Here is a 72,089-nt window from a genome sequence, read left to right as displayed (position 1 = left end):
AATGGTGATACGTTACTGTTGACAATAGAAGTATCAGTGGCTAAATGATCCGTTATTGTGTTAAGCTTAAAATTGCCGTCACAAAAGGTGTAAGAAACCCCCACAGAACTAGCAAAATATAACGATGACAAGGCTAAGATTTTCAATGTTTTTGTATTCAGCAAAAGCAAAGGCAGGATACAAAAGATTCACAAGATAGGTTTCATATACAATACAATTTAGTAATGGGCCACAAATATAATGTCAACTCACCGTGGTCTTGATGTGAGAGTGAGAAACAGTTATTCAGCGGTTATGAAGATCAAGCGTTGACGGAGATGCTTGCAGATATGTACTCCAGTAAAAAGTGTGTATTTCGTGTCAATAACACAGCAACCAGCCTTTATATCAGTCATTGATTCAAGAACTTTCGAGCAATTACGATCATCACCACTAAAGTAGAATTCTCACGGTTAGCCTCGTGTTTACCTATTTCAAAGGGAGGTTAGTCTAGAAAACTACCTTCAAGGTAAATACTACTACCACGGAACATTTATGATAGGAATGTGACCCATAATAACTATTACTTAAAACACGAAATGTTGTGACCCAATAATAATTATTACTTAATCAGTAATACAGTTTACAGAAAATACACCCCCGTAAAAATTGTAAACACAAGGGTAATCAGTAGCTAAATGATCCCTTCTAGAGGACAGGAGGGTCATCATTAGCAAAATGATCCCTTAACCTGGATAATAGTGTCATCAGTAGCTAACAGTTTCGTTGTATTTGCTAATGACGTTTGAAAGTTTATGGACATGATATGAACAAAATAAACCAAAACAAGGTTTCCACTCTGATAGCAGGGTTCATTAGTCATTCAATCACGACTAAAACCACAGTGCATGTGCGTTATACATCACCTTCCAGACTGTAGGTCAGACTATCGTTGGCGTCCCTGTCCGTGGCAGTGAACACCCCTCCAATGATGAAGCCCACCGGAAGTTCCTCCGGTATATGGACGCCTTCCCCCAGGACGACTTCCGGAATCTCGTCATTTACATCCTCGATCAGTAAAGTCAAGGTCAAGTTGACGTCCAGTTCTACTGCCCTGAAAGAGACAAAACAAATACTCTACTACTATTTTGACAAAGATTAATGTAGATCTGCCAATATAACGGGCAAGATAAATATACAGGGGTAAAGGTTCAGTACCACTTAGGTGTCAGTACCAATCTACTGGGGTTATTTAGTGACTGTTGCTGACTGGTGGAATTCTGTTGGGGCCATGTAGTGATTGTGATAGTGAACATCCGTTTACAATGGCTGGCCATGTTGTCTGGCTTCAATTGTTTATTGCCGTTTAATGTCTTCCCTTTTCAACCCCTTTCAGTGCTACAGAACACATGACGACAAAGACCGGGAAGCCATACTAGTCAACCGCAACCTTCACCACCAAAGAATCAAATTCACCATGAGAACAGAAAATAACCACCAGTTACCCTTCCTCGATATACAAATAGACAACAGTGAAGACAACATTCACATTCACGTCGCTGTCTACAACAAACCTAACAAACCGTAGCAGTACATTCATTACCCACCATCCTTAGCTATCCTAGCTGCCATTGCTACCTTGCCAGTCACAGCAATTTGGACAGCCTCAGCAAAGAAATCCATCACCTCAAGTACGCCTTTATCACCCTCAAGATAAAACCTGAAAATCACTGAAAACACTTGCTATCTAGCTTGCTCCAAAGCCCATACCAGGCCAAACAGGCATCCTCGTCAGCACACCAAGGTCTTACCAGTCAGCGAATCGGCAATATAGGTCTCCACTGCAGCCAAAATAGACGTTACTTTTACCAGCTACAACACTACAAATATGTCACTGACCAATGCTAAAGCGTTAAAGCCGATCCATCCCCAACCCCAGGAGATGTACTCTTTCAGAACACCACACACACATTCCCAACAACCATACTTCTGCTACAAACCAACATTCTCCATACCAACACTGGAAGGGGAAAATTCAAGAAAGGATCGAAGGCATTCCATCGAATCTGCCCTCAAGTTTGGGATCCATTATACTATAATCATTGGCTTCGTCTTAAATTGTTATACCCTTATCTCATTACCTTCTTTTATTGTTATCTTACTAAATAATTCACTCATATCTAAAAATTATATTGTTAGTTTTGTACATTAACATCCCCACACATCCACGCCTACCTCTTGTTGGTATTGACATTATATTGTTATCTATGTATATTTCCCACTTTGCCTTATCGTAAAAATTGTCTGTGTATATATATACCAGGTAAAATAAGGTGATCACATGAAAGGGCAAAGTGTTTCCATGGTTTTGCTCACAAGTTTTGTATCACTTTTTCCTCGTTATATATTCACTCTGTGCACCGACTAAGCATTTAGATAAAAAAGAAGCAAGGATTAGCAAGGAAACGCAAAGAGCATGACAAAAAGATGTTACCATGAAACGCGTCATGTATGCCCTTTCTGCCTTATTTGATTGATACCTTTGCTCGATATGCCGCTCTTTCATTTGCCGAGTGACCTTTATTTGACATTACACGTTCAAAGTCACATGAACAATCAGATTTACCAAGCGATTCTCCAACTTACGTAAATCTTGTCGGATAAATTGCACATATTCTCCCTACAATCTATTCAAGAGGCAAAAACATATTGACAAATGCAAGTCCAACTTTCTAAACAGTGCACGCAATTCTATGAAAACAGGTATGTAGCTTTTACTTACAACAGACACGCCTTTGTTGTTAGACTTATGCTTAGTCCCTGAATATATATAATTTTCATAGTAACAAATTAGCCAATACATATTGGAAATGAGCATTAACAGGAAAGTTAATTGATGTGAGGGTCCAAATGTCCTGACATCGCTATTTCGAAACACTGAACACTTGACATGACTTTGTGTTTTGGGCAGGGTAGACAGAACCTTTCGCAAACTGAAAAGACCATGAGGGTTTGACGCGGTCACAGATATGATCAAAAAGCCATTTGTCAAATTATGAAAAGTCTTTTTATTTATTTGCACGATACTCAACAGCATTCAACTCGCGGCCAAATGCTAACATTTTATGCCATCATAAATTTTGAATACCTGAAAAGTAGAAAGAAAATCCTTTCCGTTTCAAAGTCCAACTGAGAGGATGTAACCAGTTCATTTCCTTTCAGCTTGAAGTTAGATGTTTTTGTTGCCATGATAATGTCAGCCATAGGTGTGATTACAATTGTATATACAACCGTCCCGATGCTGACATTTTCTTTGACGCTCACCCTAGATGATCCGTCACGGCGTGGGGCTGAGAAGACCGTCTCATCCGCTGGTGAAAGAAACCATCCATTACTAATCACTTTCCAAATCAAGATAACAGTTGTGGAAGGATGCATTATTGAAATACAATGCTTTGGCATTTACTGTAAATGACGATCGATAATTGTAAAGTGATACAGTGATACTACTAGGCTTCGTGTTGTTGTTTCACTAACCCTCAAACCCTAAACTTCCCTCCTGACATCATTCCTCTTTGATAGTGATTGATAAAACGGTGTCTTCCCGTTTCGTGGACCCTCTAAAATCTTTTGATCTGGGTTGTTGTTTTAGTCTTGTTGTTTTAACGGATTAACGCCTGGGTGTCACTCAAATTTGGATTCAGGTGCGAAATGTGGTCACCAATTAATTGGTGAGAGGTGTTCACCTACTCACTGTCACCATATACAAAATTGAGTGCACTCAATAATACATGTTATTGACAAGCCTAAACCGCACATTAAAGATGATTATGAAACGTTGCCGTTTTTACCATTTAAAATATCTTCGAGAAGAAGATGAAATTGTAAAAGAAGGAAGAGAATAATTGCACACTATACCAATAACTGCAAATTATACCAATATTTGTACACTGTACCAATAATTGCCACACTATAGTAATAATTGCAACACTCTACCAATAATTACAACACTATACCAATAATTGCCAAACTATACCAATAATTGCAACACTGTACCAATAATTGCCACACTACAACACCAATTGCCACACTACACCATCAATTTCATACTATAGCAATAATTGCAACACTGGACCAATAATTGCCATACTATGCCAATAATTGTCACACTACACCACTAATTGCCACACTACACCAACAATTTCATACTATAGCAATAATTGCTAAACTATACCACTAATTGTCACACTACACCACTAATTGCCACACTATACCAATAATTGCCAAACTATACCAATAATTGCCACACTATGCCAATAATTGCCACACTACAACACTAATTGCCACACTACACCATCAATTTCATACTATAGCAATAATTGCAACACTGGACCAATAATTGCCATACTGTGCCAATAATTGCCACACTACACCAACAATTGCACACTATAGTAATAATTGCAACACTCTACCAATAATTGCCACACTATACCAATAATTGCCAAACTATACCAATAATTGCCACACTGTACCAATAATTGCCACACTATGCCAATAATTGCCACACTACAACACTAATTGCCACACTACACCATCAATAGTTGCAACACTACACCAACAATTTCATACTATAGCAATAATTGCTAAACTATACCACTAATTGTCACACTACACCACTAATTGCCACACTATACCAATAATTGCCATACTATACCAATAATTGCATACTATAGCAATAAATGCCACACTATACCAATAATTGCACATTATACCAATAATTGCACACTGTGCCAATGTGTAATTCTCAATGAATAAATACAGTGTATTTAATTTATGTCCCAGCATAAAGTAAAGCAGTTTAGGGAATTCCGACTAAATCTTGAGAATGTGTTTATTAAGTTATATCACATCGTGATGATTACAGGTGTCCGAGAAAAGGACCTCTCAGGTTTTGTATGTTCTATGTAGGAAGCATTCCATCTAGAATTTAAACATTGGCTACGCATAGAAACGACTTTCAGAAAGAGATCATGTGTAACTTGTTATTTTGACAGATTACTCTTTCTTATTATAGTATCAATTGCATATCGTTTCGGGGATTCGAACTCCAGATCCAAAAGCGTTATGCCTTATTACCAGCGCACAGTATCATTGAGTGATCTAACCTACTTGGCCATTAGGGTTTCAAACGCAAAATAGATATAGCTCCTTCCATGACGTCAAGTATATCTCAAGAGAAATACAGCACTGATTTACAACCGCTAGCACTGCTATATGACAAATGACACAGAATTTGCGAATTCCTCCATCCGACCGGCTTCCTCTCGGTGCGAGATATCCTTTCAATATGGAAAGCATGACTTTGTAGCTTATTTACGTACCACATGTGCATGACAGATTTGGTAAAATTGTTGATGCCATGCATCATATTTCAAACACGCCATGGAGCTGATGTCACAATTTCCATATACAGTAAAGTAACATTTCTACTGTCTGAATGAAAACAAAGCTGCAACTTCAGGAGATCCACTAAACAGTGTCTCCTAGCCATTCGTTCTGTTATTACTACTGGATTGATCTCCACATCACACCGATAGTATTACCACCGTGACTAGACACTGGCAAAGGAGATTAAGCCAGTCGTGTAAATTATCGGGGCCAGAACAACGAGAGTCAGATAAGGAAAGGTCTTCTCTCACGACTAATTGCCAAGGAGGAGAAGATATGGAATCGTTTGTGGAGTGATGATAGCTAACCGATTTCTTCAGTTTCAAAACGAGATGCTTTAAACCCCAATGCTGGGCCTGTTTTAATAATTTATTAAGATAAACGACGAAAGACGCAAATAAAACAGACACTGGAATGTTTGAATACGGCTTCGTAAGTGAAACTGCATCAGTCTCTACACACATAGTCTGCTACAGACATTTTTAAACGCTCAAAAAACCCGAAATCCTTGATATCCGATGCTAAAAGTACTTTTACCACCCCCACCACATACAAATGAGGGGGAGTCTGAACGGTAACATTCAGATTTACAAATATGTAAAGATTCCACAAACATAATTGCTACTGACCTTATTCTCAGAGAATATACAACCACTCTCAAGAGAACACTTTGATGTTTATAGAGTTACAGTAGCTACTGTTGGTCACGGCATGCTGGGGCTACCCATACAATGTGACTCACCACCTGCGTCAGTTAATATCTTGTATTGAAACAACATAACTATCGTGAGCCTAATGTATAGTGTAGAACATCTATGAACAACTCTAGGTATTTCCCTGAATCAGATAGCCAGGCAAATACTTTGGAATATTCTGAACAACTTACAACGTGATCTTGGTAAATCGTCAGGATTAAAGTTTTGGAGGGGTGAAGATGAAGGAAAATGCCTTACGTATAGCATAAAATTGAGATTAATATCTCGTCCGTCATATTGTACTTAGAAGACAAGTGGCCGAAAAATGATATTTCTCGAGCGAGAGCGAGCTAAATTCGTTATAATCCTCCACTCTTCAAAGGATTTAATTACAAATAATAGTGTTTTAACGGCAGATCCAATGTTGAATGCGATCTGAATATGACCTGTATAAATAAGGCAAGGTCAAGGTCTCTGCGCGTGGACAGGAACTGTTGCAGAACTAAAAATCTTCACCAACAGTCAGCTTCTGACATATGCTTGTAAACCTTGACAACCTAAAAAGGTGATGTAAAATCTAGTGTTTATTAATGTTGATAAATGTGTCAGGTCAAGGAAAGGAGGGTAACTGTAGTTGTAGTCCAAAGTTGTAAATGAAAAATAGTCCCGCTTTCAGATGTGACGTGATTGCTTCAACCTGCAAGGGGGATGGCCTCTGGGGATTTGTAAACGTGTACTACCTATCGAAAATATGTCATCACTTATTATATATGGATAACCAAACGAAAGCTGGACAGCGAGATCCAGGTACGTAGAACTAAGGGTAACCCTCTGTTTCAAGCATGAAATGCCTCCAGACAACAGCTGAACGGAAGTGAGAAAAATTGTACCGATTTATGTACATATCGGTTTGAGATATGTTCCCTGTAAACCGGTGCAACAGAGGGAGGGTCTAGTTTTCTGATGACCGCTGCTGAGAATGTCGCGGCAGTACGAGAATGTATGTTCACGAACAAACTTTGGTGACTGTCAGGGCAGTGAAGCGTAGTATATGACGGAACCTTTAGATGTGTCCCGACCTTAGATGTGGGAAACATCGAGGAAACCTTGACATATACACATTTAGGCACAGCACATAATTTGTTGTAAGAAAATTGGTCCATACAGACAAAGCTCACACCGACGTAACTCTAAAACTTTTTAAAATGCCATTGTGATTATTCTAATTATACATTTACTAATGACAAATATACTATCCCACTTATAATGCTAAATGAGCCTTCGCAGTAACTCAAGGTCAATAGTACAATATCCAAGGGTTTGGATTACTAGTATGATTTCAGTCTTAACTGAAACAAAATCATTGGACATCACTCCATGGAGACGTCAGCGGTACTGTACTTGCATTCAGAGCAAAAAGTTAACTAAACTCTGGGACAACACAAAAAACATAATTTACAACATATAATTCAACATAAAAAGTGGCGGTTATACTCACGCTGAATGAACCTCCATGTGGTCGGAATGGACAGAGTGGTGACCAGTAAAAACATGACAGGGAATGGACGGTCAGTTGTGTATTCCACCAGCACATTGTCTCCAACTGTGGCACCTTCGCCGAGTCGCACTGACTTGTTGTCTTCCCAGCTGATCCAGAAAGGGTTGAAGATGCTGCAGTTTAATACCGGCTTTTCCTTATGTGCTTTGGGTGTGCATGAGAAGCAGGAATCCAGTAGGTCAGTTTGTGTGTTGTGTTTCCGGCCAATGTATACCATGAAATACCTTCCTTTCATGTTAGATATACCAACTATATTGGACAAAGCGATGATTGCACTATTGCAAGCTTTCACCTTGAACAGATAAGATTTCTTGCCTAGTGGCGACACGCCAACTTCGGAAGTTAAACGAAACTTGCCTTTCGTGGTACTGACAATCTCCCGTTCCAAAACTGAAATGGAACAAATACAAACCGTGCGAAAACTGCAATGAAATACTGCACATATTACAAACTAGTTGAATCAGTTAACTATGGTTATCTGTACAGAATCCGTGGTGAAACATGTATGAAACAGTTTTGGGTTTTACGTCGCATGGGCAGCTTACTGGACATATGCGAGTGGCGGTCTACTGTAGCAGCCCACGGAGATACCAGGGTACGGTGTAATATGTATACTCAGTCACTATATACTCAATCCGGGACGACGGAGTCCTTCTTATCCCCTCCCAGTGATAGTTTCAGCCAGGGTAACATCAAGTACCCACTTTCAACGTCTTATGAGTGACGTCACTGGACATAGCAGCACCGACAACCCGGTCAACCTCGGTGTCGCCCATAGTGTCACAAAATGCAATAATGAAAGACTTTCTGTTGACGAGGTTGGCTGTAGTTTCCCATGCAGCAATGACATATATTACATTTGGGATTACACTTTCATATTAAAGTACAAATTCTTGTACTTGACATTTGATCACATTCTAAATGGAATTGTGTAATGATAGCAATGACACAATACTCATGCCATTTCCATTTGTATCTTGGCCGACATTTCATATGGAGACAAGACTTTTGTTACATCTATGTTCAACATCGGGACCTATTTCTAATTATAACTCTGTGCCTAATAACATGACTTAGTACATATGACAGCATGAAAGTGCCATGATTAATAGGTACATGCTCGTGGTAATGTGCGGCTGATATTCAATGAGAGATTTAATGTCTTTGTCAGTTCCAGTTACACTATCAGAGGAGTAAATTATGATAAGGGTTTGTGCAATTGTGTTTGGAAAATTAGGCGGATTAAGAAAAGAACAGCTATCCACGATTAACGGTTTTACTTTCAACAAATTATTGAAGTGTTACAACGTTATCTGACCCATGCCCTGTTGACCGTCATATAGCTGTAATATTGCTGAACCCGACTTTACCCAACCAACAAACCAGTCATAAGCTGGTAGCGTGTTTTGTCTCCACGTCTTGGCGCTAGTACTGCTATGACGCGTCACACAACAGGCAGAGGCTGACTTAATGCAAACGGTTACTACCAGTAATGATGTTAAATGGCTTGTTGGTATTATGTTCATTTATCTTTAAGCCAAATGGATATCTTTCGGCGGATAACTGAGCGTTAAATATTTAAACATATTGTTTTCCAATCAAGAGCAAACGCATGCGAGATGAATAGTCTCTGAGAAAAGGCCTTACATTAATAAGTACATTTAGGGTATTATTTCACCTAGACGGGACCTGGCTGCGACCCGTGACCATTGGACACGTGCCGATCACCCCTTGGCGTTTATACCGAACAGGGTGTGTGATTTGATAGCGATTCTAGTGAAAGACCCACCTTTAGCTAGTGTTATACTGCTCACACACGCCAGTGCCACGAGATGTACAGTCTTCATCACTCTTCTTGCTTCCATGGCACTCTGAAGATGATGTACAGAACCAACTCATTAAGAATGAATTGAAATGAATGACAACCGCGACAGCTTATTCCCCACGCAGCTATTTTAATTTGTCAAGCTATGAGCTTATTGATTCGTTGAATAACTTATGTGCGTTCCCACACAATGTAACCTATGCAGAGGAACTGATCATGGTGGTTATGGCGCAACTAATACTGTTGCCCCACCTTTTTCATGACTGTCCCACCGTCTTTATCACTGTGCCACTTTCCTTATCACTGTATCACCTTCCTCATCACTGCCCCGTCTTCGTTATGACTGACCAACCATCTTCACCACTTTCCCAGCTTCCTCGTGACTGTCCCACTTTCTCATGACTGCCCCACCTTCTCATGACTGTCCCACGTTCTTCATCACTGTCCAACCGTCCTCATCACCGTCCCACCTTCTTCATTACTGTCTCATTTTCTTCATGACTATCACGCCTTCTACATGACTGTCCCACCTTCCTCACCACTGTCCCATCTTCTCCATGACTGTCCCACCTTCTTCATGACTGTCCCACCTTCTTCATGACTGTCCCGCCTTCTTCATGACTGCCCCACCTTCCTCATCACTGTCCCATCTTTCTGGTCACTGTCCCACGTTCTTCATCACTGTCCCACCTTCTTCACCACTTCCCTATCACTGTCCGACCTTCGGATAACGGCAAACTTTATGGGTAAGCAATTTCGTTATTCAGGTGAAGCGATGTTTCCATACAGCTTCTTGTTTCAAGCATACTTGAATTGGCGGTGTAGTAATTATGAAAATGATACTCTTAAAGGACAAATACACATTTATTTTTTGATATTCATTTTACCATTACATATGAAAGACTTGGGGCTAGTGTTAAGAGGAACACCAAATTCGTCAATGCCGAGCGATTAAAAGTTGCCCAAAAGTCTTCTGCTTCACTATCGCCCGCCAACGAAGCCACAGACAGTCTATGTAACTCTGTCGCCAGAGCCCTGTACCGAACCACAGTGACGTCATGTGAGGAAGGAGTTTAGGTAGTTCCATAGAAAATGTGCCAGAAGCTCATTTTTGCTCATTTTTCAACGTCAACAAACATGGCGACTCGTAGCGTTGCCGCCAGCTACTCCCAAGGGTCGGATGTTGGCGTCAACATGCACAGACAGTAGATTGTGAAAACGTAAAGCTTTCATGTTTCACAAGAGCTGTTATGATTGCAGGTTATGATTGCTTCTAAACAAGACAATGTACCCGCTGAAATGTACAGGAATTCTACAGTGCCTCTCATAGGCATACTTCACTTTACGTCACGGAGGCACGCGCCTCTGATTGGTTGAAATTTCGTTTCCGGGAGAGAATTATGCACTGCTGCCAAAAAGGTCGTTTCAAGGTAATTAAATGTCGAAATGAGTAGTTTTAATGCCGATGCCAGTAAATGATTTAAGTGTTTGTACTCCCTGGAGAATATGTGGCCTTATTGTGACAATATTTCCATACAGTATAGCACGTAAATTAATGATTTACCATTGGTTGTCATGGAGACATTGTTTACATGAATCTGTGTTTGAGTAAAATTCAAACACACCCAAGACGTAATATCATTGTGTTACTATAAGGAAGTGCAATGTGGCCGTGGGAGTGCTGTGAAGAATTCATGACAGGGAAATACGAATAACACAATAACAAATATTTCGAGAGAGCATATGTGACATGGGTATACACAGTGTGCTATATACTTACCTAACTCTGTTGCGTTCACAAACAGTTTTTCTGAATGTGAAACTCTTTTTTAACTTACAAAAGCGTCCCTCGTTATTTTGCTGTTACAGCGTGCCATATCCTTGCGTCTTTGAGGAAAAATATCTATTTCTCACACTCGGTCACCTTGATCATCATTCTCTATATCCGGAGACCCTGCAAGGAAACCACCCCTATCCTGGGTGTTAACTCAGATTACCTGCCCTTGACTTACTGTGAAGGCCAAGGTCATTGGTAATGGCCCGAAGACACCTTTCGTTAATGCCCGGTCCTTGATTATGGAAAAGGTATGTTGCTTCACACGTCGCGCGGCATTGAATCGGGTGGGTATAGTACTTTCTGATATCAACTCAATAGTTCATTATCGCAGACATGTTTCTGACGTGAACTCGGTAGCGCTGTGTCCGTGTCAAACGATTTTACCAACATAAATACCCAATCTTCAAAAGTATAGCTGTCTATATGTGTGACACATACCCTTCCTTGAACGCCATTCTCTGACAGACTACACCGATCTTGTCTACTCAAGACTGGTGCAGATCAGGTGTAAGTGTAGATAGTAGAAATGAAAACGAAACAATAACAGGAACAACAGCTAAGAATAAATAGAGACAACACGATTTTTCAGATTTCTGAACATTATTGAAACATGTAGTGAGCGAGTCAGTTAAAGTCACATCGGCAATTTTGCAGCCATATTGTGACGAGGATTTGAATAAGTAAAGTCGTAATAAATAAAGTCAAATTATAAAACCCACAGACATAGATATAAGACGAGTGTGAAAAACTAAAACCACTATAGAAGACAGAAGATAATACAATATAAAAAAGGCAACAGATTGTCAACAAATGAAAGTAGATCGCCATACCAGGGACCACGGAGACATACATATGATTCCTGCATGGACCCTATATGGATTTACACCTTCCCTTCAGCCGTTAGCAATTCAGTCAAATCTAGCCCCACAATGAAATGACACACTACGACTACAAAGGTGGTAAAAATAAAGTCACCTTAAATGTTTTTGGACTTACGTACCATCTCAGGAGGACTATCAGTGAAGTAAGTACATCTTAAAATTAAAAAAAAATAAATACGACAACCCCATTGTATGATAACAATGCCACAATCTTGCCAGAAGGAACGAGTTCAGGGCGAGTTGACGCAAGTGACCTGGGCGCATCTCCACATAAGACGATATTTGTACTGGATGGTTGTAAGACATCATGTTCAAAACCAAATTCACATTCTGCATTCACGTTGTGAAAATGTAATGTAAAGTGAGATATGTTCATAAACAATGGGCCGCTGGTTGTCTTTTGATACTGCGCTGTGGTAAAGTATAACATAATTTGGTTTGCCTTAATCTGGATCAAGTGGCTACGTTGCTGGCGACTAATTATGTACAGTCTGGTGATAGGTTGTAACTGTAAAATGCACGAGGAAAGAGCAAAATGCGTTCTGTCATTTGAACCTTATGGTCTTGTGCCAACAATTGGAACACACTTTGGCTAATCTTATCTATCAACATTATGTATTCAGCCCTTTTAATCAGAGGCTGAGAGGTCTGAACTTTCTTTCAAATCATTCTTTTACGTGCAGCATTTCAAATTGTAACAACAGGAAGTTTTTAACTTCATTAATAACCTAACACTGTATGGTAGGATATTATATGTTGAAAATATTGTGTTCAATTACAGTAAATATTTATTATCTGAAAACATTATTATGTTCCTCGTATTCTAATGCAAAACATATATTAATGATAATATTTTTAATTACACGTGATATGCAGGCGCTAACTTTGTGGAACCAGCAGGGTGACTCAAAAAGTGGCTCACCATGGCTTCAGTGTGACGTCCACAACAGCCTGTCCCACGGGGACGTGTCTAAATATGTGTACACTTCAGGAACAATATGGACCAAAATGCACTTTGGTATCGGATCGAAAAGACTCTATGACATGTGGCAAGAACCGATCGAGGAAATCAGTCGAAGAAAAAAAAGCACCAGAAGTACTGGTCATTGAACAGTTACCGCCGCAAAAGGTGACGACAGATACATCAAAAGTGGCAATACCCAGAAGCACTTTGCCAGCCGTCCAACACTTCTACAACCACATGGGGAAGATCGAGACGCAAGCAAACCGCGAATATGTTGGTAGACGTAATGTCTAGACTGGACGACGATGAAGAGGAGCAGCAGAAGGAGGAAGAAGAGAGCCATTTCGATATCCAGAGAGTGGGACGAATGGTGGAAGCGGTACAAGGATGGGTCTACATTTCGGTGGTCGCTGTGCTTCAGTAGAACGTCATCCAGTGGAAGCACCGGAGCACACCGGCACACGTACCAGTCGTACGAAAGGTAGGCGCAAACATGCGGCGAAACCCCAAGTACATGAATTAGGGGAACTGCAGCTCCACTTCTCGATCGTCTTTCCTGTTCGATATGGGCGAGTTGTAGATTTTGCCAAGTATGCTCACGAATGGTCCACACATCAGTCGGAGACATTCTATTCTACCAGCGGCTCGCTTCGTTTCTCCACCCATCTGCGAATTGAGTAGCAGCAACAGCTTGTTCTTAACTTCGTATTCGGCTAAGGGAAATCTTTTGTTCGTGTAGATTCTGTTCCGGGATATCTTAAGCTTTTATTGTTCATTGCACAGACGGGCTGCCGCTTCCATGTCCTAGGGCCCGCCATGGTTGGGCAACGGCAACTTTGTGTGCCGAATACTGTTCAGATATCACTGTGGTGGTTCTGCTTTCCCAGCTAGCTGCTAGAGGGTACAAGAATTTTTCTTCTCGTATGGACATTTGTTCACCAGTCTGTCGAGGAAGAGTTTGTATCAAATGCACCAGGAAGTGCAGGTATTGTCAAACAGGTTCTCTATGTTCTGGATGCAGATTTGGATCTCGATTTCTTTCTGGAACCTCCAGCGGCAGGCATTCCTGGGGTGTGCAGTCCATCGGGGAGCTCCGATATGGCGGCGAGGGAGTCCGTGCATTAGTGGTGACTGTCCTTGGGTTCCGGACAGCACTCGTTGGCGAGAATGATGAAGAGTTTGTCTACACAGTACCAGAAACTGGCGAGGGGTCTGCTGGCGATCATAGACGGTGTGGCCCGATTGCTCGAGTATTTGTTTCTTTTGGCTGGAGAACAAGACACGGGAAAACTTCTCAAGCATGATCTCCAGCACGATCTCCAGCATGATCTCGAAGACTTTGGTTGTGGCAGAACTTGTCTTTTTTAGTGGCTCTGGGTCTGTACTACCTCTGATTCTCGCAATTCTTGCGATATGTGGTATTTCCTCCATGCTTCCCGAAGGGACAAACGAACCGATCGAATCTCGGCCTAGTCTTCGAGCAGCATGCAGCGGCCTAGGTAGACTAGACAGTCTAGGGTGAACTGAACATTTATTTCCCAAGGATTCTTGACATTTTTTTAATTACCAGCGCATTCGCAAAATATTTTGGTGGTTAGGCACATGAGATAGTGGTGGAGGGATGCGTTTTCACAAGAACCGCCATGCATGTCATGTTTATGATATTCGCCCACGTTAAGTTCCTTATTGATTACAATACATCATTTCTCCAAGTGTTAAGCTTAACTTCTTTTTTCTTGCAGCATATTCAGATCAAAAGAGAAATAGCACGCAGAAAATTTGTGTGTGATGTCAGCAATGGGACAAACTCATCTGTCAGCTTTGGGGGTAGATACTATTGCGGACCATGCGATTCAGATCGCGTCTAGGCTTGAAACATCACATTGACTATGAAACTGAGACGTCAGCCTACTGTTACAAACTCAAATATATTTGACAATATGTTGCGTGCTGACACAATAAATCACCAGATATGCGTAGAAGCTTACGATTTCACATCACCGGGCCCTTACTGAAGCAACAAGCAAAGTGTCATGATGAAATTCTGATAAGATTTCGAAGTTACCACTATCTATTCAATCGGGAGAGGGCTTTTCTAAGTTGGATAACTTGTGCCCAATCCTTTCTTAATGAATAAGATATGTTTAAATCAAATCTATTCAATGCTAAAATGTCCCAAAATGCATACAGTTTACTCAGACAGTATAAACAGAATCAGTGACAGGAGGTCAAAGTAACCCCAGCCCATGACATCATGGCGATTTTGAAGTTGTAGAATATTTATTAAATCAACACTCATCAGATTTCCAGGTGATAAACAGAAGGAAATGACAGGATCAATAAAAGGATCTGTTTTCAAAGTGGCAAAACGAGACCTTCATTAAACATACAATATGTTCCTAAACCATTGGCGTTAACAGTACATATTTTTACACCCGCTTCCTCCACCCCCCTGCGGCTTCCTCCACCCCCTGAAGCTTGCTCCATCCCTGAAGCTTCCTCCACCTCCTGAAGCTTCCTCCACCCCTGCAGCTTTCTGCACCTCCTGAAGCTTCCTCCACCCCTGAAGCTTCCTCCACCTCCTGAAGCTTCCTCCACCTCCTGAAGCTTCCTCCACCTCCTGAAGCTTTCTGCACCTCCTGAAGCTTCCTCCACCCCCTGCAGCTTCCTCCACCCCTTGAAGCTTCCTCCGCCCCTTGACGCTTCCTCCGCCCCTTGACGCTTCCTCCACCTCCTTGCAGCTTCCTCCACCCCCTGAAGCTTCCTCCACCACCCTGCAGCTTCCACCACCTCTGCAACGCCTGATCCGTGAAGGTCCCGGGGTAGAATAGGTCTTCAGCAACCCATGCTTGCCATAGAAGGCGACTCAGCTTGTCGTAAGAGGCGACTAACGGGATCGGGTGGTCAGGCTTGCTGACTTGGTTAACACATGTCATCGGTTCCCAATTGCGTAGATCGATGCTCATGTTGTTGATCACTGGATTGTCTGGTCCAGACTCGATTATTTACAGACCGCCGCCATATAGCTGGAATATTGCTGAGTGCGGCGTAAAACTAAACTCACTCACTCACACTCACTCTGCAACGTCTTCCACCCCGTGAAGCTTTCTCCACCTCCTGAGGCTTCCTCCACCCTCTGAAGCTTCCTCCACCACCCTGCAGCTTCCTCCACCTCTGCAACTTCCTCCACCCCTGCAGCTTCTTCCGCCCCCTTGCAGCTTCCCCCTTGAACAATGTGTAACAGAGATAAAGGATGAATTTGTAATACTCCTTACGGAACTATGAAAAGTATATTGCTACTCGAACGAGGGACCTGACCCCATTAAATATATCTGCTCTCAAACGACATCAAATGGCGACACATTGTAAATGCCAAAGGACACCATGCCAAATTACCAAATTGTCATTTCGAATTATGCCATAGAATTATAAAGACTGAATGTGAAATACTGAAACCTGAGACAATGATACCTGAGCATTCTGCAAGAATCTAGATACAAGTCTAGAAACCGCTGTGTGTTGGGCAAAGAAGTCCCCAGTTCTGACCATCCTGTGATCACATGAATTTTGGAGGGGTTAAGATCTGGTAATCTAAAAGTCCGTGCTAATTTCTAACCATGGATACCTAGCCATGGATGGCAGGGTGTCTTTCCTGCACATTTAATCATGGCTTACAGAAAGTCTTAGCTATACATGTAAAGATGGATTACAGAATGTCGCTCCTGTAACCTAACCATGGGTTACAGAAAGCCTTTCCTGTACAGCTAACCATCTGTTACAAAAAGTCTTCCCTGTACATCTAATCATGGATTGCAGAAAGTCTTCAATGTACAATATCTAACCATAGGTTGCAAAATATGTTCCTTGTTATCTAACTATAGTATAAAGAATGTCTTCTATGTTCATTTAACAATAGGTTACAGAAAGTCTTCCCTGTACATCTAACCGTGGGTTACAGAAAGTCTGACCGAAAATCTTCCCTGTACATCTAGCCATGTTACAGAAAGTCTTCCATGTACATCTAACCATGGGTTACAGAAAAGCGCCCTTGTACATATTAAAAATACATCATCAACCTCAAGTACAGCATTTCTGAGATTATGTTGCATGGTATTGTGCCCAGGGCATGTAATTAGATATTGTTCAATATTTGCAGGCGTCTCCAAATTGCAATGGCCACATTTAGAAGAGACCGTCTTGACTATAACACTCTGTAAGCATTCACTCCACAGTGTCCAATTCTAAGTCGTGAAAGAACAACCTCATCACGCCTGTTACAACAACGAATTTTATGACCAGCTTTCAAGGAAGGTCTAAGTTTGTACATATGACGGCCGGTATTCCCTGTATCCCACATCTGTTGCCAACCCATTGTAACAGATTTTGATAAAATATTTTAATACTGCAGCTGTTTGGGGACTGGTTGAAATTCAGACAAATCATCTTTAGGGAACTGTAATCCGGATTTGGCTAAATTATCTGCTATCCCATTCCCCATGTATTCCAACATGTGCTGGGACCCACACAATGCCGCATGCTATGTACTTCACGTTTAAAGACGTATCTAACTTAAAATCTCATGAACAATGTCATCTCTAGATCCATTTGCACCAGCATTTGCACTATAGCTTTGATTGCTGCCATGGAATTTGTAAAGATAATTGCTTCATGATCAGGTTCATCTACCCACCTCAATGCATGCAAAATGGCCCAAAGTTCAGCTGAAAAAGCAGAAGGATAATCCGGGAATCTGAATCTATGTATTGGGAATCCAAAAAGCCACCATTTGATGGTTCTTTCGATGCTAGCGCAACCTTCAAGAGCGAGTTACCTCCCTTTGAGTATGTGTTTTGATTAATTGTTGACCTCCGGGAGACTATGGGAAAATTCTACGTTAATGGCGATGGTGGCACATGTGCTCGAATATTCAAGAATCGGTGACGTTGTATATAAAGTCTGGCTGGTGTGTTGACACTGGGACACACACACGGATAACTGGACTACATCAAACTGCCTGCCTTTGTCAGCGTTCGACCTACATAACCGCTGCATTCGATCTAACTGTGTTCACTCCCAAACCAAGACTTTGGGGAGTGTGAGTATATATTAGTGACCCAGTACATGAAACATCTTTTGTGAATCTTTGTATCTTGCCTTGATGTTTGCCTAATATAAAATAATTGACTATTTTAGACTTGTAAGTGTTGTATTTTGCTGGTTCTGATGGGTTTGCTTATACCTTTTGTGAAGGCAAATATTTTACCGTAACACTTGTACATCTAACACTGGGTTACAGGGAGTCTTCCTTGTACGTTTAACAAAGTTAGAAGGCGTCTTTGTAATCTAACCCTGTTACAGAACGTCTTTCCTGTACATCTATTGTACAGAAAGTCTTCTCTTTACATCTAACCATGGTACAGAACGTCTTCCTTGTAGATATAACTATGTTACAGAAAGTCTTCCTTGTACATATAAGAATAGCTTACAGAAAGTCTTCTCTGTACATCTAACACTGTCACAGAAAGTTTTTCCTGTACATCTAACTATGTTACAGAAAGTCTTCTTTGTAAATGTATCCATGTTACAGAACGTCTTCCTTGTATCTCTAAATATGTTACAGAAAGTCTCCTTTGTAATCTAACCATGTTACAGAAAATCTTCCCAATCCATCTAATCATGTTACAGAAAGTCTTCCTTGTACATCTAACCATGGGTTACAGGACGTCTTCTCTGCACATCTGACCATGTTGCAGAACGCCTTCCTTGCACGTCTAATTATGCTACACAAAGTCTTCTCTGTACATTTAAGCATGGTACAGAACGTCTCTCTTGTACATCTATGTTCCAGAAAGTCTTTCTTGCACATCTAACTATCGTACATAACGTCTTCCTTGTACATATAACCATCCCACAGAAAGTCTTCTCTGTACATCTAACTATGTTACAGAGAGTCTTCTCTGTAAATCGAACCATGTTACAGAACGTCTTCCTTGTACATGTAACCATGTTACAGAACATCTTCCTTGTATATCTTGCTATGGGTTAAGGAATGTCCTCCCTGTACATCTAACCGTGGGTTAGAGAAAGTCTTCCCTGCACATCTACCTGTACGTCACAGGTGTTTCCCATGGATAAGGTTGCAAGAGTATGGACAGATTTGTACAGTGTGGCATACGTTATCGTGACACAAAAACAGGGTTCAGAATTTCCAACGTAATTATTAACAGGTGTATATGTTGTCACCCTGGACACGTTATTTCTGTAAAGGTCATAGTTCTACTGCTCAATATATTAATTTTGCATCCAAAATGAGGTAGATTTCGACTGCGGGAAGTTCTGTGAAAATGGCGTTGTGATTGTAAAATGCGTTATGGATAATAAATGTTTCAGAAATATATTTTGGTCTGCAGATGATTTTAGACAGCACAAAGCATATATATTTCTACTTGTTTAACGGACATTCTAGATGGGTCTCTGGATCCTGGTCTTTCCTGAGGATAACAAAGGTATTTAGCACCTCCCTATACCAGCTCACAGGATGGATGGGGGAGTAGGTCAGGGTTTTTTCTTCAAATTGGGTCATCTAGGTTTCAGTGAGAATTGGGAAAAGAAAGGATCCTAGGGGGGGCCCGTGCATCTGTTTAAAAATGTTGTCTCCCCAGGTGAAATAGATAGACGTTATCCAGCACCTCAACACCAAACAATCCAGAATCAAGTTCACTGTGGAGACAGAAAACGACAAGAAACTCCCCTTCCTAGATGCCCTTGTATCCAGAGACCCTTGCAACAACTACATCAAAAACCGCAGTCCACAGGAAACCCACCCACTTTGACCAGTACATTCATTTCAACCCCGCCAGGGTTTTATTGAATTGGTGATTTACGCTATGGATGCAGTACTTACTGTCGGTGACGTTAACGATTGCAGAAGTACGAGGGGGTGTTTTGAGCCTTGAGCATTTTTCATACCCAGGTGTCACAGCCTATGCTACGACATTGAACCTTGGGTTGTAGCTGATATGATATATAAGTTTTGGTATCCTACTCTCAGAAGTTTTTGAACAGCTCACATTGACAGAAAGAGACCCCCTCACGGCAGTGAAAATGAATAAAATTGAGTACAGAGCAGTAATGAAGGTTTTAGTTCTTGAAGGACATTAAATAACATTGAAGAAAGGCTTTCAGCAGTTTATGGGATGTCTTCCCCTTCATCTGTTACCATCAAACGATGGGTCAATGAATTTAAGCATGGTAGAGAGAGTCTTGAAGATGACCCCCGTCCAGGTCGCCAAACAACAAGCACTAGTCAGGAAAACATTGACAGAGTGCATAGACTTGTGCTGGAAAATCGTCGAATCACACTCCACGAGTTAGAGGAGACCACAGGCATTTCACACGGATCCATCGAGCCAATTCTTCATGAACATCTCGTCATGTCTAAGGTGTGCGCAAGATGGGTGCCAAGAATACTTACAGATGAAATGAAGCAAACAAGGGTCACCATAAGCAACTCCATGCTAACCAGATACAAAAGGAATCCAGAAGATTTTCACTTTAGGCTAGTAACCTGTGATGAAACCTAGATCCACCACTATGATCCTGAGAGCAAACAAGAATCCATGGAATCTAAACATGTCACTTCTCCCAGGACCAAAACGTTCAAAGCCTCCAGATCAGTGCAGAAGGTAATGACGACAGTCTTCTGGGATAGCAAAGGCGTCATCCAGATAGACTACTTACCAAAAGGAAAAACAATGAATGGGGAATATTACGCTAACTTGTTGAGGCAAGTGCGACAGTCAGTCAAGGAGAAGCGCCAGGGCAAGATCAGATGTGGTATTCTTCTACATCAAGACAATGCTGTAGTACACAACTCTCGCGTTGCAGCCGCTGCTGTCCAGGAATGCGGGTACGAAATCTTGCCGCATGCCCCCTACTCTCCAGACCTGGCACCACGTGATTACCATCGATCTGTTCCCAAATCTCAAGAAACACTTGCGTGATCGTACATTTCAGGATGATAATGAGCTTATTGCTGCTACTGAGGCTTGGTTTGAGGCCCAAAATGGCGCCTTCTACAGAGATGGCATCAGCGCCTGGCAGAAAAGATGGAACAAGTATCTTGATTCACAAGGGACTATGTTGAAAAAAAATAAATGTGGTACATACCAATATTTTGTGTTTTTCTATGCAAGGCTCAAAACTTATTGACATCCCCTCGTTAAAGATAGACTGAAACTGAAGAATACATGTAGACTTTCAGTTCTCGGCACATGTAATATCTAGTGTAGTTCCCTATCTTGTATGCTCCTGTGATAATTTCAGATGAACAGTTGATTTGACCCTCATGTGTTTGTGATGCTTGCTACCGAACTAGAATGTGCCCACCTGTATAAACACGTGCCCTTGATCAATTTGCACAATCTTTTTCGCGTCCATTTCTCACTATTGGCTGCCATAGAACGTCTTTTCTATGTGGAGCTACACATGACCTTTCAAGCTCAGTCTATGGCCATGTATTTAGCTCTCAACATCTCAGAGTAGAAGAGATACATTGTTATTTTCTCCTGATAATGCCAAGGAACATGCACTTATTGCCTCGACTCACAGAGTTCATGTGATTATCAGACGATACTATCTTTAACAGAATATGGAGAAAAAGGCTTAAATATTTTATGGTTAGGAAATCTATATGTACCCACGATGTTAAAAGCATCGCTCTCCATGACACTCCAGCTGAAGGACAGCTGTCTGGATGAATGCATTAACACGATACGTGTTATTTCTATTTGTAAACAATATCATTATCATTGTAATCCTAGTCAGATGTACATAAATATGTTTGGTACTGACGTACTTGACTCTCCAATTGAAACGGTATAAGGCTATTATCAGAGACGTATCATAATGTAATAAATGTGTTGTCACCTTTGTTATTTGTAAGCAATATCAACTTACACATTGTCAAACGTAATATCATCATCCAGATTTCATTTGGAGTTATACATGCAGTTAAAGCCATTCCTTTCATTCCATGTAGGTTTGTAAACACAACCTCGCACCTCTACCAGTCTGACCTGGGCAGTGTATTATATTTTCTAAAGGAAAGAGACAGTGACATTAAAATTTGTGTGGAAGTTAGTTTGGAATGCTAAGCATTGTGGACAACATGGATGTGTATGGGACACATCGCTGTGATTAATAGATCTAGTCATATACACTATGCAACATGGGGTCCAATTTCTTTAAGTAAGAGTGATTATGTAAGCACCTGGTTGAAGGTAGATTAACAATCATCTACGTGAAGATGTACTCTTATGCCCATTTAGTGTGATCTTGAAGCTCAAGGCTAGATATCAATGTAGGCAGCGCTAGAGAAGAGAAATTCTAAACCCGGCAACTTCTGCTGTAAGAAAGCTTTCCACAGAACCTCTAGGACAAACAGTTGAGCTTGTGTGTAACACGTAGGATGTTGTTAAACAGGGGTTCTCATGATATACATTTTGTCAAATTTCGGCTGCCTCTATCTGAAACTCCTGACGAAACCTTCCATATACCGTCCAGCACAACATTCCACGTTTGGGATGGCAGCGCAGTGACCACATGGTCGGAGCTCAAACGTACCGTTCACCGCAGACAGATCGGATAGTGCAGCTAACTAGTTCTGCATATAGGCAAGAATCTTCCCTTTCTTATTTTCTAAATCACTGAAAACTATCATTGTTACAATAGCACTAAGGTATACTACTTAGATGGGATCAAACTGTCCACGACAGCTGGCATGTTAATCACGGGGAGGACTGTCATCTCAGCCACTGAATACTAGTCATAATGTAAATTAAACACGACAGTCATAACGCAAAGCAAGACAAGACCGACATAACGTAAAGTAAGACAAGACAGATATAACGTAAAGTAAGACAAGATAGTCGTAATGTAAAGTAAGATTAGAGAGTCATAACGTAAAGTAAGACAAAGAGTATGATGGGTCAAGACACCGTATTCACCACTGCGTTTAATGCAGCATTACAGAAATACAAATAACAAATAACATATAAACTAGATGTCACACATGGCACCGGTGCATGAAGACCATGTTTCTCCTCGATATTAGTAAATCAAAAATAATACTGTTTTCAAAAGTGTGAATGTTTTACCTCTGAAGGAGGAAGGGTCAGGTTGTACGTGCCTCCCGGACAGAGAGTTCCACAGCCCTACCTGCTCCTGGCTATACTGAAGCAGCAGCGCCTTACCATGACATTCTGCTTGGAACAGCTGCATAGAATTATCTCCTGTCGCTGAGATGAATTTGATACAGGGAAATAGCTCGTGGTACAGTTAAAACATTAATACTGTATGACATTATACATTAATAAAGCGAGAAGTAAGTAAGAGTTAGCTACCAATAATCAACCCAGAGATAATAAAAGCTTTCAAAGAGTTACGTATAAATAATTAATGCAGGTAAATCGTATATTTCGGCTCGGTAAACGTTCAAGCACGTGCATATTTAGGAATATTGGCATTCTATTCTTTTGTAAGGTATCTCAAAATAGAATATGACAAACAGTAGCTTTAATCATTAAACATCTAGTAGTTAATTTGTATCCCTTCTTTATAAATTGACGCTTCTTTTTAAACTAGTGATAGTTCATAAAGGAAAGTTTTGAAACGTTCAAGTTTCATTACCATAAATAAGCAAACGGGGTATTCGTCTTCTGTTTCCCTGTATGAACCCACACTCTATTTACGAGCACATTAAGTATTGGTATAAATACACTCAGAAAAGAAGAAACGCATGAGCGGGTTTGAGAATATAGGACATTCACAGAGAAATATTCACAAAAAACGTCACCAAGTAAACATGCAAGGTAAAAATCATGTGAAAAAAACGGATAAGAATGCGGCATGGATAATTATTAACAGGCTAACGTTGCGTTTAGGTTTGTTAGTCGTTTTTGACTGTAAAAGATGAAATCATAAACCTCGACTGAGAGTCGCCAGTCGAAACATCGCCATAGGCCGTCTTGAAGCTTGGAAGTCACAGCATGCATGCAGAACTATATATCGCCATTCAGATCGTTTCCTGCAAACTCATTCCGCCCAAAATGGCTCGAGAATACCATTCGAGCCCAGGAACGCTACTTCCGGGTTGCTAACTTGCGTCACCGTCTTGTCACAGCCGTGGGAACAGCACGACGCATCTCATGTTTGAGAAAAACTTCAGACCAAACTGTCAGCAATAGATTGCGTGATATGGGAATTCGACCGAGACGACAAGTACATCGACGTAATCGCTTGCGGTGCTGTTGTAGAATCCGGAACTGCAACCTTAGAAATTTGATCAGTGCAGAATAACGATTTCTTCTTCACTGTTAAGATGGGTTGTGTTTACAGTCGGAGAAATGAACGCTTTATCCCCAACTCCATTCTGTCAATTGGACAGAATCAGTCATAGTGTGGGCTGGGGTATCCAGCATTCGAAGATCCGATCGACTGGTGGTCCAGGCGAATATGATAGCAAAATGGTACATCAACGAAGTCCTTGCACGTCACATGCTTCTGTTTTTGTACTGACAGAGAGAGTTGTTCCAACATGACAACGCTACTTCACATATAGCACGCGTCGCAGCTCTCTACATTGCCAGTTCTAACGTCAATGTATTGCCGTGGGCTTTCCTGTGACCAGATCTAAACCTGAACGGGGACCATACAAAGGACTGACTTTGACGCCATCATGTGGTGCAAGTAAAAGGATTTTATGTGCGCTGCTTACTTACAAAATACGTCAAATATGTTAAAATCATTTTACATCTTTACGTAACATTTCTCACAAAAGTGTTATTGAATATTTACATACAGTATCTAGTGAAATGACTCGCCATAGTATGGCTAGGGTACTTTGGAATGCTCAAATCCTTCGCTACAGTCAGCCGCGGCTGTTGCATTCCGCAGTGACTGCACATCCTCAGTGGAATCCAGTGACTGCATTCCTCACTCTGTTACTGAAATCCTTATTACCATGTTTGTAAATAAAAACAAGTCTGTGTTCCGGTAATCTAGTTTTGGTAAACTCCGTGTACATTTATTGTACAAACATAAGGAAATCAGGTACTGACACATAAACTTCATCTTGACTTCCTAGATCTTCATACATCAGACTAGATCTGCTTGACACCATCGTAGACGTGTAATTTGTAATGTGGCTTAATGTATGCATGAATATATGTTAATTTGGCTGCTTGGTACCGATCCCGAAGATGCATCAATATATCATGGTTGGCTTGATGCCACGATGTCACACGTGGACAACTGATCGGTGGCAAGCCGCAGCCTTGCTGTAAAACTCTAAATGGCGTCTCTATGGAGATGATATTGCATTTTGATGGACGTTAGTGTCTGGCAACTTTCTTAGCGCCAATCCTGTTTGCAGAGTACTATTGACACGTAGACGTTAAGTGTCAGTAAGAGGGAACATAACGCAAAAGTAATTATATATAATGTTATGAGTGTGTATTTTCTGTGTAGTTTTGTTATTAACTGAGTAATAATTATGATTGGGACACAACATTTAGTGTTTTGAATAATAATTACAATGGGTCACATTTCGTTTTAATAGATGGTCAACAATTTTAGGATTCTGGTTTTCCGGAATTTATCTGCTCCTAGTTTTCTATGTGTTTACTTCCGGGAGACTTTTTCGAGGTCATTCTACAGTGTTGACGATGTTCGTAAGTGCCCGACCCTTCGGGAAATGACTGAGTATATACATAAAGGCTGGTTGCCGTGTTGAGGGCGACACACATTCACATATCTGGAGGATATGCATCACTGCCAACGCTTGATCATCAAAAACCCGTCAAGGCCTGAATCTACGTTATCTGCTGTCAGACCGATCTCTGTGTTTACATTCTGCATTGTTGATTATCTCTCGTACTGAGACTTTGGTGAGTTTGCTATATTATATCTTGTGACCCATTGCCTTAGATTTCGTCACACTTGTATTTAATTTGTAATCAGCATTGTGACTATTGACTTGTGACTTTGTATACCTTGCTCTCGTTGCATAATAATATAGAATTTGAACGTTCATGAGTTGTCTTTGTTCTGTTGGTTCACAGGGGATTTCTTACATAGTTTGTCACGGTAAATTCTTAACCGCAACAATAATTTGTTGTGAAAAAAACCCCAAAAAAACTATTTCAGTGAAACAAACTAGTGCTGTATGGTTCAACTACTTTATTATAGTAACAACAGTAACAACATTACACCTCATGTTTGTGGACGGATCAAGTGTCAGAAGGCAAACATAAGCAAAAAAGCCAGTAGTAAAATCACTGTCACGATGCTAAAAACATTCCACTTATATATGAAAGAAACTATGGATATATAAACACATTCGCATAGAATAAAACAACGTTCACAATCTTAAACTTAATTTCAGCCAGCACAGATATCAGGACCTATGTGGTACTGCTGTTGTTCACTACGGGCTGACGGTTGTTACAGACACTATGACGGACAGTACAACTACAGCCAAACAGTGGACGCCAGAATGTCGTATAAAGGTTCACATTATGGAAAGGATAGTAACATTATGTAGTGTGGTTAAAAAATAATTAAATGATGACAAAAATAAATAATTTAAGACAACAGTTACAAAAACAACAGTTACAGGCACAAACGTTTGTTACAGATACGTCAAAGATCACCTGTTGGTACTTATCTCAAACAGAAGGTTTAGTAGAGACCGGCAACTTCATATGGAAGGTACGACAGACTGACCTACCGAGTTGTTTGGTCCTCAGCGGGGTACGAGCACGTTACACAGAATATAGCGTCAAGAGTTTTACGTAAACAAATTGATTTCCTTCTTGGATTTTCCGTTGTAGAGTCAGATCATGAAGTGGTCAAGATGAGGCACAAATGTGTTTTGTAAGGTAACACTTTGAGCCAAGAATGAACGTCACAACCTATACTGATGTATGTAACTACACAATGTAAATATTATCCATCAATATCTGTCAGTCTAACTCAAGTGAAAATCTTAAGTACATAGAGCTAGTCAAACTTGATCAGACCACGTGCACGGCGGATCTCCATCACCCATCGTATTGTATCTCCAGTCTTTTACAACTCGGGACAAGCTTATTGTAATGTATTAAGCATGATTTTTAAGTACAATTTTATTGGTTTTAAATAGAAATAATCGCCCTGGGTCAGTTAATCAGTTATGCTAACAAAACACTTCCAAGAAAATTGGACAAAACTTTCCCCAGTGGTTTAACAGTACATGATGAAGGTACAGCACACGGAATGATGGAGGTGGCCGGGCAGACGAATATGTCATTACTGACTTAGGAATGTGCGAACTACGAAGTAATAGAAAAGGAAGCATTATTCACAATACGCATGTACAGTATCATATTCTCCACTGAAACATGAGCTACCAATATATCTACTTGGGGTTTACATCAGTATTTGCGACTGAACGCCCTAGGTTGGCCGAGAGTGGAGAAATTGTCACCACCCTCGTCTCTCCCCTTGCACTTCGGAGAAGCTTGTCTAGTGATGACCGCACGCGACACCATGGCGATGGTGACGATAAGCAGAATGATGGTGACGGTGCCAAGTGCAGCCATAATGGTGGTGACCTCTTTACTGATGCTGCAGACTTGCTGGTTCTCCGACTTAACCACATCGTCCGGTTTCTCTGTAACACACATCGGTTCTAACTCAGGACCAGTGGACCACTGACTACAGCTTAGAAGCATATGCATATCCTACAGTTGGAATCTACCCACACGGCATGAAGAGCAAAGAATACTGAGATGTAAACTGCGCACGTGTTTTTGGAATGAAAGTGTCGGGACAGGATGGTTGAGCATGAAATAGTGAAAGATTCATTGATTGCAGGTATATCTACGGTCTCTGAGTAGATTACACAGTAATTTGCCTTTATATAAACCGAAAACAACATTGGTCTGAGTACCAACGGAAGCTGCTGATGACTGACTAATAACAGAATAGGGGAATATAATCGGAAGCTGGAATATTGCTGAGGTCGGCATAATACTAAACTCGCTCACTCATGCATTGCTGCAATGTTGACGTTAGTATGTGTTATTTTACCTGACACATTGTTTATGAGGGTTGACTTCAGTATGTGTTATTTAAGTTGACACATTATTTATGAAAGTTCAGTATGTGTTATTTTAGCTGACGCATTGTTTATGGGGGTTGACTTCAGTATGTGTTTGTGTTCCTGGGGTAAGTGTACACTCTAGGTAAATCCAGTTTTATTTGTGTGAGCAAACTCCTACCTTCCATTTGGTCTTCGTCGAGGAATGGGCCTCTGATGTGGATGATGTCATTAAATTCTTGAGTCTGTAATTTCTGCGCATCTCGCCGCTTCCGTCCATACCCCTTCTGGTTGGTCAGAGTGTTAGAACAGTCTCTCTGCACAACACAAGTGTCATTTCAAAGAAAAATATGGTGAACATGTGCCTACACAGTGATGATAATGTCCAACGTTCAACGACGCTAATGTCCAATATACAACAATGGTGAATTTCAATTGATACCCAACAATTGGTAAAAGCCTGGAAATAAAGTGGTTCACTTGAACCCGTTACATGGGGCTCACTCTTTCCCTTAATCACTCCCTTGACAGAAGACAAACCTCACTCACTCACTACCTTGACAGAGGACAAACCTTACTCACCCATTCCCTTGACAGAAGACAAAGCTTACTCACTCACTCTTTTGACAAATGAAAAACCTTACTCATTCCCTTGACAGAAGACAAACCTTACTCACTCACTCCCCTGATACAAGACCAATGCCGTCAGTTACAGTACTATTTTATGCAACTGATGTGACTGAAACTGGCACTTACAGGCTCGCACCCGTCTCCAAATCCCGGTGGACACGCCTTCACCTTACAGCTGATTCCCAGCTGGTCCGACGACACAAACTTGAAGACACGTATTGCTATTGTGATGGTAATGGTCTTGTTATCATCTTCTGTGTCTATTGGTTTGCTCAGAATCGACTTCGCATCATCCTGCACGCAGCTGCAATTTGAAGCAGATAGCATGTATTCGGCGTCGTGTTTGGGGAAGATCAATACACGAGCGAGTGTATTAATTTCTTTATTATTCATTTGTATCTAACTTTTTATTTCTAAACAACTAAATCAAAGTAAAACGAAATTGACTAGCTACTATTGCACGAAGGCAAAAAATACAAACACATTTTTAATTGAAATTTAATCTTTATCAACTTAAGTAACTGTAAGAATTGTACAACTGGAGACAGTGTTAATGGGGAAGTTATTCGTGGTCAGAAGAGTCAATGAGAGGAGAGCGAGCAACACGGCTCATAGAAGTGCCATAGAAGACTTGTCATTTTTGATGTGGAATGTCCCCCCGTATATTGGACCACCGAAGATAATGTGATCAACATCACTAGACAAGACTTTGCTTGTGTTTGTGTACGAAATGGATTGGGATGTTAGATTTATTTCGGACAAACTGCCGATGACGGAACGATTGAAGACGCGCAAAGCGAGCATGGAAACATGGCAGACTGATTTCCAGTCGAAGACAACAGATTTCCCACTTCCACAGTGCTGTGCATGAGAAGGGCGTGAATAATTGTTCACACTCTGTACATTTTTATGTCCTTATCGAGCCGAGTTTATTTTTACCTTTTCTTGAAATCTCATATCAATAAACACTGTGTGTGAAAAATTGTTTGTTTGTAACGTTTTGTATATGATAGCATTTCATTGGTTAGTTATCGTAGTAGCGACACTGAACATTCGTAGTAAATTTGTAGTAAAATGTTATGAATAAAAAAATAGTTCCACATTCTAATGGGGTCATGGTCGGATAACTGACTAAAGGAATTTGTTTTAGGGTTTATTGCACGGGTGCAATGGGTGATTTTTATGATTTTTTTCAATCGTTTATGATTCACTGTATGGATAATGAGCTTAATAAACACCACAGACAATGCCGTTAAACGGTTACGGAACTCGATGTGTAATGACATTGTAACGCACCCTGACTCTTACTACTGATTCATAGGGGGGCATTGATGACGTCATATGTTACAAGTGATTCATAGGGAGACATTGTTGACGTCATAAATGTTACAACCGAGAATAGGGAGGCTTTGATGAAGTCATTAACATTCCTATTTACTGATTTTACAGAACTCACTACAACACAAATTCATGAACCTCTATTCATGGAAACATATATGGCAATGTCTGCAGAAGCATTGCAGTGTGATAATGTGTATTTTCATACTTATTGCTATTATGCCTCCTGATGACTATAAGTACTCCAAAGACCCGTATTGCCACCTGTCATGGCAGTCTGTCGAACATTACCTGTCTGCTACCACCGTCAGATTAGCACCATCAGGATTTGTGTCATTGAAGACACACGATTCCAGGCGTGCACCATCAAAACCTGCAAAATAATGCTGAAATGAGCTGATTTAGACGTCAGGACATATGAATGTATCAACAGAACGCTACTTACAAGTTTTGGAGTTGCCGCAATTCACATTGTAGTTTATTCTCCTTTGGCTTACCTGACGCATTGAAGTGGAACCAATATCCGACATCCCTTGGTGTGCCAGGGCCACGTGTACTCACCTGCCAGTTCAGCACCATTCTGACATCTGTATCACAGGCTTTATTTTCATACACACCACGCACCTTCAAGGACGTCACTGGGCATATTTTAAAGGCACAATATCACACATTTTTGAGAATATTTTGGACTGAATTAATGCAATTAAAGACTTTTTATCCCTGACAACGTGCCTGAAATCGATAATTGAAACTTCCAAATAGAGAACGCTTGCCATCTATGGAATATAAACAACTGCACCGTATATCGGAAACTCTCGCTGGCGGTGTTGTCGGTATTTGCCAATGGTTTCAGTCACAAGTTGTGCGTAGAATATTCGTAAAGAGCGCTCAAAGGGACATAACTCTATGGCATTCGTTTGGAATAATGTTCGGCAGGTAGAGGGCTCCAGAGTCGATATGACGCAAAGGTGCATTAATTAATTCGAAATTTCTAATTTAATATTGTAATACTCTTAAGAATAAATTATATAGAAGCTTATCTGAAGGTTAATAGATAGTATTATTGAGAAAAATGCAATCTTTAGTTTTCGAGAAGTGTGGTATGATGCAGTGCTTTTACATTTTCTCACTTGACGACTCTGACAAACACAAACACGCGCACTCACTCATCATTCTCTTACGCTTTACTCGCTTTTACAGTCACACGTCAACTCGCTATTCACTCTCACACTCTGTTCACGCCAACTCGCTATTCACTCTCACACTCTGTTCACGTCAACTGGTTATTACTCTCTGTTCACGTCAATGTCATCCCAAATCTCTCACACGAACAGTGTGTCCATGGTCTTAAAACCATGAAATGACCTCAACTGACCTCTAAATGGAGCTTTAAAGAAAGTATGCGTCACAATAATGACTTTTGCAGCTACGAATGTAGTTGCGATTATAGTCATGCTGACAAAAATGAAATAACTAGACACGCCTCAATTGTGTTAATTGGAATATTAACAAAAACACATTTCCAGTCCAAGACCCTTTCACAGTTATTTAGTTAGTCACGAAATGTTCAGTATGTACAGTGGTTGATATACTGAAGGTAGCAGTAATATCAACCGATAACGTTTGTTAACGAAGAGGTTATTTCTTATTGTCAGCTACATATGCCATATTATTATGAGCAATATGTACATGTCACGATGTCGGAGGGTAATATAAGGACCAATACGTATACGTTTGTGTTACAGTGTATGTAGGTAAAATAAGGACCAATACGTTGATGTAGGTAATATAATGACCAATACGTTGGTGTTACAGTGCATGTAGGTAAAATAAGGACCAATACGTTGATGTAGGTAATATAATGACCAATACGTTGGTGTTACAGAGTATGTAGGTAAAATAAGGACCAGTACGTTGATGTAGGTAATATAAGGACCAATACGTTGGTGTTACAGTGCATGTAGGTAAAATAATGACCAATACGTTGATGTAGGTAATATAAGGACCAATACGTTGGTGTTCCAGTGTATGTAGGTAAAATAAGGACCAATACGTTGATGTCACAGTGTAGGTAGGCAATATAATTACCAGTACGTAGATGTCACTTACTTAGAGAGTCTATGGTGAAGGTCAGAGTCAGCACCTCGCCGAGCTGGACTTCCTTTGGATTTGTGCCCTTTCCTTCTGATTCGATTTGAAATTTGACCGGTGACAACTGTGCCTCCCTCGTCAACTGGTTCATATCGCTCCTAGAATTGATTAAATAACTAATCGAAATGGAATGAGCAAGAAATACACTAACATACAACGTCATTCCATACACGAATATATCAGAACAGAGACTGAAGCTGAAGGTAGTCCATTAGTGAAATTCTTTGGCATATCATACACTCTTCAAAAATGGAAATTCATAAGTAAAACAGTTGTTTATATTTATGACACATTCTTACAAAAGCAATATTTATGATTAAAGTATGTAAGTCGTATGTTCGTGAACATAGCGAAAGCGTTGAAGCGATCCAATCTTCCTACGTTAAGTCAAAAGCTGCAATGATAGATTGGTCCACATATCTAGTGACGGACGCGAGATGGTTCCGGGCGTCATGTTCTTTTCTCAGGGGGAATCAGAGAGGCATTTTCTGTGCAGGTGGGCAATATGATAGCATCGATCAAAGTCTGATAGCTTAATGCTGTTATCCATAAAGTTTGTGAATATATTCTGTTCCGTCACATAATAGCTTTTAGCGTTGACGTCGTTCATAACCCAAAGCCAATGTCGTGCCATGGCCTGTACTGGTAAACTAGATCAAATCTGAATCTTCGACGGTACGAGCGAACACTTGAAGCAGTTGTCTAAAGCAGCCGCTCCCCACTACCCTTCATTCCCTATAACTATAAAGTGGTTGTCGTGTTTCAACTTACGCTTCCAGTGACACACTGTATGCACTCTTGTAAATTTCGACACTCTGGGTATTGAAGATACACGTGAAGTTGAGCACTTCGTCCAGGGACGTCATGAATGTCTTCTCGTAGACGATGTAGACGATACGTGTATAGGACGTCGTGGAGGCGTTGGAGATGTCTGTACTCTGTGATAACAAGACAACACCAGTGACACTAAATCTTTCACGTACATGCACATAATTACCTGTCTACAGCTCTGGGCATACACATGCCAAAGACACAATTGAGCATAACCATCAAAGAGACAACACTTATAGTCCGGCAATTTTCAAATCATATCTGGACGAAGTGATTGGGATCGAGACTGGGCCAGACAACACACTGGAAGATTCAAATCGCTGTTAGTGGTGTGTATTACGTAGAGGGTTATGGACGAGTAACTCTCTATTCCTTAAAAATAACGGAGCCAAGGCACATCCGGGACCGAGGCATATTCTTTCTAAGGAATGGAGAGTTACGAGGAACTACTCTACTTAAATTACATTCAAAGTATTGGCAATGTTTCTGTTATAAAAATTAAATGCCAAAATGACAAATTGAAGCCTTCAATATGAAACTGGTACACATCACTCCATTTCTGAAAAGTAATGGAGCGAGCAGAAAATGGAATGATGTCACAAATGTAATTAAAAGGGGGACAGTAGTTGGAACAGGAAACAAATGTACGCGCGACACGTTACGAGCCTTAACTTGGACCAACTAAGAAACTATGTTTGTTTGTTAAACAACTTTTAACCAAAGTTGAGTAAAATTTTGAGATATACATTTCACTTTATTTGATTTACTTTATTGCTTAAAATGAGAAGCTTCGTGAGAAGCATGGCATCAGACCTGAGTGTTTCAACAATATGGCTCCGGTCTGTAATTTTATAAGTATTCGAGTCTGGACCAGACAACCCAGTGAACAAGTGCATGAGCAGCATCGATCTGCGCAATTGGGAACCGATCACATGCCTGACCACTCGATCCCGTTGGTAGCCTCTTACGACAAGCATAGTCCCCTCTTGTGGCAAGCATGATTTGCTGAAGACCTATTCTACCACGCATCTTGACGGGTTATGGAAAGGTAAAGACTTTGTATCGATACTACATACGTTTTCTGGTGGTTGTTGGTCAAAGCTGGGTGAAATGTTGCCACATTCTGGGTCTGTATTGTTTAGATCCCTAGCATAGCCTTCCCAGCCTTCCTTGCCGTTAGTTGGTGGTGAAACAGCCTCGAACGTGCACGTGTCTCTATTCCTCTCCTCGTAGATGAAGCCGTCAAAGTTGCCAAGCGGGTTGACGCCTACCAGCAGACTCCCCGACTTGCATTCCACCTGAACTTGAAGGAGAAGTCGACAATTAAATGATCTTGTCTGTACCTTGTTCAAGGCCAACCGAGCAGTAAATAATCGAGTCTGGATCAAGTAGCTGATATCTAGAGCGTCAGTCTCAATGAACAAGCAGATTATTGTTATAAGATGCTCGCCAGAAAGTAACCGAGATTGACATATTCAGTACACCATAAATTTCTCATGCACAAAACTCCCCTGCCGAGGAACAGCTAGTGACTTAGTGAGCTGCAGGGATCTACTAGTGACTAATGTTTTGTTAAGGATTTGGTAATATTTTGAGAATTGCTCGTGGTTAATGAGTTGATCTGTTTGATTGGCATTTTAGAAGCTGGTGGATAAAAATAATTCGTAATTAAAATAATTACTCGTGAGTTGTGTGTCCGTTTCTTTGATGCTCTGAATACTAAATACTCTGTTTACTAAATTGGCGTCATACTAACATTTTAAAGCTGTTGTCACGTAATGGCATCCAAAGACCACATTGAACGGAGGTGGGGTTGTGTGCATTGAAACAAGTGTACATTAAGTAATACTGTAAAAATCAATGAATCTTCTGCAAACTTAATGGTGTTTGGAAAAAAATTTACGATCAAGTATTACTGGTCATGGAGGTACCTGCAGACATTGAACATACTGCTCCGAACAACATCCGAGAGCTAGTAATCACAATTTCAACATAATTACCAACGTATTTACCAAGGAAATTCTCTATCTGTGAATATGTTAGTTTCTTTGTAGGTATTATTGAGGAGCTGTGAAACACTGTTCGGCTGACTACTCACATCTTCTGAAAGAGCAGTTCGCGCCATAGTATCCTGGAGCACACACACAGGTGGCATTCACGTCCGTCGAAACACATGTGCCCCCGTTTTCACATATGGTCTCATTACAACTGCCCCTGTTTATCTGACCTGTAAAACAAATGTTGCTAGAAATATATACTTGTTTAAAAAATTCGTTGTTATGGTTTTTCATGGCGTGTAATTGTTTCTCTGGATAAAATTGACACGGATGTGTTTTGTCCACACGGGTAACTTGTGCTTAGCACAAACAGCCTATCTTAAAAGACATGATGGCATGGCTCGTCGCTCCACCATAACTGTGGCTTTGACGCTGATGTCTATCTATGGCACGACCCTGAATATGTACAGTGTGTCATGGAAAATCATGCTTTAAAGCTTCATTGAAATAGACCCAACTGCAGCTTGAGAAGAATTTCTTTCAACAAGCCTGACCTTATCCTTGTCAATAAGCCAGTGGAGTTATTTATGTTGCTGAAATGTCTGCCCGGGCCCCTTTTGACAACAAGGTGCCATTCCGGGACGTCCGTGCCCCTCTGGAAGGATTTGATGTTGGTGAATCGACTTCTGAAGTATTTCAAACAAGCACGATGACTCATTCTTTGGTTCAAATAGTACTTAATATCAAACCTGTTTCTAAAATTAATGTTACAGTTTAAAACTGTTTCATACAACTGAAATAAGGTGAAAAATATTTGTTAAAAAGATATTGCTGTGACGTAATTATTACCAGATGTTCACCTTGTATTTTCTAAATAGGGTTAAAGAATCACAAATGAGTTTTTTTGAATTTGCTAAAAATGTTTTTTTTTCTGCGACAGTAAATGCCAAATATGACGATATTACTCAAACAGAGCATTCGTGTAACCTTCAGATTTGTATTATACGCCCGACGATGATTAAGGTTGACTGGCTATATGTAGATGCATTATTGTGTTGAAAGCCATAACGATTTATAATCACATTTCCCAATACATTTTGGCAAGTCAAAAAGCCGTCAAACCGATAATACTAATTCATGAATTTCTGTACTGCATCATTACAGTCCTATGGTTTGTTCGCTTAGCAAGGAAACGGCTTCCAGAAGAGAAGAGTCTATAATAATGACTTGAAAGATTCAGAAGAGAGAAGAATTTCAGGTTCTCGGGTAGACAGATCCATTTCCTGCCAAAAGTTGAGGTCTGAACTTTCGGTCTATGGTTTTTCCTTTCGTGAGCTCATGTCTCAGAAGACGATAGATGTTGAGTAGTTCATGGTGGCATGGTGGAACAATTTCGTGAAAACACTTGCATAGTCAATGCATCTAGCAACTAGTGGAGCTCTTCTAGTGTTGGAAATGCGATGCTAGACCTGTGATCCATTGGTGCTACTCTGGCATCGGTGTTCTGAAGACTTTAATCTGTTCTTCATTGTTACTGAAACGTAGACAATTACAATACTCCAATATGGATAAAGTAAGGGTTAAAATCCTTTTTGTACAGCAGGTTTGGTGAAGTATGAACGAAACTTCACGTTGTTTCTGAGATGATAGTTTTTTATCTGGCATTTTCAAGTGACACGGTGATTCAAATTCTGCTGTTCTTGTGTGTCTAATACCATGAACTCTGTTGTTTGTTGTCATGATTGGGTTTTAGCAGATCACAACACTCATTGATTGGTGTCATTGCAACATTGTTCAACCTTGGTCACACTTGCATCTGCTTTATTGAATGCGATGTACATCTGATTATCATAAACATCAATGATGATTTAGACCACGCTTGTCTGCAATCGTGCTGAGAGTAAAGAGTGTAAACAAAAATAGGACTTAACACTGAACCATGTAGAATTCCACAGTTGAGATGTTGAACTGTTTACAACCACTGACTGTTTCCAGTCGGCGAAATAGGAATCTCTCAGAGAATGTCATGATCTACGGTGTCCAAAACTGACGAAAGGTCTAGTAACACCTACATTACTACCCTGCTTTCATCAACAGCAGTTATAGTGCTGCACCCGAGGGCCGATCTGTGAACAAACTCACGTGTTTGAATCTCTCACCGTCACTGGTGATCTCCTTAATAGAAACTTCACATGAGATGAACAGTTCTCTTAACTACGTTGTTGGTACCTTATATATGGCGATATATTACATTTCTCGTGTTTTTCAAAGCAATAGCTTAATACCATAAATAATTTTAAAAAGTGCAGGAGATTATTTTTGTTAAAGCAGTCTTCTTGAACATTACGGAAAGGGGAGAGTGCTGCCGAATGATTATACTGATATTTCGTTCATGCCAATCATTACACATTACGCACTTTATTGTTGTCCGGTGTAAGAAAACATTATTCAATAATGCATATGTTCTGCCCGAACTTACAAAATATTGAAATATTGTGATTATTCCAAGAGTGGCAGCCACTATACCTGTGTGGCGAAGGTTACACGTCCAATACTGACAGCCGAGAACCAAATGACCTGTCTCAGGTATGAAGCCAAGGAGGACAAGAAATGTTGCCAACCCTTGACTGTAGCCAGAATACTAAATGCCAAACGACACATGCTCGTGACAATATGACAGTTGAACCCATCTCTGCAAATCTACATATTACATGGTCCCTTCATGCTTAATGTTACCCTCATCTCTGAAAGTCTACACATTTGGTGGTCCCTTTATGTTAAATGTTACCCTCATCTCTGAAAGTCTACACATTAGGTGGTCCCTTTATGTTAAATGTTACCCTCATCTTTGCAAGTCTACACATTACGTGGTTTCTTTATCCATAATGCTATACCCTTTTGTGCACGTGTACACATTACGTGGTCCCACTATCCTTAATGTTACCCTCATCTCTGCAAGTCTACACATTACATGGTCCCTTTATGCATAATGTTGCCACTATCCGTGCAAGTCCATACATTACGTGGTCCCATTATGCTTAATGTTACTCTTATTTCTGAAAATCTACAAATTACGTGGTCCCTTTATGCTTAATGTTACCACTATCCATGCAAGTCCACAGATTACGTGGTCCTTGTATGCTTACTGTTAAACTCATCTATGCAAGTCTAAACATTACATGGTCCCTTTATGTTTAATGTTACCCCCATTTCTGCAAGTCTACATGTTGCAGGATCCTTTTAGAGTGAATGTTACCCGTATCTGTGCAAGTCTACACATTACATGGTCCCTTAAGGTGACCGTTACCACAATCTTTGCATACCTACATGGTTCTATTTCAGACAGTTACCTGTGTGGCGAAGGTTACACGTCCAATACTGATCTCCGAGAACCAAGTGACCTGTCTCAGGGATGAAGCCGATTAGGACAAGAAAAGTTGCCAAAACTTAATCGTAGCCAGAATACTAAATGCCAAATGACACATGCTCGTGACAAGGTGACAGTTACCCTCATCTCTGCAAGTCAACACATTACATGGTCCCTTTATGCTCAATGTTACCACCATCTCTGCAAATCTAGACATTACGTGGTCCCTTTAGACTGAATGTTACCCCTATCTGTGCCAGTCTACACATTACATGGCCCCTTAAGGTTACCGTTACGGCAATCTTTGCATACCTACATGGTTCTGTTTCAGACAGTTACCCTCACCTACCCATTTAATGTATTTACGACTACAGCCAGTCATAGCTGTAAACTGCGTGACAATGTGCCAAAGAGCGGCTGTTTGTGTAAAGCTGAGATTGTGTTTATTGACCTCGACAATAGTCATTGTGGGGTTGAGATGCTGGGTGGCGATAACATAAGTCAATGATCGCTCTGTTTCCAACTATATGTTCTAAAATCACGATTCAAGCCTCATTGTGTTTGTGTCGGAAAAGGAGCACACAAATGGCCCTATCGAGTAGCTCCACCAAGGTTACTGATAACCTGCACACATAATTTATATGCCAGTTATCACGACAGCCACGCCTTTCTTTCATGCGTTATTGCTTTCACTTGCTCAACAGAACATTTGAATAGTGAAGGGGTCTATGTTGCCGTACTCACAGTGAACGAAAGGTTTGCACTGACGTCAAGATATCTGTTGAAATTGGTATGACTGATAATAGTGATTGCAGTTGCGTTGTGGGTTCAGCTGCGTTGTGGATACCTTTCAGGTAGATGCATAGCATTGTGAATCCACAAGCAGGTCAGCTGCGTCAGTAACGAGACTTTCACGTCCGATAGATCTGTTCGTCAACATCTGGTGTCACTTTCAGTGTTTGCATGTTGGTTTCCTCAGATGAATGATACATAAAGGAATCAACTGCCGTGTAATTTATTGCTATTATCTACTTTAACTATTAATGCCACTTTCCTAATCATAACATAGAAATGTTTGACCACCTATTTTCTAAACATCTCAGTTTAGTGCCCATATATGAACCCCAGGTAAAATGATCTGATGACATCCCCTGTTGGATCTCCCGGCCACCGGGATCTGAGGACATACTATGTCGGATCTCCCGGTCACAGGGATCTGAGGGCATACCATGTTGGATCTCCCTGTCACAGAGATCTGAGGACATACCATGTTGGATCTCCAGGTCACAGAGATCTGATGACATCCTATGTCGGATCTCCAGGTCACAGAGATCTGGGGACATACTATGTCGAATCCCCCTGTCACAAGGATCTGAGGACATACCATGTTGGATCTCCCGGTCACAGGGATCTGAGGACATACTCTCTTGGATCTCCCGGTCAGAGGGATCTGAGGACATACTCTCTTGGATCTCCCAGTCACAGGAATCTGAGGACATACCGTGTTGGATCTCCCGGTCACAGGGATCTGAGGACATACTCTCTTGGATCTCCCGGTCACAGGGATCTGAGGACATACTCTGTTGGATCTCCCGGTCACAGGGATCTGATGACATACTCTCTTGGATCTCCCGGTCACGAAGATCTGGGGACATACCCTGATGGATCTCCCGGTCACAGGGATCTGGGGACATACCATGTCGGATCTCCAGGTCACGGAGATCAGAGGACATCCTATGTCGGATCTCCCTGTCACAGGGATCTGAGGACATACCATGTTGGATCTCCCGGTCACAGAGATCTGAGGACATCCTATGTGGATCTCCCGGTCACAGAGATCTGGGGACAAACCATGTTGGATCTCCCGGTCACAGGGATCTAAGGACATACTCTGTTGGATCTCCCGGTCACAGGGATCTGATGACATACTCTCTTGGATCTCCCGGTCGCAGGGATCTGAGGACATACTCTGTTGGATGGCCACGTCACAGGGATCTGAGGACATACCATGTTGGATCGCCCGGTCATAGTTATCTGAGGACATACCCTGATGGATCTCCCGGTCACAGGGATCTGAGGACATACCATGTTGGATCGCCCGGTCATAGGGATCTGGGGACATACTCTGTTTGATCTCCCGGTCACAATAGATCCTTTCTGGTCTGTAAGGAGCTGTAGTTAGGGCTTGTATAGTTGCAGTGATCACGAGGAACAAATCTTCCTTACAGTGTATTACAGTATACCTTTGATACAACAGATACAATTTCGTCTTATTATTTTCCGTTTACTTGCGTTTTGTCTCACGCATCCATTGTTTTTGCATAATTTATGCGTCCACATTCTGATAGGTATGGGAGATAACGTTACACCGTGACCAGCAAATAAAAGGTGGGGAGCAAATATGACACATCACCTACACAACAACTGAATTATTCAGTGATGAGAGTATGATATTCCGAAAGCCTAAATCTTTCATTAAAGAGCAAAGACTCCTTAGAAAGAAAAGAGATTCGTGATACTCAGTGTTCGTCCTCGGTCACCGTTGAGGCCTGAGTCAGTCTTATACTGATCATTTCATACTGAACCAAAAAAGAAAGTTCACAAAATGTGATTTTTAAAAATAATGAATAATTTTCTTCTGATGATACATGTGTGTATACGAAATGGGATCCCTATCTTTCGACTCTAGAAAAACGTTAGCAAATCCCACTCAAACCCATACATTCGTCGTGCGAATGACGTTGGTGCCAAATCAGGTTTTGCACGTGCAGTCGATCACGTGATCTTCGCATCGAAGTTTTCTTCATTTGCACGTAGCTTTAAGACATGAAAAAACAGTTCAAACGGTACTTTAAATGCGACGATTGTCACATGTGCAACGTGAACGTAGCATGTTGCAAGTGTGAAGATCAGTTATTGACGTCACAACAGCAACGGGATGCAGCCGTCGTACTGTGTATGACTTGCGATGTCGTCTATAACAAACAGGCACCATTTCTGATCGCCCAAGGTCGGGGGGCCACGAGCAGCAGACCGTCAAATCGTCCTACGTCACCTACGTGACATATTTCTGCCGGCTACACGAACCAGGGCTGATATCGACTTTCCTCACAGACCATTCGGTTGGGGGCTGCCAAATTCTCGACGTCCATATCGTGGTCCAATATTGACGTCGTTGGACCCAGAGAGACTGGAATCGAGTCGTCTTTAGCAATGAATCCAGGTTTACCCTCAGATTCGCGGGCGGCAGGCATAGAGTCTGGAGACGACGTCGTGAACGGTATGCCCAATGTTGTGTACAGGAAGTTGACAGATTCGGGGACGGACGTTGCATGGTGTGGGGTGCTTTCTGTGGGAACAACCGTTCCCGACTTCTGGTCATTCGTTGAAACCTCACGGCTGCTGCTTACCGCGACCAGGTTACTTTCATGGCGGCTCTTGGCCCAGGGGTCTACAGTTCCAGCATGATAATGCTCGGCCGCATACTGCGATCTTGACATGAAATTTCCAGAATCCCCATCCAAGTGTTCACAAGCATCAGCCAGTGGATGAGGAGACGGTGTTTGGCAGTGGTGAATGCACGGGGCTGCCATACATAATATTGAACTGAGAAATTAGAATTTTTATTCTTGTGACTTGACATTATGTATACCCATTTATACCCATGATATACCACCAACGCCGTTACAGAATCTAAACTCTCAACGCCAACGATACAACACCAAGGCCGTCACACTATCCCACTTCTTTACGCCAGCGATACAACCCCAAACCCGGTGGTATGCAGGTGGAGGTAACCTGGTTAGAGGACTGGTCCAAGAGCATGTCAGACGCTGGTAGCGTCATGTTCCGGTATGACATCACAACAGACTGGATCTAATGACCATATAAGCAAGTATAACCGGTTGGCGCTGGGTCGACCAAACTGCTCTGTGCGTACGGATCCATCAGATCCACAACGACAAGGAAAGTCTCCAGTAAGCTCGTTTTACAGTCAGGTGTCTGAGACTGCAGGACATGGCCCTTGTAAGTCAGATGTCCAAGCATGTCACTGGGTGAACATCTCCAGACACAACCGTCGTGAGGAGTTAAAAACCTAACTGTGATAACTGTGCCTCTGTAATTGTGAATACAGTAATCACTGATTAAAATGTCAATGATGACGTTGTAAACAGCCAATATCAGACATCAAAATTACTTACTTGCATTAATCGAACAGTCGTATCCTTCAAATCCAGCCTTGCACGTACAATTTCCCCTGTCTTTTGAACAATCTGCCTCGTTCCTGCAGCCTTGTCCCCGACGCCGACAATCGAATGATGCGTTAATTACTGAAAGCACAGGTACTTATCATCGCCATTGTAAAATATAAAATCCGTAACAACTGGAACGTTTGTGAGTCGTTTTTTTAAATCTGGCGTCAAGCTAACGCGACAAGGTAGCCTATGTTTCTGATTAACTGCGGCTAGATACTTAAACATACAGTACGTTAAAAGATAAAATCCAAAGCAACAACGTGAAAACAGCCCAGATAAAAGACATACATGTATATGTGTGACTATTAAATTACATTGTATCTGGGCTGCTTTAACTTATCAACATATAAATTCTCATTTTCTAGTGTGCGTGTCCTATTAATTGTTTCAACGTACTCACACGCACAAGAAGACAAACCCAAACCACCCCTAGGGGACTATGGGGCGTCGTTGTACAAAACAAGCTTAGCAAATTTGCAACAAGGCCATTGTCAGTGTTAAAGTTAGGGAGTTAAGGTTACCCTTAGATCCAAGATCCCTTTAAGCAACGGCACCCATGTCAATAATGTGACCTCACAACGTTCCAGATCAGTCTATGGAAATGTTGATATAAGACAAATGTTATGGACAACAACTTCTGGATTTATTTTTAACACGTCTGGGCTAGTTCTAGCCCCTTCGTCAGGCCCTGTGGTCATTATCCACCTAACGAAGGTCATTATCCACCTAACGAAGGTCATTATTCACCTGACGAAGGTCATTATCTAGAACTAGCCAAAACGTGGTAAAAAATAAATCAAGAAGTTGTTATCCATAAGATTTGTCTTGTATTACCACACTAACTCCTTAATGCCTTTGTAGAACCGAATAGGGAATCTTGATATACTGTATATATACATAGTACTTGTTTGTATGTTGTGCGTGACACTAATCATTAAAAGGAAACTTACAAAAGACAAATCCAACAAGCAGCACTAGGTAGAGAAGGTTCCGTGGCGGGGACATTGTGCTGCGGGCTTCGATCTGTCAATAGACACAGTCACTTCTGCATCCAAATTAGACGATTGTTTACTTCCGACTTTATCGTGAGTTGGTGTTTATAAATGACCAAGGACACAAGAAAACACGAAACAATGAGCGTATGCTGCCTCATCGGTGGCATCAGAAACACATGAAGAGACTAATGACCTTTAAAAACCTCGGGGACGTAAGGAACTCCTCGAAATAGGGTACTGCATCGTTCTGAAACTTTGTCTAATTTGCGTCAAAATTGGGAAATGTCCTCCATAATTGTTTACTATAAAACTTTCAGGTGAGAAATCCGAACATGTTGTCTCATCCATTGTTGCTTCCTTATAGACAGGAAACTAACATAGTTGTCACGGCATTTAGAATTATGGATTAAAATCGTCAGGTTGTTCATACTTTTTATCTGTTGTCCCATTCTACGACAGAATGAAGCTTAAATAGTTTATTAACACCAATACTTTATTATACTCTAACTGTGAGATTCCCTTTTTATATTCTGAAAACAAGAAAGATGAACGTTCTGTATTCAGTTATATTCAGTGTCATATAAATGCACTAAGTAATTCACACATATGGCAATACTTTGATGACAAAATAAAACATAAAATTTCACATACCGACTATTGTGTCTCGAAACCACAGAAAGCCTCAGCAAGCTTGAAATCCGGACTAAACCCTGGTTTACGAAACGACGCGTAATAAAGCTTTCTTATGAACCTCACGAATGTGATATCAACATCACGTGACTCTGTCTCTGATTTCATTGGCTGTGCTTCAGCCTTCTATTATTTCTATTAATAGTTTATGATATAAATTCACCCACCTGCACGTTTGTTGAACACACGATAGTCGTCAACAATGTCAGAAACAAATGTTGAAAAATTGCATGCAATGAACAAACTTGCTGGATCTTAATTCTGTCAATAAAGAGGCTACTAAGACTAGCTAATATGTTCTTTAAAGCGAATTTATAAACACAAATTAAATGAAATACACAATGTGTGCAGTATATCATCATAGGGGTCCATGTATCAAGGACATGACCGTACACTTGTAACGATATACTGGGCACATCGGGAGACAGTGGTACATGGACACTTGTAACGATATAATGGCACATCGGGAGAAAGTGGTACATGGACACTTGTAACGATATAATGGCACATCGGGAGAAAGTGGTACATGGACACTTGTAACGATATACTGGCACATCGGGAGAAAGTGGTACATGGACACTTGTAACGATATGCTGGCACATCGGGAGAAAGTGGTACATGGACACTTGTAACGATATACTGGCACATCGGGAGAAAGTGGTACATGGACACTTGTAACGATATAATGGCACATCGGGAGAAAGTGGTACATGGACACTTGTAACGATATGCTGGCACATCGGGAGAAAGTGGTACATGGACACTTGTAACGATATGCTGGCACATCGGGAGACAGTGGTACATGGACACTTGTAACGATATGCTGGCACATGGGGAGACAGTGGTACATGGACACTTGTAACGATATAATGGCACATGGGGAGACAGTGGTACATGGACACTTGTAACGATATGCTGGCACATGGGGAGAAAGTGGTACATGGACACTTGTAACGATATGCTGGCACATGGGGAGACTGTGGTACATGGACACTTGTAACGATATGCTGGCACATGGGGAGACAGTGGTACATGGACACTTGTAACGATATGCTGGCACATCGGGAGACAGTGGTACATGGACACTTGTAACGATATGCTGGCACATGGGGAGACAGTGGTACATGGACACTTGTAACGATATACTGGCACATGGGGAGACAGTGGTACATGGACACTTGTAACGATATACTGCACATACACAGGGAGACAGTGGTACATGGACACTTACGGCGTATGTACATGACATATTCAGGAGGACACATCTTTACCTTGATCCACGTGTCAATAAATGTCTACTGGTTGAACACAATGTGAAATGAAATGGGCAACCTTATTCACACTTAAATTGCATCCAGTAATTTACCGATTTGTACTAGAAATAAGAGAAATCAGCGAATCATCATATCGGTGTCATATCTTGATCTGTGCTTAGAGATTCTGGGGAGTGGTTAAAGCGTTCGCTCGTCACTCCGAAGGCCAGGGTTCGATTCCCCACATGGGTACAATGTGTGAAGCCCATTTGTGGTGTTTCCCCGCTGGAATTTTCCTAAAGCCGGCGTACGCAAAACCCAAATCACTCACTCACTTGAAGATTCTGGAGAACACAGCCACCTTGCAGTCCAACAGGATCACACCACCTAGATGAGTCTGGTTGAGCTGGGTTTTACGTCACACCGTTTTTTTCCAACGATACAGTGACTAGATCAACTCTAGCGAACACGTGGCATCATCACTCCTTCACAGATACATGCTCATACGCCTGTAATATTCAGACCTCAGTGAAAGCTTTCACAAACGCACAGATGCTGATGACACTTTGGTACATATTGATGATAGTTCACTGTGCTGACATCTGCTATGCGTTCCCAAGGTGAACTCTCTCCATACCTTTAGATCAGTTTGTGGTAGCTACCACGTTTACGTCAGGCTCAACTAACCTTTTCGGGATTCTTAACATCATAACTGTTCGATGGTGATCCATAAATTAGCTGTCATTTTAAAGTCGAAGCATTGGGGGTCTTCATTTAACATTTATTTCTATATGTATTTTATTTCGTGTTATTTCAGGGCATATAACACATTCAACTCATGAGCAGTTCCGGGTATACAATACTATCAACACTGGTTTGGTACGATATGACAAGCAGCTCGCCAAGTCAGCGGCCATTGTCTTACGTGCTGTTTGTGAAGGCTAATGCTTACAATATACATAGGATGTCGTGACGCATACCCATCAGTCCAGCTGCAGGTCGGAGGTCATTTGATGGTCTGTTAATGCCTTTAACAATACCCTGACTAGGCCCATTGTCTAAGCACATACCGCGATGCCGAGATACACCTCATGACTGTTGTTCACGTGATAATGGGGGCACACCCTGTCAGGAGACTTGTAAACTGACTTTCTCCATGCCAATTGAAGTTTGAATGCGCATTACTGTGCCTTTGATGTGAATTTAGGAAAATACTTTTCCCACAATAACGCATGCCATTTGGTTAGAAGGATCTACAGATACGTCAGCTTGTACCCTTGGATGGACAATTCCAAGTGTCGTAGTGAAAAAGTTACGTTGCAGAACAGTCATTTCGCATTTCTACAACACAGAAGTAGTGTATTGTGATGAATGAATATTGTTGTGATGTTTCGCACAAAAATATAACATTACCGTTCACATGCATATGGACAATTGTTGACAATGTATGCGGCTATTTCGCAGAGGCTAGGTAAACTGTAATGTTTCAGCGATTATGGTTTACGTCAACGTCTCTTGTAGATATGGTAAAAAGGTTAGATTGGCAAATTTCAGGGAAAGTGACGTAACAGATAAAACAGATAAACACACTGTTTCAGGGTATTTTGTAGACCGGACACATCATAGGCTAACTTACACACCTCATTTTCATGTCATATTGTCTAATAAAAATGTACGTGTCCTTGGCTTCTGGCTGAATTGTCAGGTGGTGATATTTTGATGTAAACGTCGCTATTCATGTAAGCAGACGGACGAAAAAACACGAGAAGACATTAGCTGTGCAAATTATAACCGGTTTATCGGTATTTTTCGGTTCAGACATAAAATCGATACTTCTTGCTATACGTGGATCAAAAACAGGTATTTTGACAAGCATTCATACAATGCGCAGACAATGGTCTGGTGATGATGGTGATGGTTAATGATGATGGTTGTTGTCATAAATGATGATGTTGATGGAATGGTGTGGTGATGACTGTGATGAGAACTGTGATGAGGACTGTGATGAGGACTGTGATGAGGACTGTGATGATGATCATGATGATCATAATGACCATGAATGCTTTAAATATCTACTCATTAATGACCAGTGATCTGTGATATGTCTTGGCCACGTAAAGTAGCTGTCTAAAATGTCAGGGAAATGTTAGAGTTTGGAGAGACCAGTAACCACTGTCATGATGTGAAATTGTTTTAACCTTCTTCCATAGGTGCCACATATTATTTACAGTTCTTTTTGTCACGATTAAAAGTCAATTATTTGAAGGGCATTTAGAAGGGAAAAGCATAAGATAAAGTGGCAAACTTACGCTCCTGAACGTCGTGTTATTTACAAAAACGAATTTGGCATCCATAAGTCTGGCTTTTCTTATGATTAAAACTTTTTATTAAAGGTTAATCAAGCATGATGAATTTGCAAATTTGCAAATCAGCTCTAGATCTAGTATTATAAGCAGTCTTTTGTAACAAACACTTCGTGCAATATATTGCAATACAAAGTCATATTAAAATACATGCTGTCGCATCGCACTATATCGCAATATTAAAATTCTTTGCGATACTGTAGAACACTACAAGACGACAAGAAGGTGTGACGTTGATAGTAGTGTCTGCATAGTAAGTGGTTGACAGGTGATGATTCGAGTTTTATCACCTCGGACGATTACGAGAGTTATCCCCAAACGCCGTGCCATATCAGTGGGCAAGGCACCAGGACTTCCACGCCACAGTGATCGTGACTATGACATGTTCAGGTAAATGGATACATGACAATTGCATGAAACTTGGTTGTCACCATGAATCAGTAATCTTGATACATTAACCCATTGACAAAATCTTCTGTGTTAGAGAGTTAACTTGAGGCGCTGTCACCTGGGGTGTTTGGGAAAGATGCACAATATTTGTACCTTGTAACCCGGACTCAAAACAAGTTTAAAAATATTTACCTTAAATTCTTGTTTTAGAATTATGTCTGCTTTTCGCTGAAAGAATATCCAGAATGTACTAGTGAGTGAGTGAGTGAGTGAGTGAGTGAGTGAGTGAGTGAGTGAGTGAGTGAGTGAGTGAGTGAGTGAGTGAGTGAGCGAGCGAGCGAGTGAGAGTGATTGAGTGAGTGAGTGAGTTGTTTTACGCCGCCTTTAGCAACAATCCAGCCATGTCATGGTTTGGGACCGGTGAGGGGTACGCACATTGTACGCATTCGGGGAACTGAACCTGGGTTTACAGCGTGAGAGCGAATGCTTTAACCACAAGGCTACCTCACCGCCCCGGAACGCAATAGTCACAAAAACTACAAAATTTAGAAAATAGTATATTTACTTTCATTTCGGGGAACCTCCGTAACGGAGACGGTTAGATCTTTGAATGCGGGGCCTGCTTTTTAGTGTAGGTTCGATTTCCCCAAAATACTACAAATTGCTCCTCACTCAGAACAAAAACATGAACAATCAAACAACAACGAAAACAGAAAAATGAAGAATGAAATACGGGTGTTTCCTTCATTTACGTTTGCAGCAACCCATTTACAGCTACCCTGTCATGACACACCATTTCAGATTCCTCTGTACTGCAAGAAAACATGCTATGAAATAGCAAGACATTAACAGTCGTAACAAAGGAAAAAGGAATTGGAATTTCTACGTATGGATTACTGAAAATGATTTGTGCGTGTGACGCTTGTGCTGTGTGCTGGCGATCAGACGCCGGACTCTGCGAGTGTGGGTTCGAATCCCGAATGGGATTCAACCTGCCAAATGTACTAGAATCGGTGTTGTACTGAGAAAATATAATCCCAAATATGACATGTGTTTCATATATATGCTGCAAATTGCAATGTACTCTTTCATACACAGCACTCTAACTTGTCGCTGAGTACGCATTAGCAGGGAGATTATGTACAGTTGTAGAGTATCCCTGGTATTACATGGCGGCAATCACTGGTCTCAGGAAGCAGCACATGGGAGATAACTCACGTAAATGTGAACCAGGATTGGTCAGTGTATCAGCCGATCAATAGTGTCAGTAACAGAGTGTTCTGACTGTGTGCATAGACCAAGAGTGGCCTCCTTTACGTGTACATCCGTCCTTTTGCCTGTAGGACAACTTACACGCACATTTGAGTTCTGTACTTGGGTTAGTGTAAAAATACGTCAACTTCACACAGCCTGAAAGTTGTTCTAATTACCTAGAGATTGAAATGCGAGTGGATTAAGGTAAACGCCACAACTGGGCAATGTGTCTTTGGTGAACGTGGACTGAGGTAAACAAAAGGCGCTGGTGGATGAACAGCGCACATAAAATACTTGGTTGAAACTATAGATGTTGATAAAGTCGGTTTCATGTGACTGACAACAAGTCGTGTACACGAGTTATGGTAAAGATTAGACAAGATTACCAAGGTCATCTGTGTTCATGTAATGAGAGAACAGAACAGTGACGCATGGAAATATCACCACTCTCTGCCGAAGACGACTACAGCGTTGCATTTCGACGTCTGAGAATCCATCCATTTCCCGTTATTTGATGTGTTTTGTTTACCGTGTACACCTTCAGTAGTTGAAGGTCGCCGTTACCGGAACTGTATTGATGGTGTTTACTGAAGCAAGACAAAACACTGAGTTCCTGCTCATTTGTTCCTGACTCAAGGGGATGTTCGTGAACATTAAATAGAGAACCGAGAACAAAGGGCATAAACGTCATGGCAACATGGTACATGTCAATGCACAAATCCAATTGTTCACTCATGCATGTGTATTTGAAGGTGTAATAAACATTTCTGTAAGTGGCATCTGGACATTATGTCTACATGCGATGTTTGAGTATAGAGGCTCAAACCTTCCAGGTGATGATTGATAACAGTGTTAACATCGATACTGAAGGATCGCGTCAGTTACAATAAAGAAGTTGCCGATTCATTCAATATGTTCGTCTGTATTAACATGTTCAGAATATTATAACTATTTTTTCCCATTGAAGTAAAACATATTGTAATCAATATATATCATCGATGCAGTAGCGTTTAGGCATCTGATTTAACCTTTGTGCTGAGGTAGGCTAACAAATCATGCATGGTGATTTATGTGACATTATGTACTACCCACCAACAGTTCACTAGTGTAAATGCTGCCTACTTCAGTCAACTGTTCTCAACTAGACTTTGCAAAATATACAATACTGTTTAAAGGTACTGTTTACACGTGAGCTAATACATTGTATAAAAAATTCGTAACGCTGAAAAGATTATAGTCATCTGTTCAATAAATGATGGAACTCACTTAAACTTAATTCTTAACAAAACTGTACAGCAAAACGCAACTGTTCACATGCACGGTATTTGCACATGCCTTTCAACGATGAGATGTATAATAAGGTTACCGTTGATTCCCCTAGGTTAGTGGAGAAATCCGAGCAATCCATCTTTGATGCAACCATGTATACATATACATAACATAAAGTGAGTGCTTCGGGTGAGTCTAAACTGTTGATAGGTAGTAAGTATATAGATATTACTAAACGAGTGTCTGTTCGATACCATTTATCTTCCACCTCGTATTAAGATAAATGGTAAATATATTTCTTACACACCAGAAAAACGCACCATTTTACGGTCGAATTGATACAAATGTCATATTGTCTCATCATAGCTGCTCAATGATACAGAACATGAATGACTGACGTCACTTGGCTTCTTAGTGACAACTTATCCCCAAGGTGACCCTCCCCCAAAGGTTTCTACCACATCTTCGAGTCATTAAGGCAACAGTGATCATTATTAAAACCACAGACATTTTATTAAATGATGATGCTACCACGCAGATGTGGATGACTTTGATTTGTCGTGACATAAGGTGTAAGAAATCCCCTCAGAACCAGCAAGATATGAAATTATAAAAAAATGAGCAAAAACAAAGGCAAGGTACAAAAGATTCACAAGCGAGATTTTATTTACAATGCAACTGAGTCAAATCTAAAGTAATGGGTCACAAATATAATATCACCTCACCAAAGTCTTGGTGTGAGAGTGAGAAACAGTTATGCAGAATGTAACACAGCGAGCGGTCAGGAAGCGGGTATGTAGGTCAAGCGTCAACAATGCCAGTTTGATGTTACTCCAGTTAATGTGTGTCCGCAGTCAACAAGACAACCAGCCCTTATATACAAAGTCACCGATTCTTGAATATTCGAGAACATATGACCATCGCCACTAACGTAGAATTCTCTAGTAGTCTCCCGGAAGTCAACAATTAATCAAGGGAGGCACCTCTAGAGCACTTCCTTTAAAGGTCTGCAGCCAAAGTACGAAATGTACTGACCATTTATGACACGAAATGTGACCACATACAACAATCACTCAAAAGTCGAAACAATGTGGCCCAATAATGATTATTACTTAATCAATAATACAATTTACAGAAATACACACTCTCGTAACATGTGGGCCAGTTTACATTTAATGTTATCCCATCTACTGGAGCCAAAACTACTCAGTGTGTGTAATTAGATGTAATTACATGCTTGAATGTGACATTGCCCGTTTTCGCCGGGGTGCACCCTCCTCCTTTTCCCGAGCCAGAAACGGCATGTTACAGAGTTGTCAGTATGAGATGTGAGTTGATTACATCCTGAATGCTATTCAGACATGAACTTCACATTTTCATGCATCGAAGGAACATCTTAAAAGCAAGGACTTGTGTGTAAATATATTAACCGTACAATCTCGAACAACAGAATGGACATTGTCGCCATTTGCACTGATGAAGCCTTGTAAACGTTCCATGGTTTACTTTGTTTCAGCGAGTGTGTGTTGCTTATGATTGTCATGAGTGAATTTGATATTAGAGTCATACCGTAGTTCGGAGAGGGTCTTTATCGAAAGAAACATCACGTTTATCACTGAAAAGTGTCAACTTCATCAAATCACAACGAAACGAGGCAAGTGGATACCCCATTGGACAGGGACTGACGTTATCGTGTCAGTAATATTTGTAGGACAGTGCATGACTCTTGTCGCATCTCATCAGTATAAGTACCAATGTTGTGCACTTGTCGTATTTCATCAGTATAAGTACCAATGTTGTGCACTTGCCACATCTCATCGGTATAAGAAACCAATGTTGTGCACTAGTCGCACCTCAGCAGTGTAAGTACCAATGTTCTGCACTTGTCGCATCTCAGCAGTATAAGTACCAATGTTGTGCACTTGTCGCATCTCATCAGTATAAGTACCAATGTTGTGCACTTGTCGTATTTCATCAGTATAAGTACCAATGTTGTGCACTTGCCACATCTCATCGGTATAAGTAACCAATGTTGTGCACTAGTCGCACCTCAGCAGTGTAAGTACCAATGTTGTGCACTTGTAGCATCTCATCAGTATAAGTACCAATGTTGTGCACTTGTCATATTTCATCAGTATAAGTACCAATGTTGTGCACTTGCCGCATCTCATCAGTATAAGTAACCAATGTTGTGCACTAGTCGCACCTCAGCAGTGTAAGTACCAATGTTGTGCACTTGTCGCATCTCAGCAGTATAAGTACCAATGTTGTGCCCTTGTCGCATCTAAGCAGTATAAGTACCAATGTTGTGCACTTGTCGCATCTCAGCAGTATAAGTACCAATGTTGTGCACTTGTCGCATCTCAGCAGTATAAGTACCAATGTTGTGCACTAGTCGCACCTCAGCAGTGTAAGTACCAATGTTGTGCACTTATCGTATCTCATCAGTATAAGTACCAATGTTGTGCACTTGCCACATCTCAGCAGTATAAGTAACCAATGTTGTGCACTTGTCGCATCTCTGCAGTATAAGCAACCAATGTTGTGCGCTTGTTCCATCTAAGCAGTGTAAGTACCAATGTTGTCCACTTGTAGCATCTCATCAGTATAAGTACCAATGTTGTGCACTTGTCGCATCTCAGCAGCGTAAGTACCAATGTTGTGCACTTGTCGCATCTCAGCAGTATAAGTACAAATTCTGTGCACTTTTCGCATCTCATCAGTGTAAGTACCAATGTTGTGCACTTGTCGCATCTCAGCAGCGTAAGTACCAATGTTTTGCCCTTGTCACATCTCTGCAGCGTAAGTACCAATGTTGTGCCCTTGTCGCATCTCATCAGTATAAGTACCTATGTTGTGCACTTGTCGTATTTCATCAGTATAAGTACCAATGTTGTGCACTTGCCACATCTCATCAGTATAAGTACCAATGTTGTGCACTAGTCGCACCTCAGCAGTGTAAGTACCAATGTTGTGCACTTGTCGCATCTCATCAGTATAAGTACCAATGTTGTGCACTTGCCACATCTCAGCAGCATATAAGCAACCAATGTTGTGCACTAGTCGCACCTCAGCAGTGTAAGTACCAATGTTCTGCACTTGTCACATCTCATCAGTATAAGTACCAATGTTGTGCACTTGTCGCATCTCATCAGTATAAGTACCAATGTTGTGCACTTGTCGTATTTCATCAGTATATGTACCAATGTTGTGCACTTGCCACATCTCATCGGTATAAGTAACCAATGTTGTGCACTAGTCGCACCTCAGCAGTGTAAGTACCAATGTTGTGCACTTGTCGCATCTCATCAGTATAAGTACCAATGTTGTGCACTTGTCATATTTCATCAGTATAAGTACCAATGTTGTGCACTTGCCACATCTCATCAGTATAAGTAACCAATGTTGTGCACTAGTCGCACCTCAGCAGTGTAAGTACCAATGTTGTGCACTTGTAGCATCTCATCAGTATAAGTACCAATGTTGTGCACTTGTCACATCTAAGCAGTATAAGTACCAATGTTGTGCACTTGTCGCATCTCAGCAGTATAAGTACCAATGTTGTGCACTTGTCGCATCTCAGCAGTATAAGTACCAATGTTGTGCACTAGTCGCACCTCAGCAGTGTAAGTACCAATGTTGTGCACTTATCGTATCTCATCAGTATAAGTACCAATGTTGTGCACTTGCCACATCTCAGCAGTATAAGTAACCAATGTTGTGCACTTGTCGCATCTCTGCAGTATAAGCAACCAATGTTGTGCACTTGTCGCATCTCAGCAGTGTAAGTACCAATGTTGTCCACTTGTAGCATCTCATCAGTATAAGTACCAATGTTGTGCACTTGTCGCATCTCAGCAGCGTAAGTACCAATGTTGTGCACTTGTCGCATCTCAGCAGTATAAGTACCAATGTTGTGCACTTTTCGCATCTCATCAGTGTAAGTACCAATGTTGTGCACTTGTCGCATCTCTGCAGCGTAAGTACCAATGTTGTGCCCTTGTCACATCTCTGCAGCGTAAGTACCAATGTCGTGCCCTTGTCGCATCTCATCAGTATAAGTACCTATGTTGTGCACTTGTCGTATTTCATCAGTATAAGTACCAATGTTGTGCACTTGCCACATCTCATCGGTATAAGTAACCAATGTTGTGCACTAGTCGCACCTCAGCAGTGTAAGTACCAATGGTGTGCACTTGTCACATCTCATCAGTATAAGTACCAATGTTGTGCACTTGTCATATTTCATCAGTATAAGTACCAATGTTGTGCACTTGCCACATCTCATCAGTATAAGTAACCAATGTTGTGCACTAGTCGCACCTCAGCAGTGTAAGTACCAATGTTGTGCACTTGTCGCATCTCAGCAGTATAAGTACCAATGTTGTGCACTTGTCGCATCTCAGCAGTATAAGTACCAATGTTGTGCACTAGTCGCACCTCAGCAGTGTAAGTACCAATGTTGTGCACTTATCGTATCTCTGCAGCGTAAGTACCAATGTTGTGCACTTGTCGCATCTCAGCAGTGTAAGTACCAATGTTGTGCGCTTGTCGCATCTCTGCAGCGTAAGTACCAATGTTGTGCGCTTGTCGCATCTCTGCAGCGTAAGTACCAATGTTGTGCACTTGTCGCATATCTGCAACGTAAGTACCAATGTTGTGCCCTTGTCGCATCTCTGCAGTATAAGTACCAATGTTGTGCCCTTGTTGCATCTCAGCTGTGTAAGTACCAATGTTGTGCACTTGTCGTATCTCATCAGTATAAGTACCAGTGTTGTGCACTTGCCACATCTCATCAGTATAAGTAACCAATGTTGTGCACTAGTCGCACCTCAGCAGTGTAAGTACCAATGTTGTGCACTTGTCGCATCTCAGCAGTGTAAGTACCAATGTTGTGCACTTGTCGCATCTCTGCAGCGTAAGTACCAATGTTGTGCGCTTGTCGCATCTCTGCAGCGTAAGTACCAATGTTGTGTACTTGTCGCATATCTGCAACGTAAGTACCAATGTTGTGCCCTTGTCGCATCTCTGCAGTATAAGTACCAATGTTGTGCCCTTGTTGCATCTCAGCTGTGTAAGTACCAATGTTGTGCACTTGTCGCATCTCTGCAACGTAAGTACCAATGTTGTGCACTTGTCGCATCTCAGCAGTGTAAGTACCTTTGTTGTGCTCTTGTCGCATCTCATCAGTGTAAGTACCAATGTTGTGCTCTTGTCGCATCTCAGCAGTGTAAGTACGAATGTTGTGCCCTTGTCGCATCTCTGCAGTGTAAGTACCAATGTTGTGCACTTGTCGCATCTCTGCAGCGTCAGTACCAATGTTGTGCTCTTGTCGCATCTCATCAGTGTAAGTACCAATGTTGTGCTCTTGTCGCATCTCAGCAGTGTAAGTATCAATGTTGTGCCCTTGTCGCATCTCTGCAGTGTAAGTACCAATGTTGTGCACTTGTCGCATCTCTGCAGCGTAAGTACCAATGTTGTGCCCTTGTCGCATCTCAGCAGTATAAGTACCAATGCTGTGCCCTTGTCGCATCTCAGCAGTATATTTTTCAGTGGATTTTACTCAGGAAAGTAGTCCGTCATAACTTGGCCGAAGGCCATTAGTTTGGAGTAACGATAGCGAATCGCATTATTAAAAATTGATCTCACACATATGTGTGATACCAGTTTTCTCACATTGGTTTCTTACTCCCGGATGTCTAAGGATGCGGTGTTATTCATTGTGCAATATGCTCCAGATGTATAACGTAGAACAGTAGGGTGCAAACCAATGTACTTTCGCCTTTACTGTTTTGATCCAGAGAGCTGGGAAATATTGGCCCATTTTTCTTACGTATGAAAGCAGAGGACGCCCTTGCCTCTCATCTCAGATTGTACTTTAAGTTATAAGAAGGCCAGAGACCATTCTTATTCAGGGTCTGGAGTGGGGTGGGGGAGTGGGGTGGAGCCGTTAGCAGTTCCTGTACATTTTCGATTGAACAGAAAGGACGCGTGTCGCCATTTGCACTCATAAACGTTTCAAACGTTCCACACTGTACCTGTACAGTCAGTCTAGGGTTATTTTGGAGACTCGGTCGGCCATTGCTGCAGCAGAGTGAATATCAAGAATCTTGAAACACTTTGCTTTTTGCCTAAACTGCTTTTTGTAATGCCAACATAATACCTTTGTAGCAATCATCAGGTAAGGTGAGCCGTTGGTTCCAAATGCATTCCCTTACTTCAAATACTCAATAACACCCGGAAATTGGCCAACACATGATGTTTATCTCCTAAGTGCTATATCTTATCCAACAGTGTTGGGGATGGTGGGCTATGTTTGAACCTACCAGATTTAGACGGAATATTAAAGGGATAAATTCATGGATCTGATAAATGCCAAGGTGTTCAGATGTGGTTCACATGAATATTTCCAGTACACCTGTCCCGACTTGTCAGTGATCTCGTATGTTAATCCACGTATACACTTACTTGATTGTGTTGCATGACACAGTCACATTCACGTGTGAGGCTGTGGTTACTGGGAAGACAAATACTTATACTTTATTGATCAGGGAATCACAGTTAAGGAATTTTCAATTGTGCACATCTGTACTGCAGTACCATTTCCTCCAAAAAGTCATACACAGATTCCATATTGTAAACGTTAAGAACGTCGACCGTTTTCGACGGTATCCTACACATTACAGAAGTATACGTAAAGGAAGCCGACTTGTATACATGGGGTAGCTAAATCAAGAACGCAATGTAGGTGGAAATACACGACCTTGTGGAACTCCCATCCACACGTAAACCAGATATACCATGTCTTTGGAGGTACAAGACTTCCACGTGGACTTTATCTGGGTTAATGAGCATCACCCACGTGGGGAACAGACGGAAACAGCCATCCGTCGCCTGGATACAGGTACATTCAGTCGGAGATAGCAATCGAGTTGCATGCATCCCCAATCACCAGTAAAAGATGCCGCAATCGTTACCCACATCAATGTACAACACATCTCCAGATCCGGTAGAACACGTTTCACCACCAACGCCTGGGATTGCTGCTTCCGGGCACACCGCTTACGGCAAACGACTGACCCTGGAGACGGCCTGGTTTTAGAATGGTCGAACGTGGCTAAATGACGTCGTAAGGGATGTGACGTCCTCATAGTGTGGTCCCACCTGCCACGAAGAACTGTTGTCATGAACGACACGCGGAATGTTGCACTCTTGATAAAACAAGTTTCTGAGCAGGAGTGGTATCACTTTCAAATCTTCGAGGAAATGGCATTGTCCATTCCACATCATTAGTTGTGCATGTACAGATCAGGAACGTATTTAGGACATTAGGAAAGGTTGGAAGTCATCTCTCCTGTCAGGGAGGTGGAGGGGGAGATATTAGTCTCTGACGTCACAGGTGCGTCTCATACGTCTACGTCTTACCACACCATTAAGACTTGGTGTAATCTTTGTAATCTAGTTCCACACAGAGATGTCAGAAGGCAAGGAGACATTTAAATAATATAAGAGCTTGAACTAGTCCCCTTGTTCTTTAGTTGCCCCATCAACACCACAAATATTTTGTGGTTAACGTCAGATGTTTACACCCCGTGTGGTAGCGGTGAAAAGAGACGTACACAATGTGAGTCTGAAACACAACATCCATGATGCGGTTCCACGCCTACTTACAAACAAACAAATATGGTCTAGTGACTCGGTATATTTTCACAACATTCCAACATCACAACTTCGCCCTCCCAGGTGATAGAAAGGTCCCAGCTCAATGATTCCCATGACGACGCTGCCGTGTGATTGGAACCACGGATGAACTACCATCTACAGTTACCCTACAACCGACAGAATGGTGCCATCAACACAGTTACACTACAATTATTACCTAAAGACAGAATTGTGCCATCTACAGTTACCTGATAATTATTACTTAAAAACAGAATGGTGTCATCTACAGTTAACCTACAATTATTACCGCAAACCAGAATGGTGCCATCTACGGTTACCTTACAGTCATTAGCTAAAGGCAGAATGGTGCCACATAAAGTTACCAAAGGTCATTTGCTCCCACAACAACGTTTTATAAGCAGTATATCTGTATACAACAGGAGTTGACAGACACATTGCTTTAGATAGCAAGTACTGTTGTACTGTTGAATGTAACGACACGTCCTCCAACTCCATAAATGTCACACCTATTTTGGACGAAGAAAGTATGTCAGTGTCTTATCGTCCTGGTAAAGACTTAGAAATGTTTTGCACAAGTGCATACAGGTGAATTCCTCATCGCGGCGGTTACCAAGTGAAACGTAAAACAAGGGCGTTTTCAACTTTGTTGTATTCACTATCACGACTTCAGTTAAGTCATCGAATCAAGGGGTTTAGTAAAGTACACATGTGTTGATGGGAAAGCTTCCATTCACTATATAATTGATGGCATCCCACTACGACTAACGACACATGAAACACTACCTAATTAAGTAGACTCAGTAACCATAGGTGAATTCATCGTTGCAATAGTCTGGGCCAGACAACCTACCCTCATCAGTTATAGATGTGATGTTGTGACAGTTGAAGCGATTCAAGATGACAGCCAATATTGCTTCATGTTAAAACACGATTAGCTGTTAATTATTTAACATGTTATATCTTCATTCGCCGAGACCGGTTCTTCCACCACCTATCGATCAGAACAATGTACATGACGTCACGTACTTTTTATGCGGAATAATTCCTAAAATGACAATGTTAAAATCTTAAACTGCGCGGTTTGAAATGCTCTAGTTTCTTCTACCAGAACCAGGTTCTTCCGTCACCAACGTTTATGTGATATCAATATATTTACACAACTTCATTTAAATAAACATTTTCAAACCATCCTATGAGAGGTTTAAAGTTGGTGAAACGAACGTGGTGGGTAACGAGTTCCCGTTATTAATGGGTATCCTCGTCTTGGTACAAGGTGCTCTGGTTATCAGTGGGTATCCTCGCCTTAGTGCAAGGTGTCCTAGATATCAATGACTATCCTGCCCTTGGTGTAAGGTGTTCTGGTTATCAATGGGTATCCTCGTCTTAGTGCAAGATGTTGTGACCATCCATTGATAATAGTTACCCATTAATATCAAGTCTGTTCATATACTGAATGTTACTTCCTATGTAGTTACTAGTTGTTAAATGGACATTCTAGAAGGTGGTGAGTCAAAAATGAAACATACAGCTTTATGGATTACAACTTCTTGTGTATTACGTTGAACGAAGTTTCGATGTAGATTCTTACGTCGTTTTCAAGCTACATCGAAACTTCGCTCAACGTAATAAACAAGAAGTTGTTATCCATAAAGCTGTATGTTTCATTTATGTAACTACTGTTCATGACGAATACCATGAACCATAAGAATTGCTCCTGATATAGCCGGAATCGTAGAATGGAACTGGGTTTTGTCTGTTTCCTTGGAACAAGATGTTTTATAGATCAAGATAGTACGCTCGCTTTGGGGCAAAGTGTTCTACTGATCAAGGGAATATGTTTGTCATCCGGCAAGGTGTTACAAGATAATGTACCCGTTTTAAGGAAACGTGTTCCGTGTTCAAAGGATCACAGTCCTTTTGAACACCACAGTTGTTGCTAATTACCCAGGGACTCGAGAATCGGGCCAAGGTGTTACATTGCTCACGTACTGGAACTTTATGTTCGGATGACCAAAAGGTGTGTCTGGTGAAGGTGTTCTAGTGAGTGAGTGAGTGAGTGAGTGAGTGAGTGAGTGAGTGAGTTGAGTTTTACGCTACACTCAGCAATATTCCAGCTATATGGCGGCGGACTGTAAATAATCGAGTCTGGATCAGACAATCCAGTGATCAACAACATGAACATCGATCTTCGCAATTGGAAACGATGACGTGACAACCAAGTCAGCGATCCTGACCACCCGATCCCGTTAGTCGCCTCTTACGACAAGCATAGTCGTCTGTTATGGCAAGCATGTTTTTTCTGAAGGCATATTCTACCCCGGAACTTCACGGGTCCAAGGCATTCTAACGATCAAGATAGTACATTCGTCTTGAGGTTACGTTTTCATTTTGTCAAAGTAAGTGAATACATTCTAGATGAATGTTACTGAAGAATGCGCTCAGGAAAGGAAGTTTGATAATAAGTAAAGTGTACTCAACTAGTTAACGATGCTCTGATAGTCAGTAAAGTGCTCTTTTCTCTGTAAAGTGTTCCAAAAGTGAGTAAAGTGAGGTGGATATCCTCGTCTTAGTGTAAGATGTTGTTGAGCTGTTTTAAAGTGAGCTTATCTCAGTGTTCTGGTAGTCAAGTACACTCTGCTCGGTAGTTATTCTATTGATGAAGAGGGTGCACTAGTTTACGGAAAATATGTTGAAAGGGGCGCATAATACCTCGTATGGACACAGTTGTTTTGCACTAGTGACGTGAAGAACTGTTTGACGTCATCTGCAAAACGTATGCGAATAATTGCTGTCACAAATCCATTCCCTCTCTCGGTGTCTTGTCTTCGTATGTCACTCAGAGATTGTCAGATGTCAGATTAGGACAACTTTGGGTCACGGCAACATCATTTTGTGCTGGGGTCTGGATAACGCCAACAGCGTATGTTTGGCCGGCGCATAAGTCAATACACCAAGACTCAACTACGTTACACCCAGGCCGTGGACTAGCTGGCTACTGCAGTGTTCACTGTCACAAGTACATCACAACAGATCGTTGATAAGCTTTATCTAGGAATAACATTTGATGAAGAATATGATGTGTTCTTCTGCCAGGGGTTTTGTACAGGACAGAAGAGAGGTAACTCTGTTTACATTATTTATAGCTAGAAATGAGGTATGTCAGATTGCCATATTGGGTATTGACTTACACAGAGTTATTAACTGGTTTTAAACCGCATTGGTCTTAAATAGATTGTTGTTTATGCTAGCGGTCACCCTTTCAGTGGTTGGACTTGATATATTAGACGATTATATGAAATCGAATATTAGCAAGCAGGAATAAAAGCACGGGCACCTAATGTATTGTACCTCCCTGGCGGGGACCTTAACCGTTATAATGCCGGATACACCATACCCGGGGGACGGTCGATAACAGTTAATCAAGGGACCTACGATTTTCAAGATGGAACAGCTAGCTCAGCGTCATGAACACCATATGATGTACTAAATATCACCTCATCGTTCCTTTGTAACTACTGTTCACACAACCTGGCTCAATTGTTAAAACATATTGGGAATTGCTGGAGTCCCTATTTATTTCTATTATAGTTTCTATTCCTTTGACCAAATGAGAACTTTGTTATAAAGAAGTACAATGACAATCGGTGTGACAGCACCTACTCTCTTGGTTTCCGGTGTACAGTCCAGTCTGTTTCAACATTCACTGTTATATCTCATGACACATATGATCATACACTTGGTGCAAATAGATTTAAGTGGGATTTCGCAAAAAAACCCCAATGATCATTGCTAAATTATTTATTCATTCCCCACACAAAAATGCACCAAAGCAACATTGAAATATTGACACCCGCGTACCACGTAAACTTGCCAAGACACTATGTGAACACGCTGTGACATCAAATTAACCAATAGCTGGTTGACTCCGGTGGTCTGGAAATGGGTAGACAAAGTGGGTGGTCTGACGTGGGCTGGATGTGGGTAGACAAAGTGGGTGGTCTGATGTGGGCTGGATGTGGGTAGACAAAGTGGATGGTCTGACGTGGGCTGGATGAGGGTAAACACAGTGGGTGGTCTGACGTGGGCTGTATGTGGGTAGACAAAGTGGATGGTCTACGCGAGCTGTAGGTGGGTAGACAAAGTGGGTGGTCTGACGTGGGCTGATAACGGCGTTAGTACCTACATTGAAACTTCGCACTCACTGCAATTAAGACGTTGAACTTGGTTCTGTCCATAGAACTTGGTTTTCATTATGTTTCGGGAAGGATATCGGATGGAGAATGTAAATGCCTTGGGAGACTTGACCATGCTCTGTGCTGGGAAGATACCCGTTTCAGAATGTAACTGCTTTGGAAGACTTGACCATGTTCTCTGTTGCTGAGAAGGTACCCGATACAAAATGTAACGGCTTTGGAAGACTTGACTGTGCGCTGTGTTCCTGAAGATGCAGTGTCAACATGGAGCGTCAGTGATAAAGGAATACAGGCTGCAAACAATCAATGAAATCAAACTCCAAAACCGTATTTCAGCAACACATGCATCAAATATCGACTGCTACCTATTGGAAAGGGTTTACTAGCGACTGTGCCTTATTGACAGACTTACCAGGATTTACCATAAAACTGTCGGCCTTGGGTACACGGCTATGAAGGCAGCAGCAGTAATAACAGTCGATACAGAGCACCAGAGGTAGAATTAACGGGCAATTTCGTATGTTTGCTATCACTTCGTGAGAGAAACCTGTCCCTGATCACGTGGCATTGCATGACGTTAAAAGTTCATAGTACTGAGCTACTCGGTTGCATTCGATACTTATTTCAATGCTGTTGAACGTAATTGATTTAGAGTTTATATCAGTGAGACTGCCACACAAACTGTAAATGGTTGTAGCCAGATGTTTCATGTTACAAAACACTTCAGTTATGTCATTATGTATGGTTAATATCAAATCTTAACTTCATATGGATTATTAGATTATTATTTCAAAATGGCTCGCTATTTTCTTAAAGAAGCATACGTTCAGTTGGGAGCCTGCTTCCATAGATATAAACTTTCGATGTTTGCAAAACACTCTTTCAGCCATCGATACAGTTCTGAGATCAGCAGGATATCTCATGAGATGCCAATGTATATATAAAAATGATATGCTTCACATCACACATTCATCAGACTAAGACATGGCTCTGCTTGATATCCTATGAGCACTGGGTTGTATCTGTTCGACTGAGACACACATACATATTTGACGTGATCAGTTGGTGTGTGGTGCAGCCAAGCCGTGGGGTCGTGGAGTTGCCATGCTAGGAAGCGGCATCACAAACACAGAAAAAACAGTCTAGTTTCAGATAACTTTAATTTTATTTCTGTATTTCTTGTATGAACTTGTTTGTGAGCAGTTGTTTCATTTGTAATTTGTTAATTGGTGTCTTGGCTCGTTACGTAACATGTTAAAACTTGTGGACAGCTGTGCAGCCATGAAAAGTTTGATGCATCGCTGACCATAATGGGTGTACCTATTGTTGCAGTACATTCGTAGGTAAACAATTCACATACATTTGGATATGTTTGCGTCCGATGTCACCGTTGGGACAGGTTTCGCCTGCCTCATTAGTCTTTCATAGGGAAACGTATAACCAGCGCTAGTTGTGATGACGCTCACATATTACATACGACGTATAACCAGCGCTACAGTTGTGATGGCCCTCACATATTACATACGTGCACACATTTGTCCCATACACGTGCACACATATACATGTCATAAACACGTGCACACATATACATGTCCTACACACGTGCACACACATATGTGTCCTACACTTGTGAACACAGAAACATGTCCTACACATGTGAACACATATACATGTCCTACACACGTGAACACACATCCAAGCCTCTGCATATGTATGTCCTTAAACTGAGATGATCACCCGTACAATGGAGCTCCACAAGGATTTGTTCTGTTACCCATGTTGTTGACGATACCAATGATTGTATCATTAAAGCAGTTAACCATGCCATGATCAAATAGAGCGATAACATTGCTATTGTGTCGTTAAAAAATCCGCAGACCTTCACAACAGAAATAAGGCTCTGAATTTTACAAATTGTGTAAAGATACGATTTTGATTTTAGATATAAAGAAAATAAAAGAAATGATTTTGAACTGAAGGAGAAAATAATGGATTACATGAAAGGACAAGTGTTCATTTACGTTTTCCCATGGTTTCTTCACAAGCTTTGTATCATATGGATTGCGAAGAAACCAGAAACCAGAATAAGGGAAGGCTTGTGATTTCATGTGACCCTCATAGGTTTCCCTCAGTATGTATTTCAGAACATCATCTAACTCTTTAGGACCTATTTCAATCATCAATGAAGAAATAAAAAAAGTGAATAAATTCATGTATTTACGCACTATCATTGATGTAAGGTAATATTCAATGTATTTACGCACTATCATTGATGTAAGGTAATATTCAATGTATTTACGCACTATCATTGATGTAAGGTAATATTCAATGACAATGTTGATTACTTATGTAAAAAACAAAAGGTCAGCAGAGATTGAATGAATTTAAGTCGGTTAAGTGTTTTGAGAATTGATTATTCTCTTACAGTACTGTTTTACAAAACATTTATATTAAACATTTTAACCTACTTCTTGTTTTGGTAATATGTGTGTTCAACAAAACTGCTAACACATCAGGCAAAATCAGTGGCACAGTTTAGTTACATCAGTTTACCTACGTTACGAGCAGCAAATCGAAAAAAGTGCGAAGATTTGTGACACCTGTCATATTCTTCTGAATTCTGAGTTTCTTCCACCAGGCCGATGTCTGTGCATGTCGATAGCTACAGCACACACATTCTGCCATTGCTTTTTGCCGGCGTTTTAACAACAGTTAATCTTCATATTCATTCATTCATTTATCACCGTACCTTCATGTCAACCATTTCACACCATTTGTTATTTTTATCTCATTATTACGTTAAGTCATATTTTACTTTCACTCTTTTAGTGCTGTTACTATATTCTGTTATCTTAGTATTTTTTTAATACGCTGTGGTTTCGTGTTTTTGTGGTGTTGTACGATGTAGCCACATGTGGATTTGGAATGCTTCTAGCTTGGATTAAACGGCTAATACTCCACAGGCTCATGAGGTTATATCGTTGGTCCGTGGAGGAATTTCACAAAGTTGTCTCGTTGTTGATCTTGTTTCTAAAGTCCGAAAGAATTTTGACCATGCATATATAGAATATTTTTGTGGTTAGTATAAAATAATTGTTGCACACCTACGTTTCACATGCATAGTGACTTCTAATGAAATCACAGTAAATGTTCTGTTAAGGGAACAACTAGACAGCCTTTGACAAGATGTTGTTCCTTTGGTACTCTGTAACTTGTAGTCTAGTGAAAAATGAATTCGAAATTGACAAATATATCCAAAACAAACCAGAACCAGAACCCATACAGCCCTTCAAACCAAGAACACCATACGTCAAGTCTCATAGTCTGTGTTTGATCATTACTACCAGACTTCAGTGAATAACAATGCATTTCGCCTGAAGCAATTTGTTTATCTTTATTTGTTCGTCTCCAAGTATTAAAATTAACCGCTGATGCAAGCATTCACTGTATCGAGGTAGACCTGATCCGTATGTCCCACATGACATGCCGTTATATTTACATGACAAAGGTACACGCTTGTAAACAACCTTTCAGCTGGTGGTATGTCAAAAACAGATGAAATACAACACACAGTGTTCATGGCTAAGGAAATAGATAATGCTCTATCAAGACGATCAGCTTAAGGGTTGACGTAATCTTAACAATAATTTTCAAATGTTATATGATATGCCATCGATCAAACATGAACCCAAATGTCGGCTTGAGATGATTTCTGTATGCTTTGCATAAATAATCAAGAGATAATAATACATTGTTCAAATGGAGTACATGTTATGTGAATGTGAAATTGCTCCGAATGTCCACTACATCAAACTTAGGCGTTCCAGAGTTCAGTATCTGGTGTGTCCACCATATTGGACAACACATTCACGACACCTTGATTAACTTCCGGATGGTTGCCCGCGGTATTGCCCGCCATTCCTTATGAACAGCTGTACCATGCTGGGCCAGGTTGCAACGTGCGGGGTCCCCTGGTGTACGCCCTTCGACTGAGAATGTCCCATAGATGGTCAAATGGGGACAGGTCTGGCGATTTAAAGGGCTAGTGCAATGTCTGTATGATCTCTCGTCGGAGATAAGCTGTGATAATTAGGCCCCGATGTGGTCTGGCATTATTGTCATGGAATTAAAATTCCTGTCGATTCTAGCCGGTGGAACCACGTCAGGACGCAAAATTTCGTCAACGAATCGCTGACCAGTCAAGGATCCATTAACGAGGACCAGTTCTGATCGCTTGTCATGTGTAACCCCACCCTACACAATGGCACTAGTAACTCCACATCTGTCATGGTCAATACTTGCCGCTCTGGCATACCGCTCACCACTACGGCGCCAGTAACATTTTCTGCCGTCTGTGAATCTGAGGCTAAACCTTGACCCAACTTAGAACACGGTGCAGAACACGTTGTAACGCCAGTGGCGCAAAGCCCGTCCCCGATGCTGACTAGACCATGTCCATCTTTGGCGCCTATGGTGAACTGTACGGGTTACACTCTTGGAAGGCCACCCTGTTTTCAGATGGGCTTTATTGAGGTGGTTTTTAACGGTTGAGTGTGAAATTCTTCGCCCAGTGAGTACACTGAATTTCCAAATGATGGCAGGTGCTGATTTGAACCTGTGAGCATGTGCTCAACTCTATTCCATTAGTGATTGTGAGTTCTCTAATACGTTTACTGAGGTTAACTTGTGTGTGCACTTGCATCACGCATTGGTAATGCTTCATGTGGAATTTCGTTGTCATTGGATGTTGCGCTCAGGTGAAACGCTACGGTAACACACCCTTCCACCTCAACATTTGCTGCATTCAGTTTCTTAATTCCCTTATTTTTTGTCGATAGTATGTGACAGAAATATTGACATTGGTCTATGACTAAAAGATTTTCGTACGTGTAAGTGAAATATTTCTCTTGTTGACTGAACTATTGGAATCAGTTGGATTAGGTACTCTATGGCTCTGTTACTGAAGCTTGTTGCCATTGTGTAAAGAAAAGGTTGTGTAATGAAAAGGTAAATGTGTTTAGAGTAGAATCTGTGTGAAGGATAATCCATTATTTGACAATAGTGATGCATAATATTTGAAGTAAAATGTTATAGCATCATTACTCGGCATAATATCATGGTGCTAGAGGGGTCCATGTCGTGTACATCACACATGTATGTATACTGATTTGCAGCCAAGACCAAAACGAAATGAACACCCCGGAACTCGAAATGAACGGGTCGATTGGGCATTTCTGCATCCACCCTGAACCCTGAGTGTCATTGACTCAGGGATAACATTGTAAGCATGCAGACATAGGCTGCAAGATGTGAAGCGAGCATCCAGAGTATAACGTTTTCCAAGTCCCCTGGTTTGTCTTTGCCTTGAGTTTGTGGGCAGACACTGCCTTGTTACAACCACGAACACTTCCCTTCTGGTTAGCCCAGAAGAAGTTAATTTCTTCTTTCTCATAAAAAAATGGGTAGGTAAGACGGAATTAATTTTTATTTTTAATTATTTTGCTTCTGATTTTCTATACAATGTTAGTCGAAAGTTTGGAATATCTTAAGCACAGGGGGATTTCAGTAGTCTGTCGGCTTTATACATGCAAATTTACCAGTTCAAATAAATGAAAGATTAATTTGGGTCCGGCCAAATTTTAGGGTAATGTGGAACAAGAAGGGATGTTTATGTGCCTTAAATGTGCAAGGTTGTACCGTTATGATGAATAAACAGACCCCGGATAGAACTGGTGTTTGTCGTAACAGGCGACAAACGGGATCGGGTGGTCAGGTTGTCTGACTTGGTTGACACGTCATCGTATCCCAGATGCTCCGATCGACGCTAAATGCTAAATGTGGATGACTGGGTTGTCTGATCTAGACTTGAATATCGCTTACAGTGGTATTAAACAACAAACAAACAAAAAATTCAAAACAGTTTACGGTACGTTTGAGTAGGCAGAGTTCTAGACAGACCATGGACCTAGCCAGTCCTCCTGAGCAAAAGATTACCCAAACAGTTTGTTGGTTCATTTACTTTAATCTGATATCATAAATAGATTAATATGTAGTTAATTCTTATGTTCTTTTATCCACGTCTAGAAGTACCGATTCTTTCGAGTGATAGAAATGTCCCTCGTAACGAATAACGTCCCGCAAAAACGTGATTGGTTCCAGAGTTATTGTAAATCGATATACCCAATGAAATTAATCACAAAACCGACCCTGTTCGGTCCTGCTGTAATCGGATTTTCATTGGCTCCATCGAAGACAAAAGTTCATTAATATGTAAATGTCCTTGACAGTTACAGGTTTGTTGTGACAAACGTAAATAGGTTTGTTTTAGAAACTAAAGGGGTAGATATATAACAGCTTGTTGAGCACTCAGAGTCACTTGTAGCGCAACATCCAAAACGAACAGATCAATAGTCATCACCTGTTCAGGTAGGTCGGAGAGGTGTAAAAAGAAACCAGCTACCAGGTAAGGAAGCTTTTGCAAGCTAGAGACATTTTTTTGTTTCCACCCACATAATCTGTATCTGTTTAAAGGAACGTTCTAAATGACAGAAGATAAGTTATATTCATATTGATCACCTATTTGATGAGTGTATGACGCAGTTGGAAACTACTCAGTATGGGCATGTCCCAAATTCTGTTAGACATGTACACTGATAATGTCTTTGAGTGAGGTGCTTATAGAGTCTAAGTGTGTGCAATTGTACGATGCAGTATGATGGTCCTATCTCATGCATTGAATTATTACTGTGACGTATTGAAAGAAAGGCGAAGTTCAAATGTCACTGCTGTAATATTTTTGTGTACCGACTATCCCCATAAGTACAGTACCATTAGTATTCTGCTAACTGACGATTCAGGTGGAACTGAAGATAGCGAATGCATCACCGTTACACAAACATGGGGTACAGGATAAGTTTTCGTTCTGGTAAAATGAATATCAAGTGTTCACGGGGTATTCAACCAGTAGAAGCAGCCGTAGATTTGCCCATACAGGCTGCATGCATCTTCAACGTTGTCACACTGAGGCGTTAGCTCCTAATGCTGGCTGGTACGGTTTGAAACTAATGAGCACCTGTTCCAGCTGTTGATGTGACCTGTGTATGTAGCATTTCAATATCGTGATTGTAAGACTAACATGTCTGATTTGGTTAATATATGGTTAATTGGGTTGGGATGTCTGCCTGTGTGTTTGTCTTAGTACACACGAAGCCACCAGTGAATTTTGTGATACGATGCACAAACAATTTTAATTTTGTCAGTTTCACGGATTTAATAGTGATGTCAGGTTACAAGAACCCCAAGAGGGTCTAGCTGACAAATGATTAAAATATAAATTGAGACGAGTGTTTGATATGTTGTCATGGTAACCCACTCTGGAACCGGTTGTTCTCCGACAGGCTGGGTGTTGGGGATGCAAACCGGTTCTTCCTCTAGTGTTGTTGTTTGTGCGCACTGACGACGTGAGACCAGTATAGAGGCCGATGTCTTCATGTGCAATGAACTTCGCATAGTTATTGTGAACACTGATTATCGATTGGTTGTATCAAGGGTAACTGGCACCTGCACACAAACTTAATGAAGCAGTTAGTAAATATGCTCAAGTCTGAGGGAATGTGTGTTTCGTTGTATAACTGTCAACTATGTTTACCAGTCGTTGAGAATGCAGGGTAGAAAGCAACTCTTACCTAGACTAAATCAACGTGATCTCGACGTGACATGCTGTATTACATCCTGGGATTGGGACATATTATATAAATCCAGTGTATTCATGGCAAGGTGTACTCATATCCTGCGATGAAATAATGAACTAACCGATTTAACAAATCCTGTGAAAGAGCCATAAACAGTGCCCTAGTGCTCACCGTGCTCACCGACAAGACGGGGTGGTTGTCCCAAACATTAACAGAACCTCACATGATTCTGATGTCCTATTAACCTGAACCGCGACAGCGAGTGTTTATGAGGATGTTTTAGAAGTATCACCTTTCGTATCACTGAGGAACATTGTTAAAATATGTGTATGTTAGCGTTGTTAATACACGCCAGTGATGCTAACTGATATATCTTCCAGGTTTGCTGAGTGATGTAGTTGATAATATGACAATGCAACTCCGTGATATCTATGACAATGTTGCTCAGTTATGTCGATGACAATGGTGCACAGTGATATCAATGACAGTGTTTCACAGGAATATCTGTGACAAGCTGAGTGATATCTATGAAAATGGTAATCAGTTATATCTATGGCTTTCTTGCCCGTTATTATCTATGACGATGTTGCTGAGTGATATATATGAAAATGGTGATCAGTTATAGCTATGGCTTTGTTACCCGTTATTATCTATGACGATGTTGCTGAGTGATATCTATGAAAATGGTGATCAGTTATATCTATGGCTTTGTTGCTGCGTGATATCTATGACAATGTTGCTCTGAGATGGTGATCAGTAGTATCTGTGACAGTCTTGCTCAATGAAATATGTGAGAAAGGTGTTCAGTGATTTCCATGACAATGCAACTCCGTGATATCTAGGACTGTTGCTCAGTGGTATCTATGACAATGTTGTTCAGTGATATCTGTGACAAAGGTGATCAGTAATATCTGTGACAGTGTTGCTCAGTGATATCTATGACAATGTTGTTCAGTGATATCAATGACACTGTTGTTCAGTGATATATGTGATAATGTTACTCAGTGATACCAATGACAATGTTGTTTACTGATATCTATGACAATGTTACTCAGTGATATCAGTGACAATGTTGTTCAGTTATATCTGTGACAATGATGACCAGTAACATCTGTGACAGTGTTGCTCAGTGATATCTGTGACAATGTTGTTCAGTGATATCTATGACAATGTTGCTCAGTAATATCTGTGACAATGCTGCTCAGTAATATCTGTGACAATGTTGTTCAATGGTATCTGTGACAATGTTACTCAGTGATATCTATGACAGTGTTGCTCTGGGATATATGTGACAATGTTGCTGAGTGATATCTGTGACGGTGTTGGTCAGTGATATCTATGACAATGTTACACAGTGATATCTGTGATAATGTTGCTCAGTGATATCTGTGAAAATGTTGTTCAGTGAT

General features: G+C 41.1%; 2 protein-coding genes across 4 annotated transcripts in view; one reads left to right on the top strand and one right to left on the bottom strand.

Annotated features, from left to right (window-relative positions):
• Positions 1–27,661: 27,661 nt before the first annotated feature.
• LOC137298806 (EGF-like domain-containing protein 2) lies at positions 27,662–56,607 on the bottom strand. The gene is made up of 11 exons (XM_067831079.1): positions 55,945–56,607; positions 43,850–43,922; positions 42,846–42,974; positions 35,378–35,506; positions 34,356–34,582; positions 33,220–33,386; positions 32,407–32,546; positions 30,589–30,670; positions 29,086–29,263; positions 28,511–28,646; positions 27,662–27,900 (listed from the first exon to the last, which is right to left on the bottom strand). The coding sequence occupies exons 1-11, from the start codon at positions 56,605–56,607 to the stop codon at positions 27,662–27,664; spliced, it is 2,163 nt and encodes a 720-aa protein (XP_067687180.1).
• A 12,699-nt stretch (positions 56,608–69,306) lies between these two features.
• LOC137299118 (uncharacterized) overlaps positions 69,307–72,089 on the top strand; it is a 14,235-nt gene continuing 11,452 nt past the window's right edge. Inside the window, exon 1 of one of the 3 annotated variants that reach the window (XM_067831624.1) lies at positions 69,307–69,452. The gene's annotated coding sequence lies outside the window, so the exon portion shown is untranslated. Of the gene's footprint in view, positions 69,462–72,089 lie in introns of all 3 variants that reach the window. The other 2 variants (XM_067831622.1, XM_067831623.1) reach the window with 2 other exon arrangements.

This window comes from Haliotis asinina, chromosome 10 (assembly GCF_037392515.1).
Source record: "Haliotis asinina isolate JCU_RB_2024 chromosome 10, JCU_Hal_asi_v2, whole genome shotgun sequence".
In the NCBI taxonomy this organism is placed as follows: domain Eukaryota; kingdom Metazoa; phylum Mollusca; class Gastropoda; order Lepetellida; family Haliotidae; genus Haliotis; species Haliotis asinina.
The sequence above is the reverse complement of the archived record's forward strand: the minus strand, read 5'-3'. Positions and strand labels throughout refer to the sequence as shown.

What these genes read in the sequence shown, in the direction of transcription:
- LOC137298806 (XM_067831079.1), bottom strand. Translation starts at nt 56,607, where the DNA reads ATGCGACAAGGGCACAACATTGGTACTTACGCTGCAGAGATGCGACAA. An exon ending in CGACTGTTCGATTAATGCAA is followed by an intron (nt 35,507 to 42,845) that starts GTAAGTAATTTT and finishes TTTGTTTTACAG; the next exon opens with GTCAGATAAACAGGGGCAGT. An exon ending in TACAGTGTGTCACTGGAAGC is followed by an intron (nt 32,547 to 33,219) that starts GTAAGTTGAAAC and finishes AATCAATTCTAG; the next exon opens with GAGCGATATGAACCAGTTGA.